Raw genomic sequence first — 69,067 nt, forward strand, 5'->3', positions numbered from 1 at the left:
AAACCACGAAGGATATAAAACGGTGAGAAGATGAGGAACCAGAGAATTGAAGGCTGAAGATGCTCTGGGTTTTGTGTTGAGAAGAAATGTTCCACTGTAAAAATAGTTATTACGAGATATACAATAATAGAAAAGTAGGCGGAAGAGGACTCCGAAGTTTTGTTCTAGGGTTTTATATGTGTTTTTTGGGTCAGAATAATTGAGTATTGGCTTTTATATTTTTCTTTTAAATGGACATTTAAAAACTTGGGCCAGACTAATAAATTAAAATAGATCTAAACGTAGAAAACATATACAAGTCCACTTTAAAGCCCATTCATTGCAAAGCTTAGTAAAAAATTAGTTAGGTTTCGACAAAGTCACGGCGATGGTTTCTAAACTCAGAGAAGAAAGTGAAGAACAAATGAACCAGACGTAAGGAAAGAGACTGGATGTGTGATGGAGAGAAGAAACCGAAGAAACCGATCGGTTTGAAACCGCCGAACCGAACCCCACCGAGAGCTGAAGTATATTTGCAAAGGTTCCGATCGGCTTTGCTGTCCCAAACCGAGTGAAACCGATAACCAAAAAAATCGGTTCGGTCGGTTCGGTTCACTCCGTTTCATGCCGAATGCCCATGACTAGCTCAGACTGCTGAGAGTGTGAAGAGACAGCAAGGAACTCTCCCTGGAAAAACAGATAAGAACCCCAAGGAGTGCAATGCAGTCGCGCTAAGGAGTGGGAAGCAACTGACTGATCTGGACAATAGGAGATTCACATCGGCTGAGAAAGGGAAGCAGAAAGAGTCGGATCAACCGCCTGAAGCTGTACCTACAGATGAGGAAGAGGCATAACAACCTTCTGAGACTGTTCCGACTGATGCAGACCGACCTGTTGGGGCTGTTCCACCGACTGCAGAACCTTCCCCTGCTCGTCAGTATGTACCGAAAGTACCCTACCCTGTTCCACCTAAGGTTACATGTAAGGATATGGAGGAGATGAAGTGCAGGAAGATGCTTGAAGACCTAACAGTCAGACTTCCTCTGATGAGTGCGATCCAGATGATACCATCCATGCATAGCTTTGTGAAGGGACTTATCTCTGGGAAGATATCTGATGACAGCGAGTTCATGATCGTCTCTAAAGAGTGCAGTGCAGTGCTCGAGAACAAAAGGATCAAGAAACTGGGTGATCCGGGAAAATTTGTCCTCTCGGTCCAGATTGGGAGAACAGTCTTCTCATGATCACTCGTCGACCTAGGATCAAGCATAAACCTCATGCCATATTATGTGGCTAAGCGCCTTGGATACACGGATTTCAAGCCTACCAGGATGTCCCTAGTGTTTACTGATCGATCTGTGAAGTCTCCAGTTGGAATCCTTGAAGATCTTCAATTTCTGGTTGGGAACACACTTGTCCTTGTCGATTTCGTTGTTCTGGAACTCGAGGAAGAGTCAAAGGATCCCCTGATCCTGGGCAGACCATTTCTATGCACTGTTGGAGCTATCATAGATGTCCGACAAGGGAATATTGATATCCATCTTGGAGATATTGTGATGAAGTTTGAGATAAATCAGATGCTCAAGAAACCGATGCTGGATGGACAAACCTTCACTGTCCAAAAAGAGAGCAATCCGCTAGAGCCGCATGAGGGGATGATTGAGGAAATTCTCACCAATGACCCTCTTCAACTCGCCTTAGTCGGAGCTGAAGCCGAGCATAGCTTAGAAAGTATTGATGCTGATGCCTATGCCAAGGTCCTGGATTCAGCCAGGAGTATGGAAAAGATAGTGGCAAATCTAAGTCTGGGGGAGAACAGCGAGCTCAGCAAACCAGCTGGAACAACCGCGCCTCAGAACACGTATGTTCCGGCAGCTAAGACCGATGACTCATGGAGCAAGCTGAAAGCTCCAAAGGTAGAGTTCAAATCTCTTCCCAAGGGACTCATGTATGCATTCCTTGGACCCAATTCTACATATCCTGTCATTATGAACGCTGACCTGAACAATGCCGAGACTTCTCTGCTTTTATGTGAACTTAGAAAATATCGTAAAGCATTAGGATATTCTCTAGCTGACATACCTGGCATTTCACCTGATCTGTGCATGCATAGAATACACCTAGAAGATGAATCGATGACTTCTGTAGAACATCAGAGGAGGTTAAACCCAAATCTAAAAGATGTTGTAAAGAAAGAGATAATGAAACTTCTAGAAGCTGGTGTAATCTATGCGATCTCTGATAGTAAGTGGGTTAGCCATGTTCATGTACTGCCTAAGAAAGGTGGGATCACTTTTATAACAAATGAAAAGAATGAACTGATCCCTACTAGAACAGTTACTGGTCATCACATGTGCATTGATTTCCGTAAACTGAATGTTGTGACTCGCAAATATCACTTCCCACTTCCTTTCATTGATCAGATGCTTGAAAGATTGGCTGGCCACCCTTACTATTGCTTTTTAGATGGTTATTCAGGTTTCTTTCAGATTCCCATTCACCCAGACGATCAGGAGAAGACGATGTTCACATGTCCATATGAAACATACGCATACAGGAGAATTCCCTTCGGCTCGTGCAATGCTCCAGCGACCTTCCAACGCTGCATGATGTCGATTTTACTGATCTAATCGAAAACATAATGGAGGTTTTCATGGACGATTTCAGCGTCCATAGAAGCTCCTTACATGTTTGTTTGTCAAACTTGTGTATGGTTCTGAAGCGATGCGAGGAGAAGCATCTGGTGCTGAACTGGGAGAAATGCCACTTCATGGTCAGAGATGTGGGACATAAGATATCAGAGAAAGGCATTGAGGTGGACAAGGTAAAGATCGAGGTCATGATGAGTTTGCAGCCACCAACTTTAGTGAAAGGAATAATGAGTTTCTTGGGACATGCTGGTTTCTATAGGAAGTTCATCCAGGACTTCTCGAAGATCGCGAGACCACTCACTCGGCTGCTCTGCAAAGAAGCCTAGTTCGCCTTTGACAGCGACTGTCTAGCCGCATTCCACACGATTAAGGGAACTCTAGTCAGTGCACCGATTGTTGAACCTCCAGACTAGGATTTTCCTTTTGAGATCATGACAGACGCGAGTGACTTTGCAGTCAGAGCAGTTCTTGGACAGCGGAAAGACAAGAATCTGCACGTGATATACTATGCGAGTAGAACTATGGATGAATCTCAGTGTTGTTATGCAACCACGGAAAATGAGCTCCTTGCATTTGAGAAGTTCAGATCCTACTTAGTTGGGTCAAAGGTGATCGTGCACGCAGACCATGCAGCTCTGAATTACTTGCTCACGAAGAAGGATGCTAAACCGCGGCTCTTAAGATGGATTCTTTTACCCCAAGAATTCGATCTAGAGATAAGAGACAAGAAGGGAGTTGATAATGGCGTGGCAGATCATCTTTCCAGGATGAAGGTGTCAGATGAGACAGCTCTTAACAAGGAACAACCTATGGAATATGTCAACGCGATTGGTATGTGCAACACGGAACAGTCATTACCTGTCAGCAAGGACTGTTCCTGTGTAGATGAAGCATTCGCTGCAGTGATCCAGAAGCAGTACCTGAATCTTCCATGGTTTGCTGAGATTGCCAACTTCCTGGCAGTTGAGAAGGAACCTTTGAGGTTCACTGGAATGAGAAGAGGAAATTTCTAAGGGAAGCAAGGCACTACTTTTGGGATGAACCATATTTGTATCGGCAGGGCAAGGGTGAGATCTTCAGAAGGTTTGTTCCAGAAGCTGATATTCCAGGGATCCTTCATCATTGTCACGGTTCATCCTATGCTGGTCACTTTGCCACCTTCAAAACAGTTTCCAAGATCCTCCAAGCCGGCTTTTGGTGGCCTACTATGTTCAGGGATGCCCACGCTTTCATATCACGATGCAATGCATGCCAAAGCATGGGGAGTATAAGCAAGAAGAATGAGATGCCTCAGAACTACATTTTGGAAGTAGAAGTGTTCGACTGCTGGGGGATCGACTTCATGGGACCGTTCCCAGTCTCTCACAAGAATGAGTACATCTTGGTTGCATTGGACTATGTCTCCAAGTGGGTAGAAGCGATTGCCAGTCCAACCAATGATGCACGTGTTGTAACCAAGATGTTCACCTCAATCATCTTTCCAAGATGTTCACCGCAATCATCTTTCCAAGATTTGGAGTGCCTAGAGTGGTTATAAGCGATGGTGGAACTCACTTCATCAACAAACTTGACGATGCTCTCTGGGCATACATAACTGCCTACAAGACCCCATTAGGGACCACTCCCTATCATTTGGTCTATGGCAAGGCGTGCCACCTACCTTTGGAGCTAGAGTACAAGGCAGCTTGGGCTGTTAAACTGCTCACTTCGACATCAAACCCGCCAAGGAGAGGCGAACGATTCAGATCCCTGAGTTAGAACAAATTAGGCATCTGGTCTATGAGAGCTCTAAGATCTACAAGGAAAAGACCAAGGTATTCCATGACAAACGGATCATCAGCAGAAGCTTTGCTCCGAATGATCAGGTCTTACTCTTTAACTCTAGGGTTAAGCTAATCCCTGGAAAGCTCAAATCCAGATGGTTCGGACCTTTCACCATCAAGGAGGTTCGCCCTTATGGAGCAGTTGTGTTGCTGGACACAAGAGGTGGAGAATTTGTTGTTAATGGTCAGCCCCTCAAGCCATATCTTGCTGACACAACAATCACTGAAGGTGTAGAAATATCCTTAAGCGATCCCCCTCAAGCCTAATCAGCTCACTGAAGTCAAGCTAGTGACAGAAAACAAGCGTTTGGTGGGAGACAACCCACTCGTGACTGTAAATATTTGTTTCTTTTTCTTTTTATCTTTTTAGAAACTAACTTTCAGGAAGAAAATAAAGAAAACTCGAGACCTTCTCAGGAGAACACTCTGGCGGTTGTTCCGCCGATTGTTCTTAGGTAAGTTTTTGACAAAAAAATAAAAAATAAAAAAAGAAAATAAATAAATAAATAAATGAGGAAGGGGAAGCGGTTAGGTTGGCCTATTTAAGGCCCACTCACTCCACTTCCCAACTATCTCTCTCTCGCCGCAAACCATAACCTAGAACCCTAAAATCGCGACCTCTCATCTCTCCATCTCCTACATCGATTTTTGGTTCTAACCTCTTGGGTCCTCTAGAGATCGGTTTGTTTTGCAGGAATCACCACTCCAATCAAGGTAACCACTCAAGATTTCTTCCCCTTTCGCGCATGCAATTCACGATTTGGAAGTGTCTCCTCGGATCCTCTCTTCCCCTTGCTTAGCGATTTGGTCTTAGATTGTAGCTCTTGATTTCATATTTGCTACTAGGATTGAAATTGCGATTGATTTTGAATGGGATAGGAATCGATTTATTGATTGTGATTCTAGATACTTGCGATTGTGTTGTGGAAGAATGGGAGCTTGTAGGTTTTTTAGAAATAGATGGACTTGAATGAAATTGAGAGATTGGAAGGCTCCATCGTTTCTAGAACAACCATTGAACGGTGCTAATTTGGGATATTGCTTTTGTTTTGCAGATGCCTTCACGCACGAGACACCCAAAATACACTCAAGGCTTCTCGCGGAACAGCCACACCTCCTCCATGCGCGAGTGTTCCAGCCTCTTATCCATGGCCGAACAAGGTTGAGGGTCAACCGATTAACATCAATGACCCACTGCTCCTTGACTACAATATTGAGGGATGGGACAAGGATTCCAAGGTACAACCGGCTTCTCGCAGCAGAGATCTTGCCCACACGATTTGCGCACCAGGAGACCCTCGCCACTCTCGGTCTTGACACTGAAGTGTTTGATACGCTCGACGCAATGGGCCTTGCTCCTCTCTGTTTTCAGGCTCAAGTTCTCTACCCGGACCTGGTTAGGCAAGTGATCGCGACAGCTCAGATCACTTACAAGAACCCCACCACGCCAAATTACGAGAACTGCTCCTTCTCTTTCATGGCTGACGGCAAGTTCTGCCTTTTTGGGATCGCAGACACGCCTAGAGAGGTTTCAGTGGAAAAAAAGGTCACGCCGGCAAACGCCTTTTGGGATCTCATTGCAACCAGCAAGTTCACCTCTCGCAAGGCTCAACAGTCGCAGATCCGGAACCCCACTATGTGGATCATTGCCAAGATAGTGTCAAACATCCTGTTTGCGAAGGAGTACACCTCCAAGGTCACGAACGAAGAGCTCCAGGTTCTGTACACAGGGCTCGAGGACGAGGTGCGCAGAGACAAGCTGATACCGATCCAACCGGTGAAGACAAACCCAGGGTTTCATCTCATCTCGATGTTAGCCGAGCGCAGATACTCCTTGCTCCGAACAGATGACAAGAAAGATCGTTGCGGCAGTCTGCTCACTCCCTTGTTCCAGCGCTTCAACATCAACCTCAGCTCCTACACGATTGTTCCTGAAATTTAGTATATTGATACTCCTTACTTGATCGCATGCCACATCTTGCGCGACGAGACCACTTACAAGTTCGCTGACAAGGAAGGAAACCCTATGTACTGCAAGCTCCCTATGTTTGGATTAACAGACTTCTTATGTCTGGAGAACATCGTGTTCTTGCCCGATGCAGAGCACCTCTGCGACGACCCCGTGCACCAGTTCCAGATGAGGATGATGATATGGACGATGTGGAGCATGGACTCCACTTGCTGATGGCGAGTACGACCTGGAGGACCTCACTGATGTTAGTGATGATCACGCCTACAGACGATGGATGATAGATTCCCAGAAGAAGAACAACAGCCTCTTGAAGCGGATACTCAGGGCGATCACAGGCGGCTGCATCGGAGGCCGGGAGGAGCAGACACCGCAGAGAACAAGGCGCCTAGGCAAAGAACCAGTCGGCACCTCAGCTGGAGGAGAGAGACTTCCGAGGAGCAGGAGGACAGCTGGTCACTCCGGTAGTGGCGATTCAGACTAAGTCCGAAAGGACTACTTCTATCCCTTTGTCTTATCCATCTGAAGTATTTATTTTCATGTTATTTGCTTCTGTTCGGTGTGTTTCAGCTTCCTCTGATTTATTTTCACAACCAGGGATTGTGTGAAGTAAGTCTGGGGGAGCTATTGTACTATTTGCTTGTGTGCTTTTTGAGTCAGTCCTTGTGTCATTTTAATGTTTTTATCGAGTCAGTCTTTAGGATCGAGTCAGTCAAAACTATTTTGGGAATCAAGACCTTATTTTGTGATGATCTCTTAACCACCTTGTGCTTTAACCTTCTTATTCAGTGACCTTAGCAGTGATGAAAGATCCACACATGGATCTGGAACACCCTAACTTATCTCATTTGACACTCCAGAAGTTCTATACCGATCAGGTTACACTGGGTAGACTTAACTCCACTTTATCTGAACCTATTCTGGACTTTAAATCTTCTTGTCATGGTCACTAGATCAGGGGAGAATGAGACTCACACTTAGGACTTCTTTTCCTTTTTATCCCTCTTGATGTTCCTGAGTGGCTAGTTCATCTTTAGCTAGTTTCCACCTTGCATCCTAATCCTTTATTCCACCCTCATGCAATTACTTTTATAGTATTTCTGTGCAGATATGTGTAAAAAGGTCGGAGAGAAAAGGATCAACACAGTTCTTACTCATCAATGCTCACATTCAGTGAAGGTGGAACATGGCAGACAAGAGAACAATCAGTAAGAGTGTTCCGATACCATAGAGAACAATGAAAGAAGGCAGTGGCTAGAACGAACCAGGATGAATCACCAGTGGCATCACGTACATCACTTGTTACCTTCTTCCTCGTCACCCCATCATCTTGTATTTGTGTATATAAAAGAAAAAGGGAAAGAAAAGAAAAGAAAAGAAAAAGAAAGTTTTTGTTTTTGCTTTTGTTTACTGGTGATGAGAAGGGGAAGAATCTATGATGCATGCCACTAAGGAAGTTGAGAAAGTAATGGTGGTTTCAGTGAAGTGTTCTGAAGGGAAGTTGATTCGCGCAAAGCAGTCCCATGATCGATCTAATCGGAGAGCAGTCCGACTAGCAGAGATGAGTAAGGGCTGTGGACATCAATGGAGCCGTCCTCTCACGACCATTTTGCGCGATATCCTGCATCCACTCTTGATAACCCCTAAATACTCTTGAACTCCACCATAAAAATTAGCCTATTCTATACCTAGCCCGTTCTCCCTGAGTAGAGCCTATGACAAGAAGCTCACGCTAATTTTAATTGAGCTTAAGGAGTTTTGTGTCGAAAGTATTGCCTTTTCAGGTTGAGATGTAGAGTAAGGAGCCGATCTTCGAACAGCGATCATGGGGTTCTCAGTAAGTGTGTGTGGTCCTAATCTACAGCTTGTATAGTTCAGAGATTTGTGGTAAGAGTATGGTTGATACTTGCCTTGTTCGAGGACAAACAAGGATCTAAGTCTGGGGGAATTGATATATGGTGTTTTTAACATCATTGTATATATGTTTTCATTTGATTTAAGTCTCTGATCTGTGTCAGTCTAGTCATTTTTGATCTTTTACAGGTCTGGAGTTGGTAGAAGAGAGAAGAGAAGGTGCATGAAGAGAAGATGTCCTTTTGGAGCAATCCTGCGGAGAACACTCAAGAAGAACATTCCCGAGACTGTTCTCAAACGGAACAAGCAGACAGAGTGATCCCGAGGTTGTTCCCGATTAATAAGGAAAGTCTATTTCGGGAATTAAACCATGTTGCCCTAATCTCTTTTTCCACCTATTTGCGCCTCCATATAAAAACACCATCTATCATATTTTATTTCTTACGCTAGTTTTTACAAGAGAACACTTAGCTTTTGCGATCTGCAACTTGTAAGGGAGAAGAATCCATCCTCTCATAGAGAAGATCATCTGAACCCTTTGTTTTCTACTCTGTTCTTATGCAATTTATTTCAGGAATTATGTCTTTGATTTCTTGCATCATGATCGAGTAGTCACCTTGCTCGCCTAGGGTTTTTAGGGTGTTGAGACATGAACTAAACATAGATAAGCAATTTATAATTGTTCTTCATTCATACTGTTCTTAATGCTTTCATTAATCTGATCACTTGATGTTAGATCCCAAGTTCATCACCTAGTTAACCGCTTAGGAGATAACTTGACATGTATTGAATAGTTTAATATCCCTAATCAGCGAAAGTAGATATTAGGATAGTAAGTGAACTAATTGGACCTGTTCTCTAAGGCTTGCAATCGATTCTCATCTCAACACAGTTAGATGGTGAGATCGATCTGCAAAGCGATCACTACCACGACAGTGGAGTGTTCCGCTTGAGTGATCCGAGTCTAGAAAGCACTTCATCGCGCCTGAATAATTGTTTGATTCCAATTCAGCACCCAATGAAATACCCTAGGCTAACTCCTTATTAAATTGAATCAATCTCTTGTTTTTCTTGTTTCCTATCGTCACTTTTAAAACCAAAACAAATCTTCTTCTTAGCTTGTTTTCAAAACTCATAGAAATAAAGTGTAGACTTGTCCTCTGGATTTGAATCTAAAGTACTATAATTACAATTGTTAACTTGGCAGTAGCAAGGATTCATTTTTAGTATATCAACGACGAACCTGAAGTAACCCCTTCATCCTAGGCTCCTAGACATTCTTTGCATTATCAATGGCTTTCAGTTTTGGAGATTATAAGAATGAGAGAATAGAGAATTATAAAATTTAGGTTTCGCGAAAGAGGGGATGATTTAAATGTTTACAGATGTAAAACAACATCATTTCGTTAGTGTTTAACCAATTTTTAAAACGACTTCGTTTAGCGAGTTAATAGACTTTTATGGGTTTAACAGTTGATTTTTCGGGTTTCTAAAATGATCCAGTCAACAAAAATTGAGAGTTAAAGTAACCAATATTTAAAAATTGGAGCATTTTTTTTTGTTCAAACATGAGTTCAAGGTTTTTTTGTTTAATTTGAAAATTTAAGGTTTTATGTATATTTTCTTATTCTAAAAATGACATAAAATTAACAAAGCGAGAGTGAAGAACAAGTAGCATATCCCTATGGTGGTAGATCTCTTTGACCAATTGTCCATATTTTTTTTTTTTAACTTCCGATCGTCCAGATTTTGCAAGATATTTTTATATTTTGTATGTTGTTACCGACATTCCCACACGCAAATTTGTATTCAAAATTTTTTCCACAATGCTCAGTTTTGGTCTTAAAAGAAATTTCAATTAAACTTATTTGCAAAATAATAGCATTCGATTATGACTTCCACAATGATGATGAACCAGAGATAGAGCACGACTATAGAAATACATGAAATATATTAAAACTCCATAAATTAATAAATATAATAAACAAATAATATAAAATTAATATTTTATTTTAACTTGGATTGATTTAAAATACTAAGCTGAAGAAAAGGTTCAAAATATGAGGTAAATTAATAAAATAATATTTTTATAAAATCTTATATGAATATGTGGTTCCACTAATATCATAAAATATATAAATTTTATGTTTATACATTTTATATAAATACAGACAAATCATTGTATTGCTTGTTAAATATTCACAATGGAGAGTTTTTATATCTTGTAACACACTACAAGAAAACAGCATTTTGGCGAGGAAAGTTAACGAGGAAATATAATCCTCGTAAATGTACGAGGAACTTACGAGGAATTTACAACGAAAGAAATAAACCTCGTTATTTTCTCGTAAACTAACGAAGATAACATTTCGTCGTAAAGCCCACGTAACTTTACGTGGTCTTTACGAGGAAATACATTTTCCTCGTAAAAACCACGTAAAGCTTGCATTATCTTTACGAGGAAAACTGGAAATATAATTTCCTCGTTAAATCAACGTAAATTTACGTCACCTTTACGAGGAAATGATATACGTGAACTTAACGAAGAATTTTAAAGCACGTTTTTTTTTGCTACCTACCTTTTCCTCGCAAATTCATCGCAAAACTTCAACTACCAGATTCGAAAATTTTCTATAAATATGGAAGTTTCAACATCATTTTAAACACACCAACAAGAAAAAAAAAGAAAAACGTGAAAGGAAAAAAATGTCAGGCTCTGGGAATGTCTACGAGTTGCGGAGGTGGATGTATATGCATAGAGATGCTAACGGGAGAGTGACGAAAGAATACATTGCGGGACTGGAGACATTTATGCATCAAGCAGATTCCACACCGCTCGCCCTAGAAAGCGGTAAGATGTTCTGTCCATGTCGGAAATGCAACAATTCGAAATTGGCAAATCGTGAAAATGTTTGGAAGCATTTAATAAATAGAGGTTTCACGCCAAATTACTATATCTGGTTTCAACATGGAGAAGGTTATAATAATTATGATCAGAATGAAGCTAGTAGTAGTAATAGCAATTTTCAGGAAGAACCGGTTGCTCTTCATTTGCATAATGAACCTAGTTACCATCAGGAGGAGCAGATGGTAGATTTTGATAGGGTTCATGATATGGTAACTGATGCATTTGTAGCTCATGATGAAGATGAAGAACCTAACATAGATGCAAAAAAGTTTTATGAAATGTTAAATGCGGCGAATCAACCACTTTACAGTGGTTGTAGAGAAGGTCTCTCTAAATTGTCGTTGGCTGCTAGAATGATGAATATTAAAACTGATCACAATCTACCTGAAAGTTGCATGAATGAATGGGCAGACTTGTTCAAAGAGTATTTGCCGGAAGACAATGTGTCTGCTGATTCTTATTATGAGATTCAGAAACTGGTGTATAGTCTTGGGTTGCCTTCGGAGATGATAGATGTTTGCATCGACAACTGCATGATCTACTGGGGAAATGATGAGAAGTTAGAAGAATGTCGATTCTGCAAGAAGCCACGATTCAAGCCGCAAGGACGGGGACGTAATAGGGTACCGTACCAAAGGATGTGGTACCTACCAATTACAGACAGATTGAAAAGATTGTACCAATCAGAGCAGACTGCTGGAAAGATGAGATGGCATGCCGAGCATACTCAGACGGATGGTGAGATGACACATCCATCAGATGCAAGAGCCTGGAAACATTTTAACAAAGTATATCCGGAATTCGCTAGCAATATCCGGAATGTGTATCTCGGATTATGCACAGATGGATTTAGTCCATTCGGAATGTCAGGGAGACAATATTCATTGTGGCCAGTCTTTCTTACGCCATACAACCTGCCACCGGAGATGTGCATGCAACGGGAGTTGCTATTCTTGACCATATTAATACCTGGTCCGAAACATCCTAAAAGGTCGCTGGATGTTTTCCTGCAACCACTGATAAAAGAGTTGAAGGATTTGTGGTCAACAGGGGAGAGGACGTATGACTGCTCAACGAAGACGAATTTCACGATGCGAGCGATGCTTTTGTGGACCATAAGTGACTTTCCTGCCTATGGGATGTTGTCGGGATGGACTACACATGGGAGATTAGCTTGTCCATATTGTAATGGAGCGACAGATGCGTTTCAACTGAAGAATGGGAGGAAGACAAGTTGGTTCGATTGTCATCGTAGATTTCTTCCCATTGGCCATCCGTACCGAAGAAACAAGACATTGTTTAGGCACAAAAGGGTTGTGAGAGACACTCCTCCTCCATATTTAACTGGAGAAGAAACTGAAAAGCAACTCGATTACTATGGAGTTTTGGAAACAGTTCCTCGTGGTGGTAATTGGCATGTTCCCCCTAATATGCCTGATTCTTACGGTGTTCATCACAACTGGCACAAGAAGAGTATATTTTGGGAGTTGCCATATTGGAAGGATCTTCTTCTGCGCCACAACCTCGATGTGATGCATATAGAGAAGAATTTCTTTGAGAACATCATGAATACAATATTGAATGTCCCGGGGAAGACAAAAGACAACATAAAATCAAGGTTAGACTTGCCGGATATTTGCTCAAGAAGCGAGTTACATATAAACAGCAATGGGCAAGTTCCTGTTCCGATATTCAGATTGTCTTCAGAAAAAAAGTCGGTGTTGTTCAACTGGGTAGCATCAGAAGTGAAATTCCCCGATGGGTATGTTTCAAATCTGTCTAGATGCGTTGAAAAGGGTCAAAAATTCTCTGGGATGAAGAGTCATGACTGTCATGTCTTTATGCAACGACTACTTCCCTTTGCTTTTGCGGAGCTACTTCCTACAAACGTACATGAAGCACTTGCAGGTACTATATTTATTATTGCAGTTATTTTATATATAATGATTTAGTTTGAAATATATATGACTAATATGTGTATAATTGTTTTTGGAATATACAAGGCATTGGAGCATTTTTCAGGGATCTGAGCACCCGCACCCTTAAAGTAGAAGTCGTGGAACAGCTTCAAGAGAACATTCCCATCTTATTGTGCAACTTGGAGAAGATATTTCCTCCTGGGTTTTTTGACGTAATGGAGCATCTAGCTGTCCACCTTCCATATGAGGCATTGCTTCGTGGACCTGTACATTACGGATGGATGTATCAGTATGAGCGAGCCATGAAATATTTGAAGGGAAAAGCAAAGAACCTTGCAAAGGTTGAAGGTTCTATAATTGCTGGAAGTTTGACGGAAGAAACTTCTCACTTCACATCGTACTACTTTGCGTCAAAAGTACGTACTCGGAAAAGAGCTCCAAGGAGATATGATGATGGTGGTGTCGCGCCAACATACGCAGTTGCTGGTGTTCCAGACATCTTTAGCCAGATTGGGCGACTGGGTGGAAAATCAAAAGAGGTTTGGTGGTCGAGTGAAGAAGACGCTCATAGTGCACACACCTATATTCTACTTAATTGTGAGGATCCATTGATTCGTTATTTTGAAAGGTAACATAAATGGACACGTATATATAAATTAACACATATATATAATTGCCAAATATTAATTAATATAAAAAGTGATTTTACAGCCTATTTGTTTCACAAGTCGAAGAAACATTCCCTGGTATATCCACAACTGACGTAGACAAAAGGAAAGATCAACACTTTATAAAATGGTTGAAGAGTCAGGTATTAACTCAAACTCTTTATTCATAAATGATTTGTATTTTAACGTTCACTTTGTTTTTGCAGGTTGATTTTGACGACGATGCAGATTATCCTAAGTGGTTACATGAAGTAATTCAATCTCCACATGTAAAGGTCACCACTTCACAGATGTATTTCACACGAGGCTATACTTTTCACACATATGAGTATGGTAGACAGCGGGCAACCAGTAACTATGGAATATGTGTGAAAGGGGAAACCGATTTCTACGGTATCTTGACAGAGATTATCGAAGTGGAATTTCCAGGGATATTGAAGCTGAAATGCGTCCTCTTCAAATGTGAGTGGTTCGACCCCGTCGTCAACAGAGGTGTTCGGTTTAACAAATTCGGTGTAGTTGATGTCAATGGTGGAAGAAGGTACAACAAATTCTTTATTTGGCATACATGAGTAGAATAAGCTTATTTCTATGTTTTCTTTATTTTCAGGTACAACAAATTCGAGCCTTTCATCTTAGCTTCACAAGCAGATCAAGTTAGCTACCTTCCATACCCTCGGATGAGAGAATCGGGAATAAATTGGTTATCCGTGATCAAAGTTACACCTCGAGGACGAATCATAAGTGGAGAAGAACCACCATTGCAAGAAGAACAGATAAATGAAGTCGAGGAACCTGAACAACAAATTGATGACATTCTTCTCATTGATCCGCATAATCATGAGTATGAAGATCTTACCGACGATGGCACAGATGAAGCTGTTGAAGACGAGTTTAATGAAAATGATGATGTTTCTAGTGATGACGAAAATGTATCTGATTGATGTATTTGTGTTTTAATATGATTGATTTTCAGACTTAATGCATGTGATTCGATTATAAAAAAAAATATTGAGTTTGAGGTTTTGAATGAAAAATAAATGATTGAGGTTTGGGATTGGAATATGAAGAGTAGAAGATAGGAAAGATGGTGTTTGTGGTTTGGGGTTTTTGATTTTAGAGGTTTAGAAAGAAAACCTCGTTAATTCCTCGTAATTTACGAGGAAATAACGAGGAAAGTAGAAAAAAAGAAATACACGGGCCTCGTTAATTCCACGTAAGCACAAATCGTCGTAACGACCTCGTAAGCTTACGTGGAATTAACGAGGCTTTCCTTTTTTTTTTATTTCCTCGTTATTTCCTCGTAGGTTTACGAGGTTTTAACGAGATATGTTGTCTAAACCCCTAAACCCTAAACCCCAAACCCCATCTTTCTTATCTCTTTTGTCTAAATCCCAAACTCCAAACCCCATTAATAATTTTATAATTTTCAAAAGATTATATTTTTAAATCTTCAAAAGATTATATTTTCAAATCTTCAAATGATTATATTTTCAAATCTTCAGAAGATTATATTTTTAAATCTTCAAAATATTATATTTTCAAATCTTCAAATGATTATATTTTCAAATCTTCAAATGATCTTCAAACCTCGGTAATTCCTCGTAATTTACGACCAAATAACGAGGAAAGTAGAAAAAAAGAAATACACGGGCCTCGTTAATTCCACGTAAGCACAAATCGTCGTAACGCCCTCGTAAGCTTACGTGGAATTAACGAGGCTTTCTTTTTTTTTTTTTTCCTCGTTATTTCCTCGTAGGTTTACGAGGTTTTAACGAGATATGTTGTCTAAACCCCTAAACCCTAAACCCCAAACCCCATCTTTCTTATCTATTTTGTCTAAATCCAAAACTCCAAACCCCATTAATAATTTTATAATTTTCAAAAGATTATATTTTTAAATCTTCAAAAGATTATATTTTTAAATCTTCAAAAGATTATATTTTCAAATCTTCAAATGATTATATTTTCAAATCTTCAAATGATTATATTAAATAAATAATTTGATTTTGTATAAGTTTAAATTAGGAAGAAGAGATTGATATTAGAAGTTAAAGAATTGTGGTTATAAATTTTGAGTTTTGATATGTTATGAATATATGAAGTAGAATATAAGAAAGATGGGGTTTAAGGTTTGGGGTTTAGAGTTTAGAGGTTTAGAAAATAACCTCGTTAATAACTCGTAACTTACGAAGCATTTACGAGGAACAGAAAGACGGGCCTCGAAATTTCATCGTTTTATTTGGGACGGGCCTCGCAATTTCCTCGTAATGTTACGAGGGTTTTACGAGTAACAAAAAGACGGGCCTCGCTAATTTATCGTTTAGTTTGGGACGGGCCTCGCAATTTCCTCGTAATCTTACGAGGTTTTTACGAGAAAGAGGAACACGGGCCTCTTTAATTCCTCGTAAACTTACGAGGAAATTGCGAGACCTCCGTAACTTATATATACAACCTCACAAACCTCACACTGTCCATTCCTCCCAACTTCCTCTCCACTTCCTCCCCATTTCGTCTCTAACTCCTTTCCCATTCCTCTCTCCTCCGAAAATGGTAATTTCCTCGCCCCCTTTATTAGTTTAGACAATTTAGATAGGTGGTTAATTTAGGTGGTTAGTTTAGAGAATTTAGATAGGTTTACGGATTTTATGTTTGTTAGATAGATTTTTAAATTATTGATGATAGCTTTTTAATTATTGATGATCATAATCTCAAAAAAATATATTTTTGCAGGTTCGCCAGCGCATGCTTACTGCTCACTACAGGGAGATATTCGGTGAGCCTGGTAGTCAGTTAGACCCGCCAGGTTCTTCTTCAGGTGCCGGCGGTTCAGGTTCTTCGGATCAGGAGTCTGTTCCCGAGACTCAGCATTTCTTCCCTCCGATTCCTCCTCCGATGGCTCAGCCTCAGCCGATGGCTCAGCCGATGGCTCAGCCGATGGCTCAGCCGATGGCTCAGCCGATGGCTCCTCCGGTGCCTCCTCCGATGGCTCCTCCTGAGATCCCCGCCGCTGTTCATCCCGATCTCATGGTGCCACCTACTGTTCCCTTCTCGCAGTACACTGTCGAGGATATTCTTGGTATGCCAGGCAGAGCTGGTTTACCAATCATAGACCCCGACAGACCCGACGGGACTTTATGGTAAGTGTATTTTTTAAATAATTATTTTAATTTATAACTTCATTAAATAATTTAAATTTTCATTTTTTTCCAGGTTTGGGGTTGACAATTCCCTTGCGACAGATGTAACCGAGACGATTAAAGGTTACTTCTCCATGGCGCATCCAAACTGGAAATTGACGCCGATCTACATCCGAAAGACGTGGTTCAAGATTTACGCTGTAAGTAATTCTATTAATTAATTATTTTTTTTATTAACTAATTATTAATTTTTTTTTGCAGCAAAAGTATCATTGGTCCATCGGGGTCAGTGAGAGAGTGAGGAAGGCGTTTTACGAAAAGGCGCAAGTTCGCTTGTCGGACACGGTTTGCAACTGGAAGGGTGCCTGGATCGTCAAGGGGTACACCCGTGGCAAACCCGCTGAGCTTACCACGGATGTTTGGGACGGCCTCATCCGTTACTGGAAGGATCCTAACTCCATTAGGATCGCAAACATTTGTGCTGCCGCCCGTAACACGGTAGACGAGCACGGTAACGGCCCGATGCTACACTCTACGGGCCAAAAACCACATGCCGGTGTCCGTTTGAAAATGGTACGTAATTAAATATTTAATTATTATTTTTAATATAATTAAATATATTTCTAACAATTTTCTTAAATGTTTTTAGGCCAAAGAGTTGGGACGTCTCCCGACTCTTCCGGAACTTTACGAGCGGACCCACAAAAACAAGGCGGGCCAGTTTTTAGATGGCAAGTCCGAGCAAATCTACAACAACGTAATTGCTCGGGTTGAGGAGCGCCAGACTCAGCTGACCCAGCAGTCCGGCGACGGATTACCAGTTACCTTATCCACAACTGAAGTGGATAAGATTTACGAGGAGGTAAATTTTTTAACATTATATCTTTTTAATTATTAATTGATTAAATTTCCCTTTTAAATTTAACTAACAAATATAATTTTTTTGTTTTTAAGGTTGTCCCTAAGAAAAAGGGACGTACGTTGGGGATCGGTTCCGTCAATGATGTCCCGAGAGCGACATCATCTTATGCTCAGAGACAGACCGAAGAAGTCACTCAGTTGCGTTCCGAGCTGGGCGCGACCAAAAGCCGTGTGAGTGGACTCGAAGCCTTCATCGACGTTATAGCGTCCACAAATCCGGAATGGGAAGCTTTGTTGAGGAACATGAAACAACAAAATCCCATTCCAGGCGAGTCATCGGGCACACATAACGAGGAGGATGTTACGAGGAGGAGCGAGGAATTCTACGAGGCGATGAACGAGCCTTAGTTTTTTTAGTTTTTTTTCGGTTTATGTATTATAAAATCCAAAACTTAATTATATATAAAATATTTTGTTGCTTGTGAATTTTATTTAAAATTTATTTATAAATCCAATATTTAAATATTTTTATTTTGTTAAATTAATAATTATTATATTTATCAAATAATATTTTATTAATTCGAAAAATGGAAGTCTACGAGTTATTTACGACGAAAATATTTCCGAGAAATTTACGAAGAAATGCTTTCGAGGTTTTTACGAGGAAAGTCTTTCGAGGTCTTTACGAGGAAAGGCTTTCGAGGTTTTTACGAGGAAAACCTTTCAACGATTCTACATCGATTTTACGAGGAAATCCTTTCAAGGATATTACATCGAATTTACGAGGATATGATTTCAAGGATCTTACGTGTAAGTAACGACGCGTGGTTCACGTGGTTTGTACGAGGAAATTAAGCGAGTGATTTACAAGGAAAGGGGGCGAGGAACTTACGACGAAATATTAACTTCGTCTTTACGAGGAAACCGAAACCTCGCTATTCTACGAGGAAATGGCGACGAATCCTTTTTTACGACGGACGAAAAACGACGAAAGGCTTTTCCTCGTTAATTCCTCGTAAACCTCCTTTTACGAGGAATTAACGAGGAAAATGGCCCTCGTTAATTATTTGTTTTCTTGTAGTGACACTTCAATATCGATTGATGTTATTTATTAAAATTATATCTAAAGTCACATTTAAATTCTATAATACATATTTTATATACACTAGACAATATAACTAAAACAATATGAAAGGCGAATTTCAAAAGTTTGTAGAACCTAAAATCTACACTCAAGTATTTTGTAGTGTTTGTAAGTAAACTAGGAAAGTGACAAAAGATGTAGGTAACGATATCCTTAGAACACAACAATGTAATCGGAATTCGGTAGACAAAAATGGACTTTTATTGATTAAGAGGTCGAGTACAAAGAATAGCTAATAGATCAACTATAACAAGGAGGTCGATCAAGAATAAGATCTAAAACGAAGTAAGAAAGGTGAAAATGTGTGGTGTGCTCTCTCTCTAGGGTTTTCGCTGAGTCCTTAGCAATGATCTCATCTCCCTTTTATAAGCTCAACTCCGCTATTTTTGTAACTGCTTCCGCGACCTTCTCGACTTCGGCGACTTCCTTTTCCACTTCGTTGACGTCGCTATGGGTCTTATCATTTTGCGGCCCATTTTAAATATAGCCCATTTATTTATCCTATGTCCAAAATTGGGTCCAACATTTGTCCCCAGTCTCTTTTCTCTTGATCGAGATGGAAAGAGACGGTTCGGTTTACTTGGTTTGGGAATTGGTTAAATCTTCTTCGGTTTCTAATGTTTCGACTTGTCCGTTATTTTGCACCGTATAACGGTCGTGTGCATGAATTTCTGGGGCGAAGGAGAAGTGATTGTGGCGGTTATAGCGCATCCTAGGCAATTATTGCATTCCTCGGGAGCCGCGATATAGCCGTTTGAGGCTTCTCTTTAAATAGCGATAGAGCTTTGATCTCTCTTTTTCACTTCTGATCATCTTTCTTTCTCTTGTTCTTGCGATTTTTCTTCATTTTTATCTTCACAAGATGTCTTCTTTCTCATTCCCTCGTCCGACGATTAAACAAGAGAACATTGAAGAGCTATACTCCTCGCTCGGAGTTGATCGCGCTGTGGTCTGTGAACTTGCTTCTGATCAGGAAACTCTAGAAACTGTCAGAGAGGACTACTGCGGAGCATCCTCAGTTTCTTCGAGTCTTGCGGGCTTTCTTTCCCGATTCCAAGACAAGTGCTAGAGGTTCTTGCCGAGCTTGGGATCTCTCTCACGCAGCTATGTCTGAATCTTCTTAGACATCTCCTAGCGATCCTTGTCAGAGCCAGGGAGGAGAAGCTTTTATTTGAGCTCGAGGAGTTACACAGTCTATATCTCATAAAGCGCAACCAAAGGAATCCTGGGACCTTCTTGGCGTCTCCTCGCCATGGCCTCCACGTGATTGGCGGGACACCCTATATGGATGATCTGTGTCAAGAGCAATTCTTTGTTTTCAAATTTGACTCGTCCACAGTAGGAGACTTCGATTTCTCTCTGCTCCCTCGTCGCTGGGCTAAAACTATTGGTGAGGTTTTGAATTTTTTATTTGCGTGTTATTCAAGGAATCTACGCGATTGCTCATTCATACTCTTTTTCTTTGTTTAGCTCATCCGAAGGTTTCTCCGATGTCGGATCAACTTCGAGGTATGGTGGCCGTTTTGAAACGCGGAGATACTGACTGGTCGTCGTTCACTAGGGAACGAATTCGTACTTTGAATTTGCTTCCTGTCGGTTTAGGGATTGCTCCTGCGATCTCGGGATCGATCGGGTTGCTCGAGGAAGCTCACTCTCCTGATCAGGAAGAGCCCACTTCTGCGGATGAGGTTATTGCTCGTCCTAATACGAGCCGTTCGGAGATCGCTCAGAACCTTGGCGTCTGCTTCGAGGAAAACGCCAGTGGACCCTACCCTGTTATCTTTGAGTTCTGATTCGGAGGAGGATATGCCGGCTCGTGAGCACGGGTCTGCCAAGGCTTCGCGAAGTGCTTCATCGAGACCGCCGCGACCTGCTTTCAAGACGGAGAGTAGGGAGGAGTAATCATTCCCCTCTACGTGAGACCAGTTCTGGTCCCAAACACTTGGGGGAAGGGACTAGCTCTCAAAACTTCGGGGAGACGTTCTTTTCTTCCTCGGAGGAGGAAGATGCTTATACCAAGGTCGCCGAAGAAAATGGCAAGGTTTATTCTCAGGGAATCATTATTTTATTACCAATTCCTGCTTTTATTGCATCGTTTTTCTGATTATATTTACTTCCAGGTCATGGAGGCTTGTAACCTTGTTCTTAAGATGGCGGAGCATACAGGGACCTCTCAGAGAGATGTGGATATTGATCGGATCTCTCTTGACTTCAAGAGGATCTCTGCTGAACTTGAGGTCGCCAAGCGGGAGAACAAGGAGGAGGTTGAGAAGATCAACTCCATGATGACATAGTGGGTGAAGGTTTGTGACGAGAAGTCGGTTCTAGAGATCGAGGTCGCTGCTCAACAAGCCAAGATCGCAAGGCTTGAAGCTGAGAGGGATCGAGACGTTCGTTCTGCTCGTCGTGAGTTGTCGCGGCAGTACGCGGTGATTTTGAAGTCTTTAGAAGATAAGTGGTCCAACAAGGAGAGAGAGATGGTGGCTCGAATTCAGCTTCAGGAGGTAATCGCTAACATCGATCTTTTGACTGAGATCAAAGAGGGCTGCTGCGACGTTGATGGGGAGTTGACTCGCCTGCAGGATTTGGAGAGGGATTGTGAAGCGGCCGTCGAGTCCTGTCCCTCCTCGAGTTGGACTATCTCTGAGCTTGATCTTCCGCAAGTGTCGGAGGAGTTGGACCTTGGGGGGCCGTCAAACGCGGGAGGCGGCGCTGATTCCTAATTTCTTTTTAATTTCGCATTTTTCTTGTTTTTGTTGGATAATTTCGTTGTTTGTGGGGATCCTTATTTTTCCCAGGATTTTGTGGGTTAAATTTGAATCGTTAAGATATTATCTGTTTTTCTTTTGATAAGAATCTTTTGGTATCTCGGATTTACTAAAATCTTTTGGTTAGGGTTCTCGTAATACTTCGCTCTTTATAAGACCTTGAAGTTTCGGCTTAGGTTTCAACTGCACAACCTTTGATCCCCCTACTCTCTTTTCAAGCAGAGCGATTATGTCAACAAGAAGATCGAACCTCCGCGAAGCCGACAAGTCGAGGAACCGTTCCGGCAACGTCAGTGCAGAGAGGATTCGATCCGGTGATGTTAGCGAGGCGCTTACTGAGGTTCTTCGTGAAGAAACCCAGGTTCCTTCTAGACAAGAAGGCAAGGAATCTGGTGGTAAGGACTCAGCCATTCGTGTGAAGTCAAGTAGTCCTACTGGCTCGGAAGGTCGCGAACGTCCCTCCAAGAAAGCGAAGAAAAATGGTTCTGACCCTCGCTCAAGTTTTCTTGGTGATGGGGTCGCGAAACCATTTCATTGGCAATTCACGCACTCCAAGGACTGTCCGATTACGGAGGATCAAGATAGTGTGGCTCATCTGGTGAGGCACTTTAAGCCTGCTGGTTGCCCACTTCCTTCTCTTCGGAACATGACCGAGCGCGAAGCTTATGTCAAGATGGCTGTGGCTCACGCCAAGGTTGGTTTGCTTAACTTTTTGCGCGACTTTGTTCGAACTTATCCTGAACTTTTCATGATTTATAGGCCATGGAGGCCGCCGCGCCTCCAAGATGTACCACGATCTGACGAGCTCCTCGAAGTTAAGAGGGTCGTGAGGGAGCTGAAGTCAAACCTGAAACTATTGCAGGAGCGTGATCGCACCAATGCCGATCGTTTGTCTGTTGCAGAAGAATCGGAGATCCGAATTGCTTTGCTTGAAGCTCGTCTTTGTATTGCGGAAAACGAGAGGAAGTCGACTCTTGAACGAGTTTCTTTGCTCGAGTCGCAGCTAGAGTCAAATGCTTCGAAGCATGCCGATGCTCTCCGAAGTTCGATTCGTTAGGCCAAGAAAGGCTTGGCTGATGATTATCAGAGCGTTCTGAAGTCTCTGAAGGAGAAATGGGAAGGCGAACGGTCCAAGGTCGCTGACGAGCTCCAGCTTGGGGAGGTTGTCGTGAGGATAAATCTTCTGAAGGAGATAATGGGCAAGAATCTATTGGCTTCGGGTGACGCGAAGCATTCTGGAGAGAAGGAGGTCGAGCTCGGAGAGTTCGATGTGTCTGTGATGACCGAAGGGCTGGATCTTCCCCATGACTCGGGAGATTACTTTGCCAAAGGGGCTTTTGATAGTGATGGGGTGAAGCAAATGGATGGATGCTTTGGAGATGGAGATTTCGACGTCGGAGAGTAGTTTGTAGGAAGCTACTCTTCATCGATTATTTTCCACGTGTTGTCTTTTTTTTTATTATTATTTGTTTCTGTTATTGAATTTAATAAAAGGGGATGAGTTTGAACGCTTCGTATTTTCTTTCCAAGGATAGAGTTCTGATTTTCCTTTTGAACTTTTGATCGAAGAGAGTTGATACTCCGTCGATGCCTTGTCGGCGCAGATTGAGGTTTTTATTAAAACCGATATGTCGCGTTTTCCAGCGGGACTGAAATGTGCTCAGAGACTTCAAAAAGGGCCTCGAGTTTACATATAGTCGTTTAGTGAGCAAGAGAATTATATGATGGTAAAACTTGTGTTTCGAATACTGTAAATTTCGGAAAGATTGCTTTTGATAAATTTTTGAACTGTTAATTTTATTACAATTGAATTCTTGTTAAAAGAAAGTCTGCGTAATGGGGTCTTTGACTGGGATAGGTCGCTTGTTGCTGCGGGATGCTCCCTTCTTGTTTTTAATGTTGGGAGGTGACTGAACTCGTGCCGCGAGCTGCCTACATACCCTTAGGAAGGGATCAAGTCCTAACGTAGTTCGGTTGTTTCCCCTTAGTTAAGGGTCGTTTTGGCTTTTGATCGTGTACGAGTGTTCGTACGGTCTTTGTCGGGATGTCTGTTTTAGCCTAAGGGTGTGGTTCGATGTCTTTGAAGCTCGCGAGGTAGCATGTCCGAAAGCTTCTCTGACTTCCGCGAATGGTTTCAATGCCTTTCGGAGTTGGGAATTTCAAGCGTTGGTGGTAAGTCGATGGTACTGCTTTCATACTGTATAGCCAGGGTCTTCCTAAGATAGCATTGAACGGTGCCGGTCAGTCTATTACGATGAACTCCACGATCTTCCTAACGTCTCCGGCGGTGACTGCGAGCTCGATAGATCCTAGGGAGTAAGTTGTTTCTCCTGCGAATTCGATGAGCGGAGTTGGTTCTTGTTTAAGGAGAGTTTTGGTAAACCCCATTCGTTTGAAGGCATCGTAGAATAGGACATAGGCTGAGCTTCCGGTATCGATCATGATCCGTGAAAGCTCGCATCCTCCGACGTCGAGTCCGTAGGACGAGGGCATCGTCGTGTGGTTGATCAAGGCCTGCGGTTTCGTTTTCATCGAATGTAATTTCGTGGTCAGGGCCGGAAAGAGGTTCTTGGATTCTTAGAGGTCTTTCGGCTCTTCGCTGGTGAGCCTTAATTGAGTTGACAGAGTTGCAAAATTTTGATCCTTCATATATAAAATCAATACGTCTCCGACTGTTTATAGTGGGAGGGAGCCATTTCTTTGTTCATGCGGATTGGTATTGCCTTTGCCCCCCAGACAGCTTGTAGTTGGGCTGCTGCATGCTGTTTTTATTTCGGTTTCTGAGTTCATATGGCCTCATTTCCTCTAAGTGCTTTCTGATTTTTGTGACTCTATCAGCTAGTTTTGGCTTGATCGGTTGTTTTTTCTGTACAAGCTCGAATTCTTCATGGAGTCCGGAGATTTGTATGGTGATTGTTATGTTTCCTTGCGTCGAGGTCGCTGTCGTCCCTTGGACGTCGTACCATCTCGCCTGTTTGTGCTTAGTGAGATCATGTCGACCCGCTTTTTGGGAGCGGGTGGTGGCGAGTTTGGTGACTCGGCTTCTACCTCCCGAGCCCTTTTCTGGGAAGACGTTTTTGGTTTTTATCGTTTTTTTGGAGTCGAAGGGAGTTCATCCTCTTCGGAGTTCTCTTCTTCCTCTCTTCTCTCCTTTTCGCGTAAATCAGCGCGACATTCCTCAGTGGAATGTCCTTTTCGTTTGTGGAAGTCGCAATGCTTGTTTAGATCGAAAGTCGATGATTTGTTTCTCGTGGAGTTGTCAATTGCGTAAGAATGTTGACATTTGGTCGGCGCTTCCTTAGTTGTCGAAGTCCTTTTGCTGGCGGCGTTTTTGCTTTCCAAGAATTGTTCTTTCAAGTTAGCTACGTCCTCATCGTAGGCCGCAAAGTACGATGCTCGATGCAGCGCGTCGTCTAGTGACACTGGGGCCCTGACCGACATTTCTTCTTTGAATTTAGAGGAGAACCACACATCATTCTTTAAGACGGCGAGAGCCACTCCGTCGTTTAGGTTTGCGATCTTGGCTTTGATTTCTCTAAATTTGTTTATGTACGCTCTTAGAGGCTCGAAGGGTGCTTGTTTGAGGTTCCACAGATCGGCTTCGGTCGTTCTGGTTTCTATGAACACCGAGTATTGCTTTAGGAACGCCGACACTAGTTGTGTGAAGTTATGAATCGAATTTTCTTCTAGGCTGGCGAACCATTCTAGGGCGAAGCCCGCGAGGTTTTCTGCGAAGAAACGACAGTACCCTACCTCTTTTTCGTCGTCACTGAGATGTGCTCTGGATATCGCGAGTCTAAAGGCTCGGATGTGAGCTTTAAGGTCTGAGTTTCCAGAGTACTCGGAGAATGTAATTTTCCCGATGGTACTTAGCTTCATCCCCGAGATTCTCTCTGTGAAGGGGGTTCTTCGAGTTTCCTCTATCGCGAGGTCGATATCTGGGGCTGCGCTTGTTGCCATATGCATAATGGTGTTTAGTCGTTTGAGTTCGGCATCGTTTTTATCGATGTACTCCTGGAAGTTCCCATTTCCTCCATCGGTCCTCATGTCATCTCTTCGCGGAGTTCCAACGGCGGTTGGGGAAAAAGGTGACACTTCGTTTCGTCTACCCTGATCGAGACCCGTAACAGGTATCTCGAAATCTCCCGTCGTTGTGTGATGGACTCTGGAAGCTCGTTGGTCGAAAGGCGGGGTCTCGAATCCAACTATGTTGGCTCTTCCGGTGACGCCGTTGGTCCGGAGAGGTGTGATCGGGGAGCCTTGGATTCGTGTTGGGTTTTCTCTGGTTCCATTAAAACTCAGGCTCCTAGGGATCGGGCTAGTATACGGATTGTTAAGCGAGTTATCTCCGGCATAGTGTCCCGATCGAGCACTCGAGAAACCGGGGGTCCAGAAGGCTCCGCCGTTTGGTGCTCGAGGCAACGGATTTGTCTGGGATCTGAACCCGTCCTGAATGCTAGCTCAATGTTCGGCGAACTCCCTTTCAGTTTGTTCTACCCTGGTGGTAATTGCTCGATGAGCGATGTCCTGCTCCTGGGCTTTGTCTAGGAGAGCTCGTACCATGCCTCGAAGCTCCGCAACTTCTTCCCTTGCTTAGGTTATTTTTATGGGAGAAATCGGTCTTATTGGTTGAGTTCGGGTTAGCGAACTGTCTATTGGGGATCTATCCCCAGTTTGACTCCAGACTCGGGATCCGGATCTGTCAGAGGCCGTGACCCCAGTTGGCGGAGCTTGCGGGATCTGGGTTGGATCATTGATCCCGCTCATGTTAGCTGGTCCGATCGGTAGATTGACTCATTGGTCGACTCCGATCGGATCGGCGTTGTCGGATCTCTGTTGAGGGATTCCAGATTGACTTGGATCCATAATCATGCTTAGAAATCCTAGATCGGGTTCTTAGCAAGGATGTTTTTCGTTTATCTTCCCCACTGTCGGCGCCAAAATGTAGAACCTAAAATCTACACTCGAGTATTTTGTACTGTTTGTAAGTAAACTGGGGAAGTGACAAAAGATGTAGGCAACAATATCCTTAGAACACAACGATGTAATCGGAATTCGGTAGACAAAAATGGACTTTTATTGATTAAGAGATCGAGTACAAAGAATAGCTAAGAGATCAACTATAACAAGGAGGTCGATCAAGAATAAGATCTAAAACGAAGTAAGTAAGGTGAAAATGTGTGGTGTGCTCTCTCTCTAGGGTTTTCGCTGTGTCCTTAGCATTGATCTCATCTCCCTTTTATAAGCTCGACTCCGCTATTCTTGTAATTGCTTCCGCGATCTTCTCAACTTCGGCAACCTCCTTTTCCACTTCGTTGACGTCACTATGGATCTTGTCATTTTACGGCACATTTTAAATATAGTCCATTTAGCCTATCTCCAAAATTGGGTCCAACAAAGTTTAAGTAATATATCTTGATTGTTGAACCGTCAATAGCTGGATTTAAAGATTGCAAAGAGACATGTTCTTGGATCAACTAAAAAATTTCCGGAAATACATATGTATTTTTCAGCAGTCTTTTACTCTTCGACTACATCAACCTGAATTTCTCTTCGACCACATCAACCTAACCTCATTCTCCCATACACTCATTTTTTTACCACAATTTCTCTGACGACTCCTTTTCCAACCATGTTTCACTCAGCTAACCCTCTCCCAATTCAAGTGACCACTCTTCACCCAACCACGCCTCAGTTGACCAAATCTTCTTTTTCACATCCGACTTTCTCATTCGTCACGAAAACAATCATTAGATTAGTTTTCTCATCTTTTAATCTAACAGTGCGAAACAATTTCAATCTACCAATTAATTGCAACTGAAAAAGTAACTATTTGTTATTTACTTTTGACCAACAATTCACTTTTGACTAGATTGCAAATATCTTTATAAACAAGGACATTTAAAGAAGAAAAAATACAAAAGAAAGTCAAAAAGTACACCTCCAATAAAAAGTGCTTGAACATGTTAAAGATCCAACACAGACTAACCTTTTGTGTAACTTTCTCGTTCAATATAGCTTTTTCCGTTGACCAAAAAAATATATAGTTTTTTCCCTTGATTTACATTTTTTTTTTGATCAATCCTTTGATTTACATTTTTCTGTTTGTGTTTTAAAAAATGGAATACTAAAACGAGCAAGGTTTTGGAAGATCAACGAAGGTTAGACAGTTGAGGAACACTTGGTGAAAAGATCGTGTACTTTTTACTACATTTATTTTTAACCAAAACAATAGAAGGATAATTTCTATTGTAGAGTAATAAAATTCCATCCCCTAATCGAAAACCAAACATATCGCTTGATCCAAAATTCAACAATGAAAATCAAAGGATTGAATGCAGTAGATCTCACAGTAGATATTTCTCCACAACTGTCCGGCCAAACTTCTCTTGTACATCCTTTGGCGTTTCCACCTGACAAATATGAAATGAGGTTTTTAACTAAAATGTCCTCTTTTTCTTTTTATAACTGATTCTCCTGTGATTAAGTTCAAACTACTTACCGCATTCAACGCCTTCAATACTGCTTTGACTGTGTTGTATGAATTCCTTGAACCAATCACCTGAAGAAATGACATTTTTTTAAACAAAAATTCAAATAAAAACAAGAATCCAGAGTTATATCAGTATGAAGCAAAAATGCACCTTAGACTTGATGTTCTTGAACCCCGCTAGGAGCAACATTGTTTTCACAACTCTCCCAGCTTTCATTCCCGTTGTTGTTGGTGCAGGCCATAAATACAACTAGTAGCAGATTTAAGTTTATAAATATAAAGTGGCAAGACCAGATCACGCGGTAAAAAAGGAACTCAAAAAGAAATACCTTAGTTTTCTTGTAAGAAGTCTGTATTGCATGTGCAATGGTGTGCTCCTCATGACGCTCTATGTAATGCAGATTCTGAAAGCATTTCTCATACGCCTGTTCGGTAGTTGTTAGAAATGAGATCATGAGAACTATCTAAAGACAGGATCTACAAAAGATGTATAACGGCATCATTACAAAACAAGGGTTGCTTGACCAAAAAAACAAACAAAACAAGAGTGGAATACCAAAATATTTTTTCAGAAGTTTTATGTTCTTCTGTCAATTCAAGAATCGAAATCGATGTACAAGTAAAGACATTTATGCACGTGTCAACCAACCTAAAGTGGAATATAAACTTTTCACTAGAATCGGCATCAAGGAAGTCCAATTAAAGACATTTATGCACAAAAGATGTTTTTGAGTCATAAACTAAAATTATCTAAAAATCTAGAATATCTCTCACATCCTCAAATGTTTAGCTTAGCAGTACTCAGAAAAAAAAACACAAGTCAGCTTCCCATTGTATCAGAATCACGTAATTGACTGTCTTCGCTACAACGAGATCCTGCCATGACTAACATATGTACAAAGTGTCGAGACCACATAAGACCTGGAGTCTCCTCCATTCATTCTAGATGACAAATGGTAATGTGAGATTTACCTTCTGCATTGCAGCCTGGCCGGTTTCAGCTTTTGCTTTTGCATACCCAATGACACCTTCGTAGTTCCCGCATACCATCAACGCAGTGTACCTTTCAACCCTGCCACCCTAAAGCAAAAGTTTCTCTTTTGTAGCCCGAGGAGCAATTGAATTAACAAAGAGAAATGAAAACTGAATTAAAAGACGCAAAAAGAGAGACAACTATACCTTTGTGACCTTGGCAACTTTTTTAACATCAATTACATGCACATCGTATCCCTGCAAAAATAAGAAATAACCTGATCAGCATAAAGAATAGTGAAGAAAGTAGGCCCATACTCTTTCTTCATGGTTAATAAAATTCGGTGATAAATGCCAATACCCACCCAGTTCACGAAAAGAATATTTCACAACATAATTTTACCATGGAAGCTTAACTTATTTAAAGTAAAATAAACAAATGTAGCTTAAATTAGACCACTGGCCTTCTTAACCACTCATATACAGCAGGGTGGAACCAACACCAAGAATGAAACTTTTTTAGCTAAAAAAATTCTTTAAAACCAATGTACACCACTATATCTACATCCCTCCAACATAACGAACTATGTCACATTCTGTAGTTTCAACAAAAAAAAGTGAGAAAAAATGGAGAAAGCACATACTTTTCTGTATAAAGGTTGCCTTTTCTTCTCAGTCAAAGCATTTCTCTCCTCAGCGAGATCTCTAATCTCCTCTTCCAACCGCTTCCCCTTCTTGCCGAAAGTATGATCGAGCTCAGAGAGCTTGCTTTCAAGCTTCTTGTCGATGGAATTCAGCTTCTCCAGCAGAATATCATCCCTTTCTTTCATGTCATCAAACTCCTCTTCATTATCATCATCCTTATCGCCATCTGCTGCTGCTACAAGACGCTCTTCTTTATCTTCTCCTCCACCTTGAACATTGTCACGCTCGATGACTCCATAGTTCGCTGGGTTGTTAGGGTCAAAGGCCTCCTTCCACTCAACCAGCCTCATAGCTCTGTTTATTTTCTGCTGGAGGACAAACTTGTCTTTTCCCTGAGCTACCTTCAACCGATTCATCAGCTCCCCAATAACTCTGTACTCAGGCCCAAGCTTGAAATGCTTCTCCTCGAATTTGTCGAGCTTGGTCATCCACTTGTAGGCCTCGTCGAGCGTCTCCGACTTGGTGAGGGTCTGAAGAAGCTCTTTATGCCTCTGGAACTTCTTGTTGAACACGTCTTCTTTCTTCCTCTCTTCATCCCAATCAACCTCGTCGAGCTCGCTATCCGAATCAGACGACTCCTCGCGCCGGTTCAGCTCGCCGCCGTCGTCTTTCGAGTTTTGCTTCTTGAGCCTCTCGATGAAGGGCTCGATCCCGAGGTAATCCTCTTCGTCTTCGTCGTCGATGTCCTTGCAGTCTAGTCCTTGTCTTTGCCTCTCCTCTCTCTCGCGCTGCTTCTCCTTCTCCACTTCCGCTAAAAGATCTCGCACCACTCTATCGGCTTCCGCCGGTGAAATTGTGCTGGCAAAGGAGGAGGAGGAGGAGGAGAAACGGTGGCTCTGCGACGAGATCCATGGCGTTATTCTAGTGGGAAATGCGGATCCTGAGGCATCGAGACTGCAGATTTGAGGGGAGGATGAGTATCTGGGGTTCCGGCGGCGGAGGAGAAGACGGGTCCAGGACGAGGCGCGGGCTCGGAAGGACATTGGTTCAGTGGTCAGATTGTTGAAATGGAGGAGAGAGATATTGGAAAAACCTCTCTGCTTTTGTTAGGGTTTTTGTGACATTTTCTTACCATTGGGCTTCACTCTTTGGCCCAATATGGCTTTGGGGATGGTTTTGAACTCCAGTAACAGCCATTGCCTAAATAAACAAATGACTATATTAGATATAATAATGCATGGGTTGTTTGAAAATCAAATGGCTATAGAATAAGCAAATGATTGAATTGGTTAAAGTTATGCTGAGTAATATTTTTTTTTTTTTAAATTAGGTTAAAAAAAATATAAGATGTAGTGATTGTTTGATTTCGAGGTTATAGCTTGAAAAAGCAAAATTATTATTTTTTATTTGAAACCAAATAAAGAAATTAGTTTTGGAGGTAATTATTATATTTTCGAGCTTCTGTTTAGTAATCAATTTCTTATTTGCTTATCCATGAAGGATATAAGTTGAGATGTGGTCTTAATCGTCACCTTATCTTCCAACGTTTTTATTTTCACCAAATGGTATGTATTACCGTTGGGAAATTTGCATCAATAACCAAAAGAAATCAACACTACAATAAATCAGAAGTATCTCCAGCAAAAGATACATTAACATTTTAAAATCTTTATAGAATTACACATGAATTAATGAATAAATTCAATCATTTAGTGAAAATATTTAAATGTTACACATCCTTAGAATACAATAAATTTCAAACAATGATACTAGGCTTGGACATAGGGATACTTTTTTGGGTCTGGACCGAATATTTCAGATTTTTTTTTGTTAATAACTAAGTTTGTCATATTTTTAAAATTCTGGCATTTCCCCTATCACACCAGTTTCTCGTTTGTTGCATCCCTGAATAAAGCTTTAGAAACTATGATATTCTTCACTTCACCTTCTTCGCTAATCACTGTCTGATTCTTTGCTCGTCCAGCTTCCCACGCTTGGTATTGTTTGCATGTTAGAAGATGCTAGCCCAAGTTTGAAGTTCCCGATTTAGTTGGACAAGGAAATGTGTTTTTGCAGTGGTGAAAGATGCATTTATCTTGATTTTCTTTGGTCCTAGTGTAATGCTTCCAATTAGGGGCTCAAAACCTTTACTCCTTTTGTTGGCTGAGAAGTAGCTCCACTTGAACCCAAAACAGTAGTCTTCCTATTTTCTCTACTCTCAGAATTCGTAAGATCTTCATATGCTTCTTCAAAAACAGAGTCCTTGTCTCTTTCATTGTTGTCTCGATTAAGAAGATGCTAATTAATCCATCTTTGAAAACAAATACAGAATAATGAACTAAGAAATCATATAATATTTCTCATAACCTAAGTTTAAAACATCAAAAAAAAAATTGAAATCAATTATGGAGCAATCACACCAAACTGTAACAATCTATCAAGCAATCTCATGAAACAAATACATAACTATCGATTAAGCAATCACAATTGATTTGGGTTTATTTTACCTTAGCTTTCGAATGATGAGAGTATGAACTCATACAATCTTCACTGTCTTTATAGAGGATTTGAGGATGCAACCATTGGACGCTAGGCTAGGTTTAGGAGACTTTTCGATCTTCGATAGCCAAACTTGAGACTCGAGACTACGCTGTCACCTACTCAAATAAACAAATGATTGAGTTAGATAAAGTTAATGCATGGACCGTGTGAAAATCAAATGGCTATAGAATAATCAAATGATTGAATTGGATAAATTAATGCTGAGTAATATTTTTTTTAAACAATTAAATTAGTTTTATTCTTAAATATAAGATGTTGTGATTGTTTGAGGTTATAGCTTGGAATAGTAGTAATTTTTTATATTTGAAACCGTAACAAATAGAGAAGTTAGTTTTGAAGATATTTCTTTTCGAACTTCTGTCTAGTAATCAATTTCTTACTTTCTTATCCATGAAGAGTATAAGTTTGAGATGGGGTTTGGATCATCACATTATCTTCCAAGGATTTCTTTTCTTATTTTTTTTTTGTAAATCATCTTCCAAGGTTTTCACTTTCACCAAATGGTATGCATTACAATTGGAAAATTTGCATCAATAACCCAAAGAAATCAACAGTACAATGACACAGAATTTGCATCAATAACCAAAAAAAAAATCAACACTACAATGACACAAAAGTATCTCTAGTAAAAGACATTAACATTTTAAATCTTTATACAAGTGACACATCAATTAAGGAATAAATTCACATTTAGTGAAAACATTTAAATAGTAGGCATGGTTATACGAGTACTCTTTTGGATCCAGATCGGGTATTTCAAAAAAAAATTGTAATATTATATGAAACGTATTTTCAAAACCCGTAACAGAAAGTGTTATTAGAAAATAAACAATCATCAAAGACTTCAAAATTCAACCTTCACCGAAATGGTGTTTACCTTCTAGCCAGGAACCACACACAAATTGATTTAGGATTTTTTGCAATGTTAGGTTATCATACTCTGTAAAAAGTTGTTATAGTTAGTAATAATTACAAATATTAACAAACATACCAGATTAGAGAAGAAAATTATCTCTCTTAAGCTTGTCTTTATATTCACATTCACTAAGAATTTGTTCCATTGTCACTATTCTAAACTCACCACAACAAATATCTGCCTTCAACCATTACTCTGAGCACATCAACACTCCAACCATATAATGAGTAAGACAATTATATATGAATCAATGATCCGACCACTAGTGATGAAAGCACTCTAATAAGCAACTGACACTTGCATTGCAAGTATATCTCTAGCAATTTCTGCAAGAACTGAAAATTTTGAATAGTTATATGTTCTTCGGTGGTATAAGTATGGGCTTGGTCAAGAATCCCCACCAATTAAGGCAGATTTCTTATGCTTTTGATGTTTTCTAGCATGAATTATTTGTTAAAGTGGATTTCATCACGTGTATATGACCACTATTTCACATGAATTTTATGGTATATCTGCAAGGTTTGTAATTAAAAACTTTTCAGAATCGATAAAGATCACATGGATACTTTGCAATTGGCAGAGGCATAATCAACATTATGAACTGAAGCCATAGTGAAACACATACTTTGTACCTTTGTAGAGGAAAAAACCTAAAAGTCACTTACTAGAGTAGGAATATAGTGTTCTACGGTTGGATCATGGAAGGAGAATAAGGCTTTCTCACAACTGAGTTGGTATAATTACTTGAAATAAATAATACAAAATTGACTCTCACAGCTCTAAATTCAAAACTTGAAGCTCTCATTTGCACAATAAAATCCATGACAACTTTTCGACAACTATAGTAACGTTTGTGACATATTGTGTTTACAGTGGTAAAGATGATTTCTAAACCAGATGAATCACTTGATTTTTCAACGTACTTAAAGGAAATCGAAGATGCAAAGAAATACCCAGCATGTCCATAATCACACAAATACTCGAAACTCAAAATACAAGCACTGATTAACTTGCACATAGTGTTAGAAGACAACCACATCACGTCGTTTACATAGACACATAGTCTCGAGTATGGTTTATAGAATCTTTATTATCTTCTTTCGACAAAAAGAAATTTGTGGTTCGATTGTTCTTTGTTAATTTTGTTTTGGAAGATTTAGTTTCCACGAAACCAGCTCAAAACGCATACCAAACAAACTTCAACTACAAAATAGAAATCAGGTAGATAAGTAAATGTTGCCTAAAATTAACATCTGAAATCAAATTGTACATCAACTAAACTAAAAGCTTCATCTAAAGCTTTCCAACTATCAGATCCGACACTTACTAGAATGAAAACTTTAGAACAGTTCCCAATTCAACAAAAAAAAATCTACTATCTTACAATCTTATCACAATGACAGAAAATATGCTAAGCACCGGAAAATCTAAATTGTTAGGATTTTCTCTCCTGGTGGAGACACTTATTTAAAACCGACAAACTTGATTAATACTTGAATGATAAAACATCAGAGAATCTTGAGAACGTGATAAATAAGATACACTACTCAATACATTTTGTCATTAAGCCCTAAACTCTAATACATGTGGTGTACATACAAATTGTGTACATAGTAAAACACATGGTGGCACATATTAAGAGTTACCATGAACAAGAGTACTGTGAATGAAATAGAGATAGATGAGTAAGTAACCTGAAGCCAATATTACATCACTGTCTTTGTTTCTCAGCTCAGATTACATAAGAAGCAAGCAAGATAGAATAAAGAGAGTATTCCCCTTTTGTTCCCTGTCTATATACAACATTCACAGTCACTCTCTCTATGGCTCTCATGTAATAAAAATGTACAAAAACAAAATCAATTCTTGAGGATCATTGCCTCCATTTTCCTCTTCCTGGCTGCGTGTTTTAGTTTCTCGAGCGCCACAAGCCCCACCTGTCTAACCCTCTCTCTCGATAATCCTATCCTGTTAATTACCCAACAATAAAACTTCAAAGATCTTTGTCTGATGATGACACAACCAATGGGTCAAAAAGAGGCTTAAGGTTGAATACATACCGTTTGCTAATGTCTTCCCATGTGAGACATTCTTTGTCTAGACCATAGTATAACCTAATAATTTCCGTTTCCCGTTCTCCAAGTGTTGCACTTATAAGCTTGCTCACTTCATCCTGCAGTTATATCATCAAGCTTCAGTGAACAACAAGCAGTGCAATTTTCATAAAAACACACCAACCAGAAGCATATAAAATGTAACATAAGTTATGAGTCTAATGACTGTTGGTTTTACCTTGAGTGCCCATTCATCGTACCCGTGCCACGGATTGTTCTCCAAACGATTATCCGCAATGTACTGAGAATATTAGAACAAATCAGCCAAAATTTATATATACTCAGGTAAGAATGGAAGGTGAAACTAAAACTGTCGTTTTGTTGAAGAGAATCAGAAACTGAGAGACTCACGCTGTGATGGGTTTCTCCAGGGAGACCGTTCAAAGAAGGGAATGCATCTCTGTCTAGGGAAAATATTTTACTTACAGCCTGCAGTTTCCGAGTGCAAGAGCATGAGCATACATTGACCTCAAAATAAAAGAAAGGGACAATGTCTATTTATTTTTAAAAATACCTCTGTTGCATTTCTAACTTTCTTCTGAGACATGTTTAGTGACTCTGCAATCCGCTGGAAACAAGAATAAATATAAAACATGAGATACGTAGACTAGGATAAGCCAGAATTGTTGAAATGTTAACATGCTTACATCAATGGAGGGTGTGATTCCTTTCTCTTGAAGTCTAAGCTTTGCGTTTCGGATTAGACCTAGCCTTTCATGCAGGTGAGTAGGCAACCTCAAGGTTCGTGAGTTGTCCACTAATGCTCTTGAGACGCCCTTTTATCAGAAAAGAAATTTGAAAGAAAAAAACATTAGTTTTCCTTTTGCTTTCAAACAGAAAAAATAAACATCCGAGGTGAAGGGCTATCCTCACCTGTCGAATCCACCAGTATACATAAGTTGAGATTCTGAAACCTTTGGAAGAATCAAATTTCTCTATTCCCCGCAAAAGTCCGATAAGACCACCCTTCAGAACAAGATATCTTTGTTCAGAGAAAAACAAAAAGAAAAAAAAAAGGTAAAAAAAAGAAAATACCTGAACAAGGTCAGACATCTCTGCTCCCATATTATCGTAACGCTGAGCAATAGACATAACCAAACGAACGTTGCTCATAGCTAACTTCTCCCTAGCTAGATGACATTCCATCAACCATGCCTGCAGCTCAGCACGAGATATCTTCAAGGATATTGCCAGCTGTTCGTCAGAAGGCTCACATCCTAATCTATCCTTCAATCTAATGTTTCCACCACACAGAAAAAAAAACAATTATAAATAGTTTTTTTCAGCTCTTTTTCTATGTAATTTTTTTTTTTTAATTGTTACCTTGATTTGTGATCATCAAGACGAAGGCCAGATTTGATTTTCTTGGACAAGCGCACGACTTCAGCGTGACTAAGAACATCGTCACTTATGACACCCTTCACATAACCCTTCTTGACACGGTTGTTTTGGAACAAGTCTGAATTCATCTCTGAAACCACTTTACTATTAGTTTTCTTCTTAGCACCGATTCTTCTTTGCCGAGCAGAAATCCCTGAACAGGTTACTGGAATCTTCTTCTTCTTCTTCTTCTCAAAGGAAAGATTCCACTGTTTTTCTAACAAAGACCTCTGCAGCAACAGGAGTGCCTCAACGGTATCATCCTCGTAGTAGCTTTCCTCTTCCACTTCCTGATCAGATCCAGGAGGCAGCCATGGCTGCACCGAAGAAGCGACAACGTCCACGCTCTCCTTGAGAGCCTTGGCAGCAGATTGTGTGTGACGACTCGATGAGGGAAAGCTCGGACTGTAGTTCGATGATGAAGATGTCTTTTTCGCAGTGATTCCACTTCTTGTTGATGCAATATGGTACTGTGATGAACAAAGATCATTTACCGATAGAAATTTCTCGGTGACGTCCGAGTAGTAAAAGGATGAACTCAACAGTCTTTTCCCTGCGTTGAGTCCTACTACAGCTGTTGTGGCCATCATCCCATATAATTAAAAAAATACTCTTATAGCTCCTCAATTCATCAACTCTTTACTCTTCAACATTAACCTTTTTTCTGTTAATAAAATAAAACCAAACACTTTAGAACAATTTCATTAGTGGAATACAAGTTGGGACAATATGACATTCAACTGAACTGAAAGTCAAGGAAGCAGAATGAACATCCCAACAAGTTGTAGGTATTGAACATAATTAGATTCACCTTATCCGACAAAAGAAATGGTTCAATTCATCATCACTATCCAAATTTCATTAAACCCATTAAAACCCAAATCCAAAAATCATATTTCTGGAAGAAAAAAAAACAATTGAGAAGATGGAAGCAGAGAATCATTCAAGATCAATAGAACGTTTCAAAAATTTTGGCATAAAGGAAAAGAGCTCAGTAGGAAATCAATGTAATTGGTTATCTCATGACAAGGATTATAGATCAAACTTAATTTTGGCTCACCTGAAAAAAAAACTTTGAAAGTCTGAGAGAGGAGGGTGTGTGTGTGGCACAGACGAAGCGAAAATGGCTTATATTTTTTCAAGCGAAGCGAAGTGAGTTTATTGGTGGCCTAAGATTTTGTAATTTTTTTAAAAAAAAGGATATGTGGTGAAAAGTATAATTTATTAGGAGAGGATATTTAAAAGAGATATGGGTTGAAGCGATGGGATTGGTGGAAGCAGATACTGGCTCCATGTTTCTGTGGTCGTTAGCCTACTCTCGCTCCTTAACATTTTTATATGCTTTCTATCCTTTCCCATTTATTTATTTCATACTATTACAAATGATCATTCTAAAAAAGTCTACAATACCAGATGTTGTATCTCTTTATAAAAAAATATGCCTATATATATATATATATATTCTATTAATTAAACTAAAGGTCAATTCTATACCTCTAATTTAGTTTTTTGAATAGGTAGATTAACTTTTTATTTTAGTTTAGCATCTGTGGTAAAAAGAAAAAAAATTAAAATAAAGTGTGTTTGGATACTTGGATATCATTTATAAAAAATAAATTTGTTTGGAAACTTGGATTATAGTTAGTAAAATTATTTGGAAACTTGGATTGTATTTTTATTAAAAAAATATCTCTATCCAAATAAAATCAGCAAATCCATTTAAACTTTCTACATTTTAGGAAACCACTAATTGATCATATATTTTTTTGTGATACACAATATTTTTTTCCTAGATTTTTAAATTAAATAAATATCATTTGAATATTATAAATGCCGTAGGAGGTTCGAGTTGGATCATTTTCGGTCCGGGTTGGTTTGTAACAACCTAAAAATATATCAATAAACTTTCATTTTTAATATATAAATATGTTATATTGCTATGTAAATAATTGTTTATAGATTCTTTAGTTGACTAATTTTTGATATAGCTTATATTGAAAGAAATTTATTTTAAAAAATTATATGAACCGAAGAAAATACAATGTAAAAGTACCGTTCATTTGAATTCAAAATCATTTCTTTTAACAACAAACTAGACAAATATGTTGATTTGTATATAAATTACAATGTAAATATTTAATTAATATAGAAATATGTCACATTGTTTAAATAACATATCAATGTAAAAGTATTGTACAGTTATGTTCTAAAATCATTTATTTTAACAATAAACCAAACTAATACTCAATAAATTAATATAAATATTGTTTTTTAAATATTAAATCTCAAGTGGAATTGATATATAATAAAATATATTTTGATAAAATAATAAGATAATGATAGTTAGGTCTTTTTAGGTAAATAAATGGTCCACTTAAATTACAAATCAAAAATATTATATACATAAACTCTATATATATAAACACAAGAAAACAGTTTACCTTTTACTTTTCTATATTGGTTTTAAATTTCATGACATTATTTTTTTAATTACATATAAGACGTAATTGTATCCAGTGATATATATTCAAAATAACAAAAATATATCAACTAATTTGATAAAAATAGACAAAATTTAAATATATAAAATTTAGTCAATAAACAGTTTAAATGAAATATTTTTGTTTTTCAAATAAAATATTCAAAACATATATTTTAAAAAGAAAAATCTCTTTAAATTATATCATAGTTCAAAACCTATTACAATTTTAGTTGTACTTTCCATTTTTGGTTTAACAAAGTCTAAAAAGGAGTTTTTCTTGTGTTCATCTCTTAAAGTTCACCACTAAAATTACAGCTAATAAAAATTTGTTAAATCACATTCCATTTTTATGAAAAAAACTAAAAATAATTAGAAAATAATATTAATTGCTAAAAAAGTTCTTTATCATTGTTAATGCCATCACCAAACTTCTACATTCTAAGGTTAACCCTAAACCTTAGGGTTAAACCCTAAATATTTAGAATTTTAGGATTACATTTTTTAGGATTTAGGTTATACTGACGGAGTTCAGATTTTAGGATTTAGATTTAGAATTTTATAGACGGTCAAAAAATTTTCTTCAGTAGCTAATACTATTTTCTGATTATTTTTAAATATTTTTTCAAATTATGAGTATAATTTGGTGAGTTCTATTGACTGTTATTTTATGTTCACCAAAGTTCATCCCAAGGATAAACACAAGAAAAACTCCTAGATTATGTTTGGTTTAGCAAACTTTAAAGGGCTTGTTTAAGGTTAGATAAAGCGCAAAGATAACGACAAAAGATATTTTGTAAAGCCTAATACTAACAAAGTAATAAGCATTGATTTGTAGAAAACCCGAACCGAATTATACGTCTAGTATATTGATGAGTTTTTTTAATTGGGAATTTTATTGATGAGTGAAAGTTTAGAGGGATCAAGCGTGGATTGGATAGTGGAGAATGTTGTAAAGTTAATGTAAAGCATAATCATGAAGAGGCAAAGATTTGACCATTTCTGACACTAAAAATTGATACATAATTTCCAACCAAAAAACCAAATATTTGATAAACCAAAACAAGGTATGGTCTTATATCATTGGTGTAACTGCTAGTACTATAGTCTCAAGCCAAGGAATCGAGATCAAGTATCATCCGCAACTCACGGGATAATGCTTTTGCAGAAATATGTGTATAGGGAAAACCAATGAACCTCTTCTAAGAAGTGGAAGAGGAGAGAACACAAGTTTCCTCCTACCCACGCCCATTATCATCTTCACTATCGTCGCTGTCATCGCTGCAAATGTAATATATCGCACTGAAGTGAGTCCATCCGAACTTTATCCACAACAAGAAAGGTCCAGGCATCATATGCGTGCAAGCATTAATTATGGTTCTAAAAAGTTTCTACGTTTATAGATATGATCATCCTATGGACTGAAGGATAAGCCATATATTGGATCGTTTATGGCGAGAATTACAGATGCATGACTAAAATGTATAAAGTGAAATGTAATGAAGATAAAGTACCTTTGTTCAGGCAACTTGGATAACCGTCGGGCATCCAATCCTGTGATATATTTCTGAGCTGCTTGAACATTTTCTGCACCTGGAGAGGCCAAAAAAGAAAAAAAATTAGTAATAGAAACATGCACATGCACTCAAACTGTGCCAGTGTATTGTGCATAAATGGAAGTGTCCAGAGAAATGTTATGCAGATTCAATACCCTTTGTTAGTTGGAACACGTGCATAGCACATCTTTCTGCAGCAAGTCTCACTGGTGTGCTTCCATCTTTCAAACATTCAGCAAGCGGAGGCCCTATAACACTGACATTGTCACTGGTTGCTGCCGGGTTGTTCTGTAAAAAGACAGTCTTACGTTACCGCGTCACGTATCACTAACAAAGGAATCAACTCAAAACAACTACTAGAATCTTATACTTACTTTTGCAAAAGCTTTAAGTGAAGAGAGAGCTCTTCTTCGGACCTCACTCGAATCATCATGCAAAGCTGAGACTATCGATGAAAGGACATCGATAACCACTCTTGCTGTGCTGGAAGGCTCCACTGCAAGTTGATGTAGTAAAAGCCTTCCCAAGGCCTTTGTCGAGGTTTCACGTAGTGGAAACTATTTAAAAGAAGATGTCAGAAAAAGTTATTATACAGATAACTAGGGAAAAACTTATGTCTCACAAAGGGTACCTTCTCGTCCTTCAAAGAGCTCTTAAGAGAATTTAACAATGCGGAAAAGAGTGAAGATGTCATAATTGTCGAAGGGTTGTGCTTCAACAAGGATGCAATACAGAGAACTGCGCCATGCCTAGAGCTCCATTTTTGTGAAGCAGATAAAGAAATGACTTCCTGAAGCAAAACACTGAGTTGTGCAGCTTCTAGGTACTGCAAAAATACAAAAGCAAGAAGCTTAGGCTTCATCAAAGCATAGTACAATTTTCACAAACAATGCTAACTTTGTGGTGCGAGACACATAACTAAAAACAAAAAGTTCCTTTGGCATGCAAGAACACCCCTACCTGTGATAAGATACCCAGAATGCTAGTAGCAAAAATTCGAACTTGGTCATCATCATTGTGCATTAGTTCCTTAATGAGATCAAAAATGCGTATTCTAACAGCAGGCCCAATGCTCTTCCCAGCATGTTTTATTACACCTCTCATAGCAGATAGAATGGCCTCACGTACCCCAGAATCTGCAGCCTGATACATATTACAGATTTCAGAAACTAACAACTAGATCGACAAATTACTAAAATTATGAATCTGTTGCTAAAAGATGCAAAAAATACCAGGAAACTAGTCAACAGGTCACCAACTAATGGGTCAATCCTCGTGCTTAATGCACTAAGCTTCCCCAAGGCAAGCGCAGCACTAGAACGGATGGTCCTGCAGTGTGAAAGTGTTAGATCAAAGTTCACGAGAATACGATGATGAGAAATGAATAATACAACTCAATTTTCTAGAGAACACATTCCACATTCGTATTTTCAGTGTCGAGTACTTTGATTTGACCGGGCTAAAAATTAAATGAAGAGTTGCGCACAGATTTAATCATGCAAGGTAGATGTAGCTTTCTTCAAATCGAAAATATAATTTTACGAATTACTAACTCACCACATTAATATTCAAGTACCACCTACCTAAAATTTTTATTTAGTTATGTATCTGTCCGTTCTTATACTTTGCTCTACCACTAAATCCGAACTGTCACCGAGATAGATGTTTCCTTTCACAACAAATAAACTTAACTTTCACTCAAGTTCAGAAAGACTAACCTTGTAGAGTCTTGTAGACACTTGACGAATGTTGTTTGAAGTTGAGGAAGGAACGGCTTAAGCGCCATGCCACCCCTTTGTATTAGAATGATTAATGTAGCCAAGATAGCGCTTTTGACCTGCCATGGAAACCGATCTCCTATGATCCGAATAAGAGGCCTGAGATAACAATAAATGTAAATCTCAGTTCAACAGACAGTTCGTTATATCATTTTATGGTACTTTTTCAGTGGAAGTTTGAACATAATTTATCCAAATAAAAGCGGTTTAATACCAAAGCAGAGTAAGAAATACTGCTCTTTGATTTGTAGCAGAAGAAGTAGCGTAACAAAGGAATTGAGATTCACACAATGCATACCCTGTTATCGGTATGACGAACTCCTTCAATGCTTCCTCGCTAGTAACTTCAATAAGTTCACCAAGACCAAGTGCAGCTTGCTCTCTTAACTCGGCTGATCCACTAATTAGTCCCTAGGAATCATAGCAAAACAAATTTAAAGGCATGGTAATAGTTTTTGCATTTATAAACGGAGTTTTCGGTAAGAAAAATGCTAAATACGAGATAAGCTCAAGCCACCTAAAAGCCCATGCTTATACACATTTTAAAGATCTAATTTAAGTTGGCATTAGTACTAGAAAAGAAAGATATAAAGAATACCTGTAAAAATACTGGAAGTAATGGCTTAAGGGATTTAGGGAGGCATAACCCCGAAATAACAACGTATCCTCCCTGCAATTCAAGTAACACAGAAAACATCAATAATCTGTAATATAATCGCCTATTTATCTCTCTCATAGTGACATTCTTTGAAATAAAGTAAAAAGTTGACCTTCCGCTTTCTGCGCTCTTTGTCCCTAGCTGTAGATACAGCATCACGTACAAGTTTTATATATGAAGGAAGTACTTCTTTCGGAACTGAACCAATAACCCTAGCCAAAGCTTCCCAGGAAACCTGTTTAAAGGAGCGCAAAGTTAGACAAGACATGCTCACTTTAACTCTTTCCCTTTTAGGAAAACTAGCCTACCGCAACAGTCGTTGAATCAGAATCACTGAGCATAACAATTAAGGTAGATATCATGTTTGGAGCTTCATCAACCAAGTAAAGCTTGCTACTCTTGAAGAAGTAACCAATCAGATAGGAAGAACTTCTTCTTATTGATGCCTGAAAACAAACAATTTTAACACCTTAATTACTTGCATGCCTAAGTAAATATACTTAATTAAAAGAGCTAACAAACAAACCTGACTATCAGACACTCCTTTGAGAAGTTCTGATAATAGAGTTTCAACTCCTTCTTCATCGATCACAAGAACCACCCTCTCTGCTGCCTCTTGTGCCAATTCTTGTACTTCCTGCGTCAAGAAATATAATCATAAGCTCAAACAAAATGATAAAAATAGCATTCATACAAACTCGAGTGATGAAAATCTTATTCTTTACCTTATTTTCATCTCCCATTGCAGAGAGCAAAGCAGGAAGTATGGTCCCAAGATGAGTATTAAAACCAGCACCCGCAACTTCGGCTAAGGCTCCAATAGCATGTGCATTTAAGGCACTAGACATAGCATTTTTTAATGTTAGAGATAACAAAATAGTACCACATTAGGCTTGATGATGAATATTTACAGAAGTAGACAAAAAGGAACACATACGAGAGAGGTAGATGAACAAGCTTGGGCAAGATATGTGGAAGAACAGCAGCTGTCCTAACACTGATATTCCAAAAGTCAATTAAGCAAGCCACAAAACTTTGAACGGGAAGGGGAAACGGGAACAAGTAAAAGAAAACCTTATTATTTGTTTAAGCCCATCCAGGGCAGTAGTAGACATTTCATCATCCTCTAATGCTTCCAGAAGAGTAGGGATAATCTCATCCATTGCTTGCAATCCAGCGCTCTACATTTCCGAGTAGACGAACAATAAATATAATGTCAATGGAAGAACAATCATATAAGTAACAGAATTCAGTACTGGTACCTTGTACAGAGTGCTGAATGCAAGTCCAGCAGATTCACGAACCTCAAGAGCACTGTAGAAGAAAGTTGTAGATGTTCAGAATGTTAAATCTTTCAATAGAATAAAGAAACATACTGAATCAGAAGCTGATGCATTCATTCAATTCATCAAACAAACCTATCACAAAGTGCTGTCCGAATTGTGGGGATGAGCTGATCCATGAAACTCAGCAACTGACTCCTCCCAGCACTTGCCATCACTTCATTTAGGCCAATACATACTCCCTGTCAATCACGTATTAAAATATCAAGCCAACGTGTTAAGAGATGAATGACATGTGCCTGATAAGTCTGCATATGCTTAGCATCAGCTAGTCAATCTTAGAACATTTAAACATCACATATCGATATAAAACATTGAATCAGGTCTCAAATTCATTGAACATAAATAAACCAGTAGTACATAATTTAAGAGATTAAATAAAAAAATGTCACAGTGATTAGATAATAGACATAGCAACAATGTCAGCTCTACTATGATAAAAATAAAACGGACAAAACCACTTCATGGTTAGCAAGGTCATGACTATAATATCTAAAATAGTTCCTGATAATTACTGGTTACAACTTACAAGTTTCTAGAGAAAAAAACAGAAACTTTTTTGCTTCGGTATTAAGCTTACTTGTCGTTTGTCAACATCCGGATCTTTCAGCCCTTTGGCTAAAATTGGAATGATAAGAGGAAGCACCCTTTCACCAAGCTTCCTGACAAGCTCTCCAAGTGATCTTCCTGCTACCTACACAGCATAAAGACTTAGACAACCACAGGTTAAAAATACAGAAAAAGAGAAAGAAAAGAAAGTAGGATCCAAACCTGCCGCCTCTCAGAGGATGGTGATGCTAAAGACGATATTAATGTACTCATCAAGATTGCCATTATTTCCTTCAATGTTTTTGGTGTATTTGCAACGATGGTTTTCCATACATGTAGTGCCGCCTGGAAAAAAAGCAGATATTTTTGTTTTCATCTCACAAGTGAATTACATACATTCAAACAAAACACATAGATGAACAAGTAATAACATTACCTGACGAACAGACAAACTGACATCAGTCCGGACCATATATAAGGCAGCAAGAACTTCATTGCGCCTGTCCATTCCTAAAATATCAATAATTGCTCGACCCTGTGCTTCAGTACTTGCACCTTCATCATCACTTCCACCCTCCAGCAGAGCTTTACCCGAAGTACCAGCAACCTAGAGTAAAAACTCAAAAAATCAAACTTACGGCATGTTTGGAACTATTTTACAGCTTTCAAGAGTCAGTACTACTGAAGATAATAGTAAATTATTTCGCTTTCTTTGAACTTGTACGTTACAAGTTAAAAACAAGGCATTGCAACATCTATAACAGGCTATGAGGATAACAACAACGGTTACCAAGTAAGTATTGGACTACAGGTTGTGGGTGGTATTAAACAACAAGAAAAACACAAGAGGAAATTGATATTAACCTTGAACAATAGATCCCCAAGCAGCTCAACGGAACTTTGACGAATTCGCCAATTGTCATTAAAAATACCATCCTCCACAGCTGGAAGAAGAAGAGGCAGAGACCTGTATAACAAATGATGCCACTTCAGAACTGGGATGTTGAATAGTAAAAAAGCTTCTCTAAATATCAATTAATTTATTAGCTGAATCTTTCATGAGCTACTCCATTTTATAATTTACAACTAATAAAAGAGGAAAAACAGAGTTAGTGTCACACAATTAAAGGAACTAATCAAATGAGTAGAAAATATAATCAATCACGGATCATGGTAACTGGTAAGTCAACATTACATAATCTAGTTAACTATGCAATCAAGAGGTGAAAAAAGAAACAGATGCAGTGAAAATTCGTACGTTATTGCATGGTGCTCCACCAGTACATGGCCAGCCCCCAGGGCTGCATCACGAACAGATTCATTCTCATCCGCAAGACCTAAAGTATTAGGGCACCATTAGTTTTCAATAAGTCAAAACCTAGTCCAAAAGGTAAAAGTCTGCTAAAAGTGAAAGGTTCACCATCCAGAATGGCCGGTAACACAAGCTGCAGGTAGTTCTGGAATTGAGCACCCAAGGACCTTGGTAAGAACTGCAATTAAAAAGCGAAAGCTTTTAGAAAAATCTTACGAGAGTGAAATTTGAGGAATATCTGTGACAGAGTTCACCTTGAAAAGTGTAAGGTAACCATCCCGGACTGATGCTTTTTGATGAGAACAATGACGAATGAGATCAGGAAGTATATCCTCAAAGTACTCTGTCCCAAGAGCTGCTAAAACCTGCAGAGAAACATAAGGGAAAGAATGCTAACATATGCAGCTATAATTTGTCGGAAACTTAGTCTATTTCAAAATATGCCATACACCATATCAGTTTCGGATGTACTTGATAACAAGATTAAACGTTGGAATATATTCATCGAAGACAAGCATATATATACAGAGACGTCTCCTTAAAATTGAATAATAAAATCCTAATTCTCCTGCAATGATGTACTGGAAAAGTGCTAAAGCTAACAGATAATTCAGTGAATTTACACTACATCAAACTAGGTGTTTTGACTTAAAGAAACAAAGTAACCAACAATACATCTTACTCTACATACCTCACTTAAACCCTGAGCAGCTCCATATCTTTCAACATTGCTTGTATCAGATTTTAGAGTCTCGAATAGCCATGGAACAAGATCCGGGAAATTCTCCTCTCCCATTCCTCTGATAAGTGACCCTACAGCCCTTGCTGCCACAGAACGTACCTCGGGAATTGGATCCACAAGAACCTGGCAACCCCAGTGTTCAAACGAATATAAAACTTATGTAAGAGACAACATATTATTGTGTAAGAACTGAAAATTACCTTTTTAACCTCTGGAAGCAGCAATCCAATATAAGGAATCATATCCTTTGGCTCTGTCACCAAAGAACACATATTACCTACAATTTGAGAAGCTTTCTTTTTTGTTTCAGAGCTCCTTTCTCTTAATCCTCTGTGCACTATTGGTACCAATAGTGCAAGTGAAGGGGCATCAACAGAATTTACGAATGTTGTCTGGAATATAAAAAAAAAAGAGTGAGAAGAAAAAAAAGCAAAAGAAGAGAACACAAGGGAAATACGGAATCCTTACTTGAAGAAGGATGTCGAGAGAATGTCGTGTGTAATCATTCGGATCTGTTAAGGCCAATAGAAGAGTGGGGACAAGAGAGGATATCTCTGGGTTCTTTATGACACTTCCAACCTAAAAATAATTGTTGAGGAGACTCCAGTCAGTAAAGTCTACAAAATATGGAATATGTTCTGCTATATATATATCAGTCCAACCTGCTGAAGTGCCAGCTGCCCAGCTGACTGAACTTTTGGATGTGTATCCGTCAAAACCTGTATAGTTTTATGTTATGGAATCAGATAATATCAAATAACCTACGGAACGAAATTCTCTCCCAGGATGAAATCTACATCCATTATGAACCGCCCCAAATTGGTGAGAGGAAACCAAAAGTAAGGGCATCAGTTAAGAAGCAAATGAAATGTACATGAACTCCACACCTCTGTAAGTTTTGGCACAACCCTAGGAAGGCATTGAGACAGTTGCTGAGGATTACAAAATGCCATAGCTCCGAGGAGCTGTACACTGCTTTGCTTTGTTCTCCATGCTTTATCTTCGAGACCCTATCAGAAAGAACGAGAAATAGCAGCATTAGTAACTAACCTTATTACTAAGGTGCAATACTAAAACAGAATATAAGTTACAGAACTAGAAGAAAAGGGAGTGATAATCAAAATGCAATCATACAAGCATCAATAAATTTTCCATCTATTAAATTCCACCCAAAGCATATAAAAAGAAAAAGAAAATAGCAATATCACATACTTTATACAATAAAAAGGATGATCATAAGCAGAGCATATGTCAATGCATAAACCATAGTTATAGAACACTAAACTTAAAAATCTTTATAATAGTATAAACTATCACCTTGAGTAGAGAAGGAAGGACAAGTTTCACACCATACGCGGATAGATGAGACATCATAGCTCGAGCAGCACATTCTGCTGCTTCACGAACCGCCCCAACTTGGTCAGAGAACGACACCAGAAGCAAGGGTAACATCTTGATCACATACCTACATCAAAAGAATCAAATAAGAGATTATTAGCAAGCCGCAACATTAGCTTTTAAGATGTTGATAATTACAGAGTTCACTTACGGTTCAAATAATTTTCCAAGCTTCTCGCAGAGACATTCAAATGCAAGTAATGCTCCTTCACGCCGTTTTGCAAGATTTCTGCAGCCAAAACACAAACGACTTACGATGTGAAGAAAGGTTTGCATATTATACTATCCCTAAATATGATAAAAATATAGCACTACAAGAAAAACATCAGCAGTTAATATAATCTACAGTGGAATATTGACCTGTAAGGGAGACTTTTCATATAAATATATCTCTGTGATGAATTACATAAGATAACCAAAAAGCAACAGTTACTACATATTATACAAATTATATGATAACTAGATATGGAACAAAAATATAGCATTGGAAAGACAAAAACAAAAAAGAACAGTTTCATAACCCACTACAATGGAATATTAACCTACAAGGGAGCGTTTTTATGCAAATTTCCCAATGATGTAACTACTGATATTAATTAATGAAAAGGGACTTTAGACACGACAGCTAAATGACCTAAGCAAAATAAGAAAAATGTGAATAGATTAAGAGAGAAGCACATAAACAACAAATTTCAAATATCATCTATAGATATGAAATAAAAAAGGATGCAAATAGGATGCAGAGAGAAGCACCTGTCGATAAGAGCTTCTTGCAAAGTGACTACAAGACCATATTGCTTCAAGCTAGAAATTCCAAAGCCCATAACCACTCCCGCGAGACCAAAGGCTGCTCCTCTTCGCTCACCATATTTATCACTATTCATTAGCTTATCCAAGAGCCTCGAAAAGAGGGCAGGGGAATCCTCCTAACAAATAAATGAGTGATACACGATGACAGGCCATAAAATTTCTTCAAGCCAACTAGTAAGAAACAACTAATCGCAAAAACATACCTTTTTTGATTGCACAAGTGGAGAAAGGCATGTTGAGACAGCACGCTGAACAGATTCTGAAGGTGTATTTAGCACCTCCAACAGCTTTTCCACGACAGTAAGAACTTTAGGATCATCCTGTCATCATTAGTGAGCATGTAAGATAGAGAAGAAAATCATGTGCGTTGTGACAAGATTTACATAAACGGTAGTGTTATCACTTTTGCTAAGTGCTTTGCTAATGCTCCAGTGAATATAACTACACCCTCACGAACTAGGTCATATTCCTCTTCATCTGATGCCTGCATGATAAGAGATAAGATGAAGCTTAGAAGCTATTTGTAATCATCATGAAACAGACGATGTATCCAGCTTTCAGTAGCTTGTAGAACAGACCTCCTTATTTAAATAATTCTCAAAGATGGGGAACAACAATGAAACGTTTTCTTTGCCATGCTTATCAATAATCATAATACCAGCATTGATCATCCTTCCACGAACATCGGTGTTGGGATCAGCCTGCATTTGGAAAGAAAAAAAAAGGTTCATATAACGTAAGTGGTGAGTTATTTCAATTCAGATGCATTTATCTGACAGGATAGAAGAAATACCAGAGCCCGGGATATTAAAAAGGTCATAACAGCAGGAAGGTCCTTTGTTGTCAACACATCGGCAGCAGATTGCAGTGCCAAGGCAATTCCTTGCCTACCTATCCAACCAGCATGGATGACATCCTCACCAGACATAGTAGCATCACGAATGTACAGGGAAAATAACGTAGAAAGTGATAGCTGCAAAACTAATTAATTTTTAATAACCTTTCTTATTGTTACAAGAAGTAATGATTCGGGAAATGTTGTGACCTGGATTGACGTCGGATTTTCATGCAGTGCATCAGCCAATGCTTCTGCTGCAGCTAATCGGACATTTAGATTTATATGAGAAAGTGCTTTAAAGATGCCTGAATAATCGGTCCCCAAGTCATAACCATAACGAGCCCATATATCATCTGCTATTTCAGCCACAGACTGCAAGCATTAAGATCACAGAGTATAAGATGGTGCAACAACAAAATCATAGTAAGAATTTTGTTAGCTCCAGCCAAGAACATCAGTTTAGTTGTTAAGACACAAACAAACATTCATACAGATATACGAACATAGTAATAACCAACAGAAAACATAAGGAGATACTCATCAAATTATGACTGGTTAACCTTTTCAGGATCATGTAGAGCTATCCAAATGTTTGTAGCTATATCAACATTTTGGGGAAGGGAGTATTTGGAAACAGCTGGAATGCACTTTACTGCGTTTAAGCAAGCCATCCTGACGTGAACATCTTTTGAATATACTCCATACAGCGCCTGTAAACATGAAATGAAATATAACTCTACAGAACCAGAAATATAACACTAACAAAGGAAAAGAATTACATTTGCGACATCATCTGCTTGCAATCCAAGACATAATTCATTCAGTGCAGGACCAACTGATGCTTGATACGCAGGAACAACACTTAGCACATGATAAAGAACCTGAAAATATTGTTCAGAAGTTAGGTACATTAAAAAAAAAGAAGTAAAGCTGACTACATTCAAGACATCACTTATCACAAAACATGAAAAGATATGAGAACAATTAAATATACAATGAAAGCTATAATAGTGTAAAAACATTTAGGGCTCAGGTCACCGAACTGATATCATCCGGAGCCTTGGAAGTGGCAGCATTGGATCTAGATGCATGTACAGAATACGAAGCACATCATCATGAAGTTTTGTCCGCTTCGTTGACAGTAAAATGCGCTCCAGTATCTGACAAGACAAAAACCACATGTCATTCAGTGAGAAGAAATACAAGTTAATATATATTGTCAGCAGAAATGATAAGAAACAAACCGGGAAGATGAACGTGAAGGTATCTACAGGAAGTGGGCCTGATTTACAAGATACGGACAACCCGTTTACAATCCTCTCAAAAAGACCCTCATATGTTTTCCCAGCCTTGTCAACTGATGGTTGAAAATCAGATGAAGTATCAACTTCATCAATGGCAATCAAACGCAGAGCAGTTGCAATTTCTAGAGCCCAATTACACAGTGGCTGAACTGTACACCTTGCCAGCTTCACCATGTTCTCAAAGGCTGCATCACCTACAATAGGGGATCGCAGCAAAGGATCCAAAAACCTGGCCTGGGAAAGAAGAGTGTAAGAGCTTAATCCTAAAATTATGTAAGTGGCAGTAGCAGAGGAATGAAATTTAATTGTGTCTTCACTCTGTGGCACTAAGATATGTAAAACTCTTATGGAACTAAGCACTAAAGCTTTTACATACCAAAGAAGGTAACTGACTGTGACAAAACACAGGATTAGCAAGACCCATCTCCCCAAGAGCATGAAGAACCAGCGAAAGATTTTTTTGTATCGTGTGAACCTTTTCCCGTGTTGAGGCCTCCTCTTTGAGCATCAGTTCACGTGCCTCTTCCTTTGGCGTTTTTCCTTTCTCTGCAAATATTATTTCGCTGAAGAATATATATGCTGGAGGGCTAATACTAAATAGAATGTTTCAGCTATATGTGTACCAGCTTTCTTTGTCAACTTCGTACTGTCCCTTCTACCCGAATTTGCAGCATCCCTATTAGCCAATCCTTTCTTCAGAGAATGATTAGAAATCTACAACAAGTAACAAGGAGATATACTAAATCCAATTTGCTAGAAGTAGAACGATGTATCAAGTATAAAACACAAAACATAGAGTAAAGCAATATCAGTACCGTCTCCAGCTTTGTGTGCTTGGCACCAATCGTTTCAGCAACATAAATACCTTGCTCACTTGAAAGCATTCCCTCAGGGGTCTGGAAGATCTGAATAAAACCATAAAAATATAAGTAAAAATTACTCAGAAGTTGCAGCTGAAAAGTGTAATACCCATCGCACTCTGTATTTAATGTTACAGTTGGACTTTAGATCTCGGCAAGTGTCTAAAAAGAGAGGAAAGAAGTGCTAACTCTATAAAGTACTATATAAAGACTACCTTAATGTCAGTCATCGAAAGCATATCATGAGAGAGCCGATCTGGAAGTTCTTGCAGATGCTAGAAATATAAATAAAACAAATATCAGCAAACAAATTAAACTGTACAACTTAGTTCATTAGATAACAAATTGGATTAAATACAATACCATCTTAAACACTGTAAATGTGTCCTCTGGGACCAGAGACATCATTGTTGACAAGGAGTATACTGCCGCTTGCTGCTCAGGAGTTTTCGGACTCGCTAAACCCATTGGTCCAAGCAGACGCTGAAACATTCATTAAAATCAATAGTCGATAAATAGTGATAAGCAACAAACGAAAACCACAAATCTTGGTGACGTAGAAGTCAGTGACAGTCAGATCACCTTGCAAACACTTTGTCCGTTGGTAGACAAAAAAGTAGCAACATCAAGACCACAAGTCTTGAGACACTTTTGCAATCTCTGTGAATATCCAGTGGTGAAATCACAATTAAATAGTGCAAATAAAAGAAAAATGACTAATAAGTATGAACCATGCAAAATTAGTAATGTCAAAATTACCTTCCAAACAGCATCTCTTTTTCCAGTACCAACTATGATGGGATGATGTGAGCAAAATATGGCACGATCAATCCATGAGCTGGGAGGTCCAGCAACTGCAGCCGATGAAATAACAATCAAAGCCTTCACTAACACCTCTACAGAAGGGACGAGGGGAGCTTGATGATCCACGGAATTATCTCTGTCACTACAGACGTGCCAAGTTAGTACCTAGATTGAATGAGTCGATACTGGCATTTTGGTCACAACCATTAAAAATATGAAATGAGTTGTCACCTTGAAAGCCAATAATTAGAGAATAATAGATAGCATGACTACCAGAAGTCACCTTGTGGATGGGTGGGCAAAAAAAAAAAAATACAAAAAAAGCTTATCATTTGTACCTGGTCCTCGAAGAAACGATTTTTTCCTCAATTTGTGAAAGGAAACCCGAGAAATCGTCTAAAAGGGTAGTGGCAAGCTGTGAAGTTGTGTGAAAGATCTTGGTAACAGAATTGTAAGCTGATCTACGGACATTCCAGCTTGAATGGCAGAGTAGAAAGAGAAGCAACTGCATAGAAAATGACAAATTAGGTCCAGAACACAAAGAAACGGTTACCAAATATGAACTCATTAAGGTTACCTGTGACAGGGGTTTCACTGAAAATGCTTCCAAGACCCTAAAATTAAGCAGGAGATATGGTTAAGACTTATACAAACAGGCAAACAACGAATATCCAGTAGGTAGCACATTTACCTAGAGGAATGTTCCACGAGTAGCACCTCAAGAAGGTCGACACATAAAATACAATCATCACTTGATAGTTTTGAGGCCTTTTAGTTGTTACATGCAAAGATAAGAAACAAAAAGAAGAAAAAAGCAGAGCAAAAAAGTGAGTACCTTGCCATGCCAAGAGTAAGTACCAGAAGTAAATTTATACAGAAAATATTACCATATTAATATGCACAAGTGAGGGCTCATTTTGGGATATCAAAGTCCATAACTTCTCCTTCACCATAGTATCCTCTGAAGACAACACAAAGAAAATAAAACGATTAAGCAGAGAGTAACACGTACTGGACCTTCAGATTTTACTGAATAAGAGTAACATGACACGTAAGCTCCTGGTCTGAACCTGCTTTGATGTCACAGGCAGCAATCTTGGAAACGATCAGCAGAGCATATATCCCATCCAGACGTTGTACAGCCTTTGTAAAACCCGTCTTTACAAGTTGAATTAAAGGGGACAGCAGGTCTGATATCTGTAATATATAGTAAGTAGCGTATTTAGTCAAAGAGAGGGTTGAGATTATACAAGTCAGAAAAGATGCTTGCAAGGAGACCTGGGATATTGTGTCAGGGTTTCTGCATATGATCCGTAGACAGCGGAGATGCCCTCGCCTTAGAGCTTCTTTCTCCTTAAGACCGGCGGCAATGAAAGAAACAAAGTTTGGTTGGACTGCATCAGAAGATCGAGACACCCAGGAAGCCATAGCAGACAAAATTGAAAGTTTTACGTCTTCATTTCCTACAGAAAATACAGTAATCAGTTAGCAGGCGACAATGAAGATAGAGAGTTAAAAAATAACTAAATCCGGAAAAGTATTGTTCACTTAAAGGGATATGAACCATCCAAAAGTTACCTTCGTCCTTGTAGCAGGCTATGAGAAAGCTGCATACTGTCCAAGACAAAGAACCAATATACTTTCCTTCTGGAGCACTTGCCAGTTCTTGCACTGCAGTCAGCATTCCAATTCTTTGATGTGGAGATTGAAGTCTTCCTTCAGAACCTTTAAGACAGAATCCCGCATTTAATCATATAATAATAATATCAGATAGGATAGTAGTCAGCATGCCTATTCGCTATCTATAAACTAAGAAGAAATCGTACATAAAGGTAGAAAAAATAATGACCAACAAGGCATAAAGACCAACCTCCAATTACAGCTTTAACGGACGCAAACATTGCTTCTATAGTATCAGGATTGCTTGATTTTTCACTTATGCACCTAACCATTGATAAAGCTCCAAGACGCCTGTCCTCCTCTATATGCCGCGCTTGTGGTAAGATAACTGGTAGCAGTTCCAGGGCATACTTACTTAAATCAATGTTTACATTAGCTAATAGAAGTCCAACTGATTCCAGGACAATTTCGGGGTTGCGTTTCAACATTTTAAGTGCTGCTGGAAGGATGACAGCTTGGAATTCCTCATGTGACAAGCGCAGAAGAAGAGGTTGAAAACATTTACTGATATTTTGATTCAGCTTTTCTCTAGAATTCAGGACATCTTTAACGTAGATATCAACAAATATGGCCTGCAGACCAAAAACAAACAGATACGAATTTTTTTTTTTTATAATAGACTTGAGAAAGAAAAATCATTAGAAAATCAAATTTTAACTATCGTACCTTGGACTGTTCAAACAAAGAAGGAGACAGACAAGTGAACTCGAGCAGTAGTCCTAACAACTCAGGGGTATCCTTAAATGGAATCCGAGAATTTTTAAGTTCGTCCATATATGCACTGTAGACAGCTTGTGACTACAAAACAAGAACCGAAATCTTTTATATATATATATACAGTTGATGCAACTGCATTATTTATTTGACAAGAGCTGACCTGAGAGAACAAATGGAACATAAATCTCTTAGAAGCCCTCCGCATGCGGAAAGAGCTATCCATAACGACTCGAAGTAATGAAGCTTGTTTCGATGCTACCCTAACAAAACCAGTCCTGGAAACGGCAGCAAATTGACTTTTTCCGAGAAGAAGACATGACCATGCTAGTAGTCGGTAACAGACAGCACCGAAACAAAATTTCAACTCCTTCTCCATAACTTGTACAAGTAGGGCGGCAAAAGCTTTCATAAAGGTAACATTTTCCAAGCCCTTTACAACCAAATCGTCTACGGCTTTCCGTGATCCACGGTCATCATATATAGCCAATGTTTGGAATATTATGTCAACCAAAACAGCTGCAATATCAGACGACATATCTGCAGATAAAATTATATATTCAAATTAGAAAGCGAACAATTAAAATCATCCAGATAACAGATCTCTGCTCCATGTATAAATCACAGTCTGATGAAATGGTCCAATCCAGTTGAATATGATCCTTAACTAACTATTACTCAATGGTCAAAAGACGGATACAGAGAAAAAGGCTCACCGAAATTCTGGAGAATCTCAGGGATTTCATGGCGGAAGATCCGGACCCGGTCCAAAGTGGAGCTTGTAGAGACTGAGCCAGCAATGGAGAGAAGACACTCCAACGGAGTAGCCATTGACTGGAGACAGGGTGCTAGGTCAGAGGTAAGGCTTCTCCTCTGTCGCTAACTAGGGTTTTGGCTGATGTTGCTGCTAGAGCCGCTCGTTTTGACAAGAACCTGAAGTGAAACTATGTTTGTGGGCTTCGATTTATGTTCGTTTCGTTATTCATTCGGCCTTTTCAAGTCCATGGATTTGAGTTAAATTCAAATATATACTCCTCTAGTGTATTCTTATTTGAGTTATTCTTGGGTTCATCTAGTAATAGTATTGTGTTATTATATATTTAGTATTTTTTTAAAATATAAAATAATTGTTAAATTATATTATATTTTAAAATAAATAAAAATAGTAGTTGACAAAAAACAAAACTTAAAAAAATACTTTAATGATTTTTAAAACCGTCAGAAAACTGTAAACCCTAAACTTTAAATCATAAACCATAAATTCTAAATCATAAATCTTTGGGTAAATGTTAAATCCTTAGATAAATCTTAAATTCTTAATCCTGAACACTAAACACTAAATTTGAAAACACTAAACCCTAAATATTAAATCATAAACCCTAAATCCTCTAGTGTATTCTTATTTATGTTATTCTTGGATTCACCCTCTAGTAATAGTATTGTGTTATTATATAAATCATAAATTTTTGGATAAATCTTAAACCCTAAGATTTATGGTTTATTCAAAGATTCAGAGTTTAGTGTTTAAGTTTAGTATTTAAGATTTAGGATTTAGAGTTTAGTATTTTGGTAATGGTGTTAAAAATATATTTTTAAATTCTTTTTATTTTGACAACTACTATTATTTTTGTTTATTTATATTCTTTTTCATTTAAAAATAATATAATTTGACAATCATTTGTTTCCTTTTTAAAAGATACTCAATATAAAATAATACAATACTATTGGAAGGTTCACCTAGAAGGTGAACTCAAGAAAAAGTCTTTTTGTTTGCATTAAGAAATAAAAATAAAGATAAAAAAATTTTATAACCATAAATTTAATGATATATAGTCTTAGGAAAAAAAATTTCAATGATATTTTACCAAAATACTATTATACAGTATATTTTTCAGTTTACTGTTATTAAGATATTTGTATGCATTGCATAGACAAATTTGAGAAATATCCTATAATAGTCTGACAAACTATATTATCGGCGAATTGACGAAGTTACGAGCACATAGGTATAGGAAAGACTAATCGGATATGTTAGGATTTGTAGATTAGAGATCTCCTCAGTGTTCATGCCCGACTCGCCACTGCTGTAAAAACTTTCGGAGAGACAACCTAGAGTTTTTAGGGCCCATATTGATGTTACTAAGAAGCAAAGCTATCATGTCTCTAGTGTCGACTTGGAGCGAGTTGAAGATAGAGACTCAGATATAATTCTCAACCGTCCACGTTTAATGGATCTCCCACACCCACTCACTCTGCATGTAGGTTTCATTTCGTGCTACGACAGTGCATTAATTTCTCCGAGGCTTAGAAGTCTTGTTTGTTGATCATGCAATCACCACATGATCTTTCTCGTGCTGTGGATTCGCTCGTACGATATCGTGAAACACTTCTTGATAGCACACATCTTTTAACTTCTCCAGCTCAAACACGCATAACTATGTTCTTTCTAGATTTGTGACCAAAAAGATAACTGCATTTTGGTGACATATGTAGTTAAATCGATTCTTATAAATCTTTTCATATATCACAAACTTGGATATTACAATGCATCCTTTCTCATAAACCACAATGTCCTCGTTGCACCCTAGGATTGTAACCTATATTAGTGTGAGTCAACACAAGAGTCCGCGTTCGTTCGAGTTCGACTCTGATACCACTTGTAACGTTGCATCGCTCCCTCAGCATGTGGGCCCCATTTTGTGCGATAGGCGGTGAGTTAACTTTTCGGAGGCTCAGGCTTTTCCCCATGTTTAGTCTCACTCTCACGACATCATATATCAATTCCTGGTCATTCATCATTTGACTTCTCCAACTTAAGCACACCTAATTTTATATTTTTTTGGATGTGTGACCAAAAAGGTAACTGAATTTTGGTGAAGGTAGCCAAATCAATTCCTATAAGTCTTTTCATATACCACAAACTGAAATGTTACAATGATGAATTCCTTGAGTCACAACTAACGAGGCAATACAAACTTCACTTTGATTTTATTCATCATCGACAAAGCTCCTTGATATCACTCAAATTATTATAAGGAGTGACTTTACTCTCTCAAATAAGAAGTTCAGTTGTAGTACTTATGGATCGAGTCCATAAGGAGAGAGGGAATACAATAGATCTATATAGTTTATGATTAAGCTAGGCAAGCAAGTACATCAATAAGTCACAGAGGTGAAGAAGGTAGTTGTTCAGTTGATTGGTTTGAGGTTGTTAACAATTATGAGAAATCGCTAAATCTAGGGTTTCAGGTAATCAATATTATAGTGATATAGCATATTTAGGTTGTCAATCCTAGAACTCGAATTCTAGTGTAAAGATATCCATCTTTCGCATGTGAGTCTTATGTTTTGACTAAGTCCAATATCTCAGCTTCCCCTTGTTAAATTGAATCGAATGTCGATCGATGATATGAGATTAGCATCAACCAATTTTTCCTTAGACATGCTTTAACGAGTTGATCGATAGGTTCACTAGTATTGACTAAATCAGCTGTTGTTTGTTTCTGACAATCCTAACTCAAGAGAATCTATTCTTGTGCAGAAAGTGCCCACGTAGTTGTCCACAATCCTAAGTTCTAGTTAGCTACTCTAGAACACATGCATTAACAATAATTCCTTGAAAGATATCTATCACCTTAGCAGTTATATATTTTGGATTAATCTCTCATAACCTTATTGAACCCTAAATCTAACAAATAGATAACTCAGATATAGCAAAGTAAATCATAGAATACATAATAGTAAATTTCATAAAATATAATAGAGTAAGAAAAACTAAAGTTCCAATGCAAAGGTCTAAAGGAGTCTTGACTCTTCTCTCTAACTATTAAAGACCTTAAAATATGTTTGTTATGAAAATAAGAAAGTATGAAAACGTGTGTTGTATGAAACTAGAGTTTTAATTCTTCATACAACACACATGTATGAAAGTATGAAAGTATGAAAATAAGAAAGTATGAAACCAGAGTTTTAATTCTTCATACTCGAAAAATAAGATCCATCTGTCTTGAGACATACCTTGAAAGAGGAAGAAGACATGCACAAGATGAAGGAGATAGACAAACTAAATTATAATATAAACCGATTAAAGTCATATATAACATAAATTCTAGATAAACATCTGAAGTTATATTATAATTTTTTTCTTTAAACGTAACATTAACTATTTAAAGTTTTTTTTAATTATCAAAAGATTAGTGAGACATATATGTCTAGCTGTGCTTATCCCAATCAATATGTGGAACTTTGACTTTGTATAATTTTTCCTAGGATGAGCTTGGACTCCAGTTTTTCTTCCTCAACCTCCAAGTAATTAGTTGATTCTTCTAATTCTTCTAATAACTTTATTTGTCAGTCAATAGATTTCAAGTTCCACTGAGTGCTTTGAATACTTTGCTTTCATTTGATCCTTCATGTTGGAGCCAATTTCGATCAGTTCCTTAATGGGCAGAGACTAAAGACATGGGCTCAAAGAGAGAAGTCCATAACAAGCACGCGAGCTCGAGACGAAATCTTCAAGGATCCAGAGATCACAGGAGAAGTTGCGAGGATGATGGAGTGAGACATCTATAAAAGAAGAAGAAAAATCAAGTAAAAGGAGACGGAAAAAACCCTAAAGATAGTACACAATACACATCAATTTCGTTTTACACCGCTTTATATCTATTCTTTTATCGATTTCTGTTGTAGTTTTGGATCTCATTTCACTCACTATAACCGATCTCTTTACTCAATAAAGTCCATTTTTGTCAACCGATTTCCGATTACATCGTTGTGTTCTAAGGATATCGTTACTCACATCCTTTTCATTCCCTAGTTTACATCTCAAACACTATTAAATACTTAGTGTAGATTTTAGGATCTACATTTTGGCACCGACTTGTGAAGAAAATAAACGAAAAACATACTTGCTAAGAACCCGATCTAGGATTTCTAAGCACGATTGTGGATCCCAATCAACCCAAAAAGAGTTCAATAGATCAAGGTCGAAACGACCTGCGACCCTTAAAGATACCAAAAACGTCGCTCCGCCCCCGAAAAGGAGAACGACCGCCAACCGGAGAAAGAAACGCCAAATAAAAGCGTGAAATTTTTTCTCGAATGAGAGCGCTAAGCTCGACAGGCCTCACGACGACGCTCTAGCCATCACACTAGAACTCGCCGGAGTAACCTTCTCAAAGATCCTCGCCGATATTGGAAGCACATTCAACAAAGTCTGCCCGAAGGATAGTTTCCCACTGCCACATATCAGTCGGCTTGTCAAGGCCACAGAAGGGCGCGAGCTACTTTCCTTCATGGACGCCTTCTCCGGTTATAATCAAATCCTCATGAATCCTGAGGATCAAGATAAAATGAGTTTCATAACCGAACGCGACACATATTGTTATAAAGTAATGTCGTTCTGGTTGAAAAATGCCGGAGCCACCTATCAAACACAGGTGAATAAAATGTTTTCTAATTAACTTGACAAAACAATGGAGGTCTACATAGACGAGATACTAGTCAAATCCTCAGTAGTCAATGACCATGTTCTCCAACTCCAGGAATGCTTCAACATCCTCAACAAGTTCAGAATCAAGTTGAATCCAACAAAATGCACCTTTGGGGTAGCTTCAGAATAATTTCTTTGGTATCTCGTGACCAAAATAGGAATCGAAGCCAATCCAAAACAAATCTGGCACCTCATTGACACTTTGCCACTAAGATTGATCAAAGAAGTCCAAAGACTCACATGAAAAATTGCAGCACTAAATTGTTTTATCTCGAGATCGACAGATTGATGCCTTCCATTCTACAAGATCATGAAAGCTTACATAAGCGAGCCTCCCGTCCTCTTGAAACCTATCAGCAGCAAATTCATGTTCCTATATGTCGCGAACTCAGAACATGCGGTTAGCGGGGTATTCGTCCGCGAAGAAAATAAGAACAAAAGCAGATTTGTTATGTCAGCAGATCGCTAATCGACGATGAAACAAGATACCCAGTAATGGAAAAACTAGCACTAGCAGTGGTAACAGCCGCACGGAAGCTAAGACCATACATTCAATCTCACTCAATTATGGTCATGACATATCAGCCCCTACGGACAGTCCTCCACTGTCCCAGCCAATCCGGAAGATTAGCAAAATGAGCAATCGAGCTCAGCGAATACGACATTGGATACAAACCACGAACGAGATCAAATGCACAAGTACTGGCTGATTTCGTTATCGAGCTTGTTCCTAAGGAAATCGACACAAATGACAAAGCCTAGAAGTGGAAGCTCCACGTCGACGGGGCCTTGTCAAAACAAAGATCTGGTGACGGAATACAAATCGAATGTCCGATAGGAGAAATGATCGAGCAGTCATTTCGTTTAGTTTTCAATGCGTCGAACAATGAAGCCAAATACAAATCTCTAATCGCAGGACTACGCCTCGCACAGAGCGTTGGCGCCCGTAAAATAAGCGTCTTCAGCGACTCATAGCTAGTCATAAGTCAGTTCTACAGTGAATATGAAGCCAAAAACAAAAGAACAAAGGCGTACCTCGAGGTTTTGCGCGGAATCGCCCAACAATTTTACGAATTTGAACTCACAAGGATCCCGAGAGAGGAAAATACATCGGCGGACGCCCTTGCCGCATTAGCTTCAACTTCGAGCCCAACTATAATACGAGTGATACCAGTAGAAGGGATAGACAAACCCATCATAGACCTCCTGCGTAGAGAAATCATCAATCACAAAGACAACCCTCCCTTGATCGGAGCAATTGTCACCCGCAGTAGGTCTCCGAGAACAACTCAAAACCACGAGAATGAGGAACCCGAGATGTCGCAGAGCAGGGGAACCCACGATTGGTTCGATGAACAACATATTAGTACCCCTGCCAGGGACGACGAATTGGTCACCGCTACAGGAGCAAAAGCAACCCAAACGAATCCCTCTGAAGATGCCGATCACGAAATAAACGATGAACCTCATAAAATATTCCAAAAACAATTCGAAGATAGGCCCGACTGGAGAATTCCGATATACAACTACATTAAAACCAGTGAATTCCCGGGAGAAAGATGGGAGGCACAAAAAGTAAAGGCCCGAAGCTCACACTATTGCATTATGGAAATATACAAACAAACCCTACATGTTATGCGTATCACCCAAGGACGCTTCCACAATCCTAAAACAGACACATGATGGATCGTGCGGAAGTCACTCAGGAGGATGGTCTTTAGTGATCAGAATCAAGAAACACAGGTATTTCTAGCCAATTATCATTGACGACAGCGAACAATTCGCGTTAAAATGCAACATATGCCAGTGACACGCACCGATGACACACTAGCCGACGCAGAAACTATCGGCCATCTCATCCCCATACCCTTTGTTACCACTCAAATTACCCTAAAGAGTGCTTTTACTCTCTCAAATAAGAGGTTCATCTGTAGTACTTAGGGATCGAATCACGAGGAGCTAGGGAACCAATTAAATCTAATCAATTAATCAATCCTAGGTGAAGTTGGTTTTTATGATGAAATGTAAATGACAATCCTAAATGAGCAAGGTAGTTGCTCTAACTAACAATATGATGGTTGTTTAAATGATAAAGAAGAGTGCTAGACATATGGCTTTTATTCAGGAATGGAGATTATAATATCTATAAATGCCTAATAAGTTGCTTGCATAATATTAAAGAACTCAGCCGCTTAACACTCAGTGATGTCTCACTGGGTAAATAACTAGATCTCTGATCTCAACTGTCGTCTGTTGACCAGAAAAAGAGTCGATCGATATCTTTTAGAGATATCGAGCGATACACCTTTCGCAGCGCCCGATTGTCCAGTTGGGATATCGGTCGACGGCTTCTAGAAATGCCTAGGCGCGAGCCGATAATGAACACTAGGTCTCAATGAGGGCGGTTCGCTCTTCTCCAAGGAGACAACTAGTTCAAACAGATAATTCAAGATATAAGGATCCTAGCGATCTATGCTCTAGTTAGCTACTCTAGAACAAGCATAGGGTGCAATCTATTTGATGAATATCACAACTTAGCAAATATAGTTTGGGGCTAATACCACAAACCTATTTAAACCCTAGATCTAACAAGTAGACTACTCAGACATAGCTAAGCAATTCATAACACAAGATAGGTAAAAGAATTGCATTAGATAGAGAATAGAAAACAAATGGAGTTCAATCACAAATCTCTCGATGATCTCTCCAATCTCTCAAAACATATAAAACTCTAGTTTTCTCTCACACTCTCTGCTTTTCTCTCTGGTTGCAAAAGCTTGCTTGCTTAAGCTTGCCATCAAAAACACTTAGCAAGCATTTCCATTAGGTTAAAAACTCGTCAGGGGCAATCTCGTAATTTGGTGAAGTCTTGGTGAAGTAGTGGGCTAAACCACTTCGTCCTCAATATCGATCGACAACACTAGATGTGTATCGGTCGAATATAATCTTCTAGTACGAGGATCTTCTCAGTTACATCGATCGACAACTCTGGATGAGTATCGATCGATTCTTATCTGAATGTTGACTTCTGACTTGGTCTTGAATGGTCAACTCGGGTGTATTATCTCTTGTACTCCAAAATGCTCCAAAAGCATCACTTTATCACGAAACGCTCTTGAACCTGAAAACATACCTAACAGGCTAGAAAACACATTAGTTATATAATAAAAATATTATTATACCATGGTAGAAAATGGGTGAAATCCATGGTATATCAACTCCTCCAGACTTACTCTTTTGCTTGTCCTCAAGCAAAAACTCAGTAGTCTTTGGAAAAGGTTTGAAAACAGTAGGGACTCAAAGATTCAAAACATTGAAGTCATCACTCTATGGGTTCGCAATTCATATCTAAACATCCTAATCACATAAGTTCATTATGCCTTATCCTAGTTTAGCAACCAAACTCATCTAGTCAACAACTTAGCAAATCTCATCTGACATTCCCCTCTACTAACCTCATTTCTTAACATAAAATAAAAGTGCAGGCTTTACCTTGGGAATATCGATCAAAGGACACATGGATTCAACTCAAACAAGTATCTGAACACACATGTAGTCTTCTCTGATCCTTTTCTCCCCTCATCTCTCTTCTCTGGATCTCTTATTAGTTTCAATTTCAATAGGTTTTGATGCCACAAAGGTCATCTAGTCTATCTCATTGACATTTGCGTTTGAAACACATACATTTTGACAAAGTGTAGCGAATAATGGGGTCTCAGGTAATTTACCTATCCCTGGTTTCCACAATGTGTGATCATCCGTGAGATTTAGAATAATGGGGTCGCAGGAGACACTCCTACCCCTCTGCCTCTCAAGAAATCATTTCAATCTTTTATAACATAAACTTAGATCTTTGAGATGCCGAAGAGAGAGAAGGAAGGGAACCAGAAACACAGAGACTTTTTACCTTCCAGACTTGTAAGAGGATTCTGATCCAGTGATTACCAAGCCCCAAGACAAGCAAATAAAGTCAGTATTAGTGTTGGAGGTCAGCTTTGGTTCCTTCAAACAATCTCAGCTAGTGTATATAGGTGACAGGTTGATCCACTTTAGCATCTTTAGTACTATCTGCAATCAGTAAATCTAGAATGGTGTTAAAGAGTGGTTAGATAATCAAGTATACATCTATATCAATGTCCCCATTTTAGTATTTATGCGAAAAATAATTTTGAAAACATTTCTAATAAAAACCAAAATAAAAACACATATTAGTAAACCTCCCCCAGACTTAAATTACACTGTCTCAGTGTAACACAGCCGGAGTGAAGTGAATAAATAAATCATAAGTACTTAATGTAACAAGATAGAACGACTAAACCTGACCGCGATGGCGTCGATCGATACATAAAGATATACGTCGATCGTTAGTGTTGGTCGTGTGGTGTCGAGCGATGTGTATGGATTGTGTCGGTCGACGGAATCATCATTCTACTTGGATCTTTAAAATCTGCAAAAATAAATGCGAAAAATAAAAGTAAAAATGTAACAAAAACTTAAAAATAGAATAAAACCTAATAGTGGGTTGCCTTCCACTCAGCGCTTTGTTACAGTCATTTAGCTTGACTTTGGTGGTATGTGACTCAGTTGGTACAGAAAACTGCTGCTTATTGGACAACAAGCATCAATTTCATGTTTCCTCCTATCAAACCATGTGGCAATGAAGCTTCTTGTGGCATCATCACTTCTGAGCTGTTTCTCATCTAACTTGAGGACTGCATCTGTGAGGTTCCTTAGAGTTCTTTCAATTGATTCGATGCTGCCAACATTCCTGTAGACGGTGTTGCAGGAGTATTCTGACAGTTCCCTTAATTCATTCTGCATTGCGTCGATCTTGTCATGAATCAGCTGATCTCGGTCTGGCAAGGACTCAGTGTCGATCGATGCTACAACGTGTGCATCGGTCGTTTCGGTGGGAGTTCTGTCGGTCGATCCAGTGGTAACTGTGTCGATCGATTCTGAACGTTGTCCTTGGTACTCAAGAGTTCTCTGAATAGCAAGTATCTCATTCTTCAATAGACGAGTAGTTCTGCATCAGTTGTTTACTCTTTCGTTGAGAGGGTCGTCAATGTCATCACATCTCCCGTTGAGCCTCTCCTCCATAGCATCCATAGCTTCGTATAACTCATGTTTGATCTGATCAACTTTTGCTGTTGTGCATGCTGTCTGCGCTGGTGTTGCTCGATGTCGATCGATGTGGGTCTAGGCCTGTCGATCGATCTTGCGTTCCTGCCATAAATACCAAGATGGTCCTGAACTATGCCAATGTCCTGTTGCAACTTCTTAACCTGTTGTGAGAGTGTATCCAGGTATCGCATGATAGGTGAGCTGTAGTTGTTGTGCTTTTCCTCATATGACTTCATCATATTCTCCATTTCTGCGAACCTTGTGTCGATCGATGGTGAAGATTGTGTGACGATCGACGGAACAGTAGCATTCTGAGTCTGACCTTTCTCTCGAATTGTTGCCAACTATTTCTGTAGAAGATCAATCCTCTTGCTTAACCATTCGACATTGTTGTTGAGAGGGCTGTAGATGTCTCCAATCCGCGTATTGATGTAAGCAATCTCCCATTCATCTCTTTTAGGTGATGAACATTCTGGTTGGTCATTGGATGTAGTCTTGCCGATGTCGATTGATGGTGTTGGTGCTCTGTCGATCGATATTGGTGGCGTGGCTTCCTTCTCAAGCATGGTTCTAATGCTCTCAATCTCCATTCTTAGCACTGCCATATCACTTTGAAGAGCTTCATAGCTGCAATCCAATGGCTGGAAGGTATCTTCCACCAATGTGCGAAATTCTTCTTTCAGGTGTGCATGAGCTCCCCACACATCAGTCCTCATATCATCTATCTCCTCCTTGCTATAGGGTACTGGTGCTGGTCTGTATGCATGGTAAGGGTGTGCATGTTTTGGAAGGCGTAAGCAGCTCTTCTGAAAAATAGATGCTCTCTCCAGGATTCTTCTTATGTGCTCCTTGGTGACAGGGATGATTTCACCATCAACTCCCCTAGCATGTCTAAATTCATCTCTGTGGACACCAAATTTGTCCCTCTCTTCCCATTTGAATCTTCTGGATCCGTTGGTATCAAAGGCACATCGTCCAAACTCAATACGTCTGTCGGTCGATCTGACTCTTGCGCTTTCGATCAATCTGGGTAACTCGTCGTCGATCGATGGTGATGAAATGATATCGATCGATTGGGAGTTCCCATGTTGACCGAAACGTTGAGGAACTGTATCCTCTCTCATGGTGATGTGGTGGTTTTCTTTGACGTGAGCTAGGATGTCTGGATGGCCACGTTGCTGTGTGAATAGGTTGTCTGGTCCATTGGCAACTTGAAGGATATCTGCTATGTCCTCTCTGGATATATGCAGAACTCTTCCATCCATGGCTCTTGCAAAGCCATCTCTGTCCCTGAAAATACCAAATTCATCAGGTGTTAGTGAAGCATTCCTGATATCATATGAATTATGAAATCGAGATTGAGCTCTGGTAGAGGAACCGATCGATGGTGCAGTGGTGGTCGATGATGATCGTCTAGCTGCATGGTTGGATCGATTGTTCTTGATGTTGCAGTTCTCCATGGTGATGTTGCTAGTTGCTGGAGACTGCTGGGTATGTTGTGTTGAAGTTTGAAATTTCGTGGTTGATGTTGATAACTTTATATACCCATTTGTTGTCCTAATTGGTGAAATTCCGATTTTGTCATTTAAGTCGTCTGAGTCAATATCGATCGATATGATGCTGGTGATGTCGATCGATGGACGATGTCGTTTTGCTGGGTGAAGTAGATAATCGATCGATGGTGGGCGGTAGATGTCGATCGATTTTGGGAAACGATTTGCAAATCTATCATTCTCCATGTAGTTTTCCCAAGCTCTTTCTTCCCAATAATCTTCATCATATTCTTCAATGTGGTTTCCACTGTGTGAAGATCTGGTTGTATCTACTGCAAAATTTTCATGAAATCCGCTATCACTTCTTACTGAGTAATCATCTTGTTTGCTGTTGGGTTGGATGGCGAAATTCAGGTAGCAATGATCTGGTAAATCGAGTTCATCATCTGGTGTACCTCTGTCGATCGATAATCTATAGTTGATGTCGTTCTCTTCTGACTCGCTGGTGTCGATCGATGATGTAGTGAGGTCGTCGATCGATCCCGAGTACTATGTCTCATACTCTACTTCACAATGACAAACTGCAATGACACCAAGATCATCTTCTTTTTCCACGGTTTTGGCTGGTGGTTTGCCAAGTTTATCAGGGTCGTAGTGGATATCTGGATCTATTATAGTCAAGCACATCCTGTTGGTGTTCATGTCACATACAGCTCTTACTGTAGCCAGAAATGCTCTTCCAAGTAAGAGGGAAGAGTTCCAATTTAACTTGATATCTAGGACATGAAAACCACAGGGACAATGGCATTACCAATCTGCACTTCCAGGTCTCTGATCAAGTCCACAAATGTGAAGATCTCTGGTGAAGGCTCTACTTTCAGACCTAGATGGTCTGCCATAACCTTTGGTAAGATGCTGACTGAAGAACCAGTGTCACATAGTGCATGAGGAAACTCAATCCCCTTTACTATACATGGTATTGCAAACTTCCGAGGATCACTCTTCTTTTTCAATGTGATCTTCTTCCTCATATCTTCTCTGACATGTCAAACATTCTCATAATGTCATTTTCAGTCTCCCTTGTTTCTCTGAAGAACATCCACAATCTACTTGTGAAGTAAACCTCCTCAAAGGGTTTTTCTAGTGGGCTTCTGATAACTCTCTTAGTGAAACCATCTATTTCCTTCTCATTATTTTCTCTCTTAAGGTTCTTAGGAGTTTTTTCCTTTCTACTCCTTAACCTTCTTCCTTTAGTTTCCTCTGATGTTGGTGTAGTGTCTGAAGGGTTAGTAGTAATCATTGCAAGGCCATTTGGTGGTTTCGGTGTGGGTCGGAGTGCATTGATTCGGTTGCTGTCAATCAATGGTA

At 39.0% G+C, this 69,067-nt stretch overlaps 6 protein-coding genes across 8 annotated transcripts; 2 read left to right on the forward strand and 4 right to left on the reverse strand.

Annotated features, from left to right (window-relative positions):
* Positions 1 to 10,511: 10,511 nt before the first annotated feature.
* Positions 10,512 to 18,258, forward strand: LOC130504844 (uncharacterized). 2 transcript variants are annotated; one of them, XM_056999444.1, is made up of 6 exons: positions 10,512 to 11,127; positions 16,505 to 16,911; positions 16,985 to 17,111; positions 17,173 to 17,484; positions 17,561 to 17,773; positions 17,866 to 18,258. In XM_056999444.1, exons 2-6 carry the CDS (start codon positions 16,517 to 16,519, stop codon positions 18,178 to 18,180), a joined length of 1,362 nt encoding a protein of 453 aa, XP_056855424.1. In that variant the 5' UTR covers positions 10,512 to 11,127; positions 16,505 to 16,516; the 3' UTR covers positions 18,181 to 18,258. The 2 variants fall into 2 exon arrangements, with proteins under 2 accessions (XP_056855424.1, XP_056855421.1); XM_056999441.1 differs by lacking the exon at positions 10,512 to 11,127 and adding an exon at positions 15,794 to 16,324.
* On the forward strand, positions 11,135 to 14,753 carry LOC130504838 (uncharacterized). 2 transcript variants are annotated; one of them, XM_056999433.1, is made up of 5 exons: positions 11,135 to 13,092; positions 13,188 to 13,731; positions 13,815 to 13,914; positions 13,978 to 14,312; positions 14,382 to 14,753. In XM_056999433.1, the coding sequence occupies exons 1-5, from the start codon at positions 11,364 to 11,366 to the stop codon at positions 14,713 to 14,715; spliced, it is 3,042 nt and encodes a 1,013-aa protein (XP_056855413.1). In that variant the 5' UTR covers positions 11,135 to 11,363; the 3' UTR covers positions 14,716 to 14,753. The 2 variants fall into 2 exon arrangements, with proteins under 2 accessions (XP_056855413.1, XP_056855415.1); XM_056999435.1 differs by lacking the exons at positions 13,815 to 13,914; positions 13,978 to 14,312 and having other exon boundaries at positions 11,136 to 13,092.
* A 6,510-nt stretch (positions 18,259 to 24,768) lies between the features above and the next one.
* Positions 24,769 to 26,247, reverse strand: LOC108834811 (uncharacterized). Its single transcript, XM_018608137.1, has 2 exons — positions 26,182 to 26,247; positions 24,769 to 26,133 (listed from the first exon to the last, which is right to left on the reverse strand). Exons 1-2 carry the CDS (start codon positions 26,245 to 26,247, stop codon positions 24,769 to 24,771), a joined length of 1,431 nt encoding a protein of 476 aa, XP_018463639.1.
* Positions 26,248 to 27,875: 1,628 nt separating this feature from the next.
* On the reverse strand, positions 27,876 to 30,880 carry LOC108817980 (uncharacterized). Its single transcript, XM_018590821.2, has 7 exons — positions 29,794 to 30,880; positions 29,357 to 29,407; positions 29,150 to 29,257; positions 28,507 to 28,602; positions 28,329 to 28,427; positions 28,187 to 28,246; positions 27,876 to 28,097 (listed from the first exon to the last, which is right to left on the reverse strand). The coding sequence occupies exons 1-7, from the start codon at positions 30,835 to 30,837 to the stop codon at positions 28,032 to 28,034; spliced, it is 1,524 nt and encodes a 507-aa protein (XP_018446323.1). The 5' UTR covers positions 30,838 to 30,880; the 3' UTR covers positions 27,876 to 28,031.
* A 4,055-nt stretch (positions 30,881 to 34,935) lies between these two features.
* On the reverse strand, positions 34,936 to 37,980 carry LOC108821546 (RNA polymerase sigma factor sigA). Its single transcript, XM_018594556.2, has 10 exons — positions 37,827 to 37,980; positions 36,710 to 37,430; positions 36,422 to 36,620; positions 36,260 to 36,352; positions 36,034 to 36,162; positions 35,901 to 35,954; positions 35,738 to 35,815; positions 35,565 to 35,627; positions 35,333 to 35,445; positions 34,936 to 35,240 (listed from the first exon to the last, which is right to left on the reverse strand). Exons 2-10 carry the CDS (start codon positions 37,354 to 37,356, stop codon positions 35,132 to 35,134), a joined length of 1,485 nt encoding a protein of 494 aa, XP_018450058.2. The 5' UTR covers positions 37,357 to 37,430; positions 37,827 to 37,980; the 3' UTR covers positions 34,936 to 35,131.
* A 2,242-nt stretch (positions 37,981 to 40,222) lies between these two features.
* On the reverse strand, positions 40,223 to 56,546 carry LOC108841926 (protein ILITYHIA). The gene is made up of 60 exons (XM_018614709.2): positions 56,308 to 56,546; positions 55,755 to 56,131; positions 55,544 to 55,675; positions 55,068 to 55,449; positions 54,776 to 54,922; positions 54,476 to 54,660; positions 54,268 to 54,394; positions 54,085 to 54,158; positions 53,889 to 53,965; positions 53,775 to 53,811; positions 53,536 to 53,702; positions 53,153 to 53,339; positions 52,976 to 53,053; positions 52,757 to 52,876; positions 52,609 to 52,668; positions 52,349 to 52,438; positions 52,157 to 52,247; positions 51,910 to 52,079; positions 51,474 to 51,767; positions 51,273 to 51,389; positions 51,009 to 51,110; positions 50,790 to 50,939; positions 50,437 to 50,601; positions 50,185 to 50,364; positions 49,970 to 50,092; positions 49,795 to 49,875; positions 49,595 to 49,711; positions 49,335 to 49,507; positions 48,733 to 48,810; positions 48,501 to 48,648; positions 48,071 to 48,193; positions 47,846 to 47,902; positions 47,652 to 47,762; positions 47,384 to 47,575; positions 47,133 to 47,306; positions 46,696 to 46,806; positions 46,550 to 46,619; positions 46,388 to 46,466; positions 45,994 to 46,096; positions 45,566 to 45,736; positions 45,352 to 45,474; positions 45,161 to 45,274; positions 44,656 to 44,762; positions 44,500 to 44,551; positions 44,312 to 44,418; positions 44,175 to 44,234; positions 43,963 to 44,077; positions 43,764 to 43,874; positions 43,546 to 43,683; positions 43,350 to 43,472; positions 43,178 to 43,249; positions 42,878 to 42,990; positions 42,520 to 42,678; positions 42,034 to 42,130; positions 41,762 to 41,944; positions 41,433 to 41,627; positions 41,176 to 41,358; positions 40,957 to 41,089; positions 40,760 to 40,838; positions 40,223 to 40,526 (listed from the first exon to the last, which is right to left on the reverse strand). The coding sequence occupies exons 1-60, from the start codon at positions 56,420 to 56,422 to the stop codon at positions 40,484 to 40,486; spliced, it is 7,842 nt and encodes a 2,613-aa protein (XP_018470211.2). The 5' UTR covers positions 56,423 to 56,546; the 3' UTR covers positions 40,223 to 40,483.
* Positions 56,547 to 69,067: the final 12,521 nt, after the last annotated feature.

This window comes from Raphanus sativus, chromosome 2 (assembly GCF_000801105.2).
Source record: "Raphanus sativus cultivar WK10039 chromosome 2, ASM80110v3, whole genome shotgun sequence".
Classification (NCBI taxonomy): Eukaryota; Viridiplantae; Streptophyta; class Magnoliopsida; order Brassicales; family Brassicaceae; genus Raphanus; species Raphanus sativus.

Excerpts from the sequence above, each read along its gene's own strand:
- LOC130504838 (XM_056999433.1), top strand. The coding sequence starts at position 11,364 with ATGGTAGATTTTGATAGGGTTCATGATATGGTAACTGATGCATTTGTA. Across the intron at positions 13,732-13,814 it reads TTGATTCGTTATTTTGAAAG|CCTATTTGTTTCACAAGTCG; the intron begins GTAACATAAATG and ends GTGATTTTACAG. Across the intron at positions 13,915-13,977 it reads TAAAATGGTTGAAGAGTCAG|GTTGATTTTGACGACGATGC; the intron begins GTATTAACTCAA and ends TTGTTTTTGCAG.
- LOC130504844 (XM_056999441.1), top strand. Across the intron at positions 16,912-16,984 it reads AGACCCGACGGGACTTTATG|GTTTGGGGTTGACAATTCCC; the intron begins GTAAGTGTATTT and ends ATTTTTTTCCAG. Across the intron at positions 17,774-17,865 it reads TGGATAAGATTTACGAGGAG|GTTGTCCCTAAGAAAAAGGG; the intron begins GTAAATTTTTTA and ends TTTGTTTTTAAG.
- LOC108834811 (XM_018608137.1), bottom strand. The coding sequence starts at position 26,247 with ATGGTACGAGCTCTCCTAGACAAAGCCCAGGAGCAGGACATCGCTCAT. Across the intron at positions 26,134-26,181 it reads ATCGAGCAATTACCACCAGG|GACGGGTTCAGATCCCAGAC; the intron begins GTAGAACAAACT and ends GCTAGCATTCAG.
- LOC108817980 (XM_018590821.2), bottom strand. The coding sequence starts at position 30,837 with ATGTCCTTCCGAGCCCGCGCCTCGTCCTGGACCCGTCTTCTCCTCCGC. Across the intron at positions 28,428-28,506 it reads CTTCTTACAAGAAAACTAAG|TTGTATTTATGGCCTGCACC; the intron begins GTATTTCTTTTT and ends ATCTGCTACTAG. Across the intron at positions 28,247-28,328 it reads TCAAGAACATCAAGTCTAAG|GTGATTGGTTCAAGGAATTC; the intron begins GTGCATTTTTGC and ends TCATTTCTTCAG.
- LOC108821546 (XM_018594556.2), bottom strand. The coding sequence starts at position 37,356 with ATGATGGCCACAACAGCTGTAGTAGGACTCAACGCAGGGAAAAGACTG. Across the intron at positions 36,621-36,709 it reads CTTGATGATCACAAATCAAG|ATTGAAGGATAGATTAGGAT; the intron begins GTAACAATTAAA and ends TGGAAACATTAG. Across the intron at positions 36,353-36,421 it reads AGATGTCTGACCTTGTTCAG|GGTGGTCTTATCGGACTTTT; the intron begins GTATTTTCTTTT and ends CTTGTTCTGAAG.
- LOC108841926 (XM_018614709.2), bottom strand. The coding sequence starts at position 56,422 with ATGGCTACTCCGTTGGAGTGTCTTCTCTCCATTGCTGGCTCAGTCTCT. Across the intron at positions 46,467-46,549 it reads GTTACCGGCCATTCTGGATG|GTCTTGCGGATGAGAATGAA; the intron begins GTGAACCTTTCA and ends CTAATACTTTAG. Across the intron at positions 44,552-44,655 it reads CGGACAGCACTTTGTGATAG|TGCTCTTGAGGTTCGTGAAT; the intron begins GTTTGTTTGATG and ends TTTCTTCTACAG.